The sequence below is a fragment of the Solenopsis invicta genome, chromosome 3 (assembly GCF_016802725.1).
Source record: "Solenopsis invicta isolate M01_SB chromosome 3, UNIL_Sinv_3.0, whole genome shotgun sequence".
Taxonomy (NCBI): domain Eukaryota; kingdom Metazoa; phylum Arthropoda; class Insecta; order Hymenoptera; family Formicidae; genus Solenopsis; species Solenopsis invicta.
Window position 1 is genome coordinate 11,871,405 of NC_052666.1, and position 72,089 is coordinate 11,943,493.

Sequence of the window (72,089 nt, forward strand, 5' to 3'; positions counted from 1 at the left end):
TTCGTAAACATGTATATGGATTAATTATATTTATAAATGTTCCATGCATAGTACAGCTATATATTTTTTCAATTTCTTTCTAATTTTGTAAATATACTATTAAGATAAAAATATCGATATATATCGTCATAGTTTTGTCAATACTTTGTCAATACTTTGTCAATACTTTGAAATATTTTGAAATTACATCGGCAGTTATCAATGTCTCAATAACAGGTCAATTCCACATCTATTATTTTATATACACCTACGTAATTGCCGATTAAAATTTTTATGCAAGATTTTATCGTCATATAATTTAATAAATGTTGTAGAAAAATTAAGATTTTCCTACTAACTTATACGTATAAATAATTGTGTATATTATATATATATGTTGCGCGCGCGCTCGCGCGCTCGACTCTGCGCCCGAAAATCGGAATTCGTAGCTGAAAGCAAAGCTATGCCTGTAACAAAAAAGAAAGAGAACGCTCGAGACAGAAGAGGATACAGTGAGAAGGAGAAGAACCGCTCGAGAAAGAAAGAGACAGGAAGACCTCCCCAGTCCCCACTCGTCGCCTTGGCTGCTCGACCGTCGAGCCTCGACGACGCACGCCGAATCAGCCGAATGCCGAGGAGTGGGGAGAGTAGGTCTGTTCCTTCTGGCTGCTGGTGCTGTCCGTGTGCTGCAAATCGGCGCCTCAACGGCATCACTGCGCCCCACTTGCACGGGGCGCGCTCGGGCGAATCGCGGAGGCGACCGCGCCGGCAACAATCCGCACTTGCGCACGCACTTACACCACCGCGTTAGCCAATCCCGCCACGCCCCGCGACTCCCCGACCGTACGGGCGAACAGCCCGCATTACTCACTGCGTAGTATCCGACTAAACACTAGTTTAGCCTAAGCATGTAAACAAGTAGTTAAGTTTTTTTTGTTTAAGTATAAATCGTGAATAAGCCTTTAGTCTCCGAAGTCACTCCGCCGCGCGACTAGCAATCCGATTACCAGCGATTGGCTGGACGCCGACGAGCTCTCTTTGTTATAGTAGGAGAGCCGACTGCACAAAGCCCTCCCTCATCGAACATCCGGCTAAATTTTATTCGAATAGATAGCTTTTTTAGTGGTTAACCCTGTGCCGGGTTTTATATGCCCTGAAACTTGACCGAAGTGTTAAAAAAAGGGCCACTTCCGGTATGGTTTTTTGAGATAAAACCCCCTTAAAGAACATCCGGCTGAAACTTGTGCCAATCGATTCAGGATGTCAAGCACTTTGATAAAAAAATATGCTGCCACCCCTCACCTTGACAGGAACCATGGCAGCAACCCTTAAACGTGACATATTTTCCTACCGTACCTCCCTCACAGAACATCCGATTTTTTTTTTTTTTTGAAATGTAGCTCGAACATTCCTGAACATAAAAAAACAATGCTGCCATCGCTGGCCTTGACCAAAAATTTTTGTGCCACCCGTAAGTCGCGCGACTTTTGGCTGCCAATTTGTAACGGGTCAATACTTCTCTCACAGAACATACGGGTAATCTCTTGCCATGTATTTAAATAGAAAATAAGACAATCTTTGACGAGAACGATCTTAAGAACCGACTATGAATACCGTCCATACTAGCGCGAAAATTCCCATCGAATATTTTGTGGAAAAAATGGTTTGTGATAAACAAGCTGCGCGTACATTGGTAGAGGTATGGAATGAAACAAGGTAAGTTCATATAACATTCACGTATTTTTATTTCTTTATTCTTATTCTTATTTTTTTGTATTTAAAATCTTAAAAGTAGGATATAAAAGATAAATATAAATCACGAGAATTTTTTTAATCGCTATTGCTGTTGGAACTATCGACAGTATAGTCCTTATCGTCACTATCATTATGCTCTATGACTAATTATGCTCTTATGCTCTATGCTCTATGGAGATTCAACTCTTAATGGAGTTGGATCTCCGTGGAACCATAGTAGCGTAAGCTTATCGTTAACGACAATCCATCCACATTCTTCTGACTTGAATTTGACGCAGGTTTGTAGCATCTAGCCACATCGCATTAATGTAAATAGTGCAAAGAATTTTTTGTTTTAACGTTTTCCAACATGATGGAATGACATTTGACTTGAAACCTTTAACTTTTGTCAGAAAGTGCTCTTGTGTTCTGATAAACAAGCTGCGCGTACATTGGTAGAGATGCGGAATAAAACAAGGTAGGTTCATATAACATTCATTTGTTTGTTTGGTCTGCGGCGTTACACGGTCACACTCGTGTTGAGACGTCGTCACATTAAAAATTTTACAGAGCGGATCGTTGTAATATTTACTCATCGCAAAATTTTTTAATCATGAAGAGGTGTTTTGTTTGTGGTGCATGCGAGGACGTTATTGATTTCACCACTGATACATTGCAACGGTGTTTGAATATACGTAATAGCTTTTAGGAGAGGCAAAAACTTTAAATATGGTGACTTGGAACTTTCTCGTGAAACGGCCAGCGAATTCGGTTACCATGTTGCGTGTTACAGGAAACTTAATATCCTGAAGCAAAAATATAAAGCAGAATTCGATGCAGCGTATCCGACTGAGAAAGTAAGTATACGAAAATAGAATATTAATATTTAATTGTTTTTTTTTATTAAATTTAAAATTTATTTGCTTTATTTAAATTTATTTCCCTTATGACTGGGAGAAAACTAAAAATTTATCATGATGTCCCTGAGACGCTATATTTCAAGTGACTAATCGTGAATCTAAAAAAATGCGCGATTTTTTATAATAAAATAATACTATTTTATTGTAAGAATGATACGACTTCGTCTCCGGCCGGTAATACCGAAGGACAACTACAGCGAGTCGTGGATGTACAGGAAGATATGTCGAGTACATTTCAGCAGAGAACTTTACTTGCACACCTTTCACGCGATTGCACGCCAGAACCGTCTAACGCGTCAGAGGTATTAGAAAAATATATTCTTTGGAAGCCAGAAAACGTGTGTATTTATAGAGTACTACTTTTTGTGCTTAAAACATGTTTTGAGTTTTTGCATACATAACGCTCGTTTAAAATATCATACATTGATTTTCAAGATCTACTCTATAAAGAACTTTTATTCAAAGTAATTCATGAAGAACTTTCTTTTTTAACTATTCCATGCATTTTTTTAAAATTATTGCATAATTTAATTTGATTAAAATATACCATAAATTAATTTGTAAAAATAACTACACATGAAGTACTTTATAAACGGTCATACTTTAGTATCAAAAGGATGGAAATCCTCGCATGCAATATACACAAAAAATAATTATTTTTTGCCATCCCCAGGTATCGTTTGTCACGTCCACGCCAAAGATTAAGGAGATGACAGCTTCATTGACATCGTCCACTTCTACTGCTCAAGACGAGCAAATGGCAGATGAACCAATGGCCTCTTGCTCTCATTCCTCAAGAGACACGCAAAGGATTCAGCAGCAAATTGAGGCACCGTCGACAGCTTTTCCTCGCCCCGGTGGTACGCCGAAAGTATGCATTTTTTGTAAGGTAGTTATAAAAAGAGTAGGTGTAAAGAGAGTTGCTACGAGAACATCACATTCTGTCGATCTGATAAATAAGATTAAGAAATACGTGGAAGGGTTGCAAGACACGCGACTATGTAATGAACTACAAACTTGAGATGTAGTCTGTTATCATTCACTTTGCATATTAAATTATCAAAAGTCATATGAGAAGGCAATTGAGAATAAAGATGCAAGTACTTGGCAAGAAATAAGGGATATCCACAAATCTGCTTTTGAGTCCCTTTCTTTTTTCATACGCGAAGAAATTCTCAAGAAAGAAAGAGTCTTCTATCTGCACGATTTATATATAAAATATAGGGCTTTATTATTGGAAGTGTCCGACAATAAATATCGTAAAGACGACTTCTCAAATTATAGACCGGAGCACTTGCAAACTAAAATATTGCAAAATTTTGGTGACGTACTTACAGTAGAAATGTCTAGCGGGCTTTGCAATAAAAAAATCGTGTACAGTCACGAAATTGATATCAGTAAATTGCTGAATGAATCGGTTATAAACGAAAATGCTGAAGAAACTAAATTACAGGACTTAGCATATGAAATCAGGAATTCTGTAAAAAATATTGAAAAAAATCCATTACCAGATAAACTGCGGGTCGAAGATATTATTAGCGGGGAATGTCATATTCCAGAGATGTTATTCCAGTTTGTCTGTAATCTAGTTCAAGGGCCGGACTGTCGTAGGAAGAACACAAATGACGATTATATTAAAATAAAATCTCTGTGCCAGGACATCATTTACACTATAACGAAGGGTAGAGTTAAGCCTGCGAAACATTTAATGTTAGGTTTGGCTATGAAATCTTTAACAAGTAGTAGGAAAGCGCTCACGATTCTAAATAAATACGGCCATACAGTTTCGTATACTTCTGCGGAAGAGCTGGAAACCGAGCTAACGTACACTGCTTATTCCGAAAATCAACTTATTCCGCCCGGAATAGATGTTACAGACAAGCTTTGCACTCATGTAGCGTTTGATAATTATGATCGTTTTGTCGATACATCCAGTGGTAAAGACACGTTACACGACACGGTCGGAATTATATATCAGTTTCCTAAAGATGACGTTATTGCGCCTTCATCACCTCCACAAGCACTTGAGACAGAAACGGACAGTGAAATTTCTTGTGACAGTTTTTCTGAACGGAGGCCTCTTCGCAAAAGGCGCCGATTTGAAGAAATTCCTCACGATACGGTTGCGTACTACAAAAAACCTGGCAAAGCGATAGCATTGTTGCTTCTTGAAAGTATCACTGAAATTCAAAATGACTGTAACAGCACGAAAAAGAATGCTATAATCAAAGACTTAATTTGGGCAATGTCATTATCGCAAATTACTTCTGTTCCAATGTGGATGGGCTATAATTGCAAAACAATGTTAGACAGCAGCAAAAAACAAAAACTTCATTACTTACCTCCTATAAATTTATCTCCAACGTCATATTCCGTTGTGCATCAAACTATGACTCTTGCAGCGAATATCGCAAAGCAATGTAAGCAAGATACTATTGTTGTTACGTACGATCTGGCCATAACTAAAAAGGCTATGGAAATTCAGTGTACTGATAGTCCCGTTTTTGACCAACTTTTCGTTAATTTGGGTGCATTTCACATGCAAATGGCGTACTTCAAAGCCATTGGCAAGTACATCGACTCGTGCGGCCTCGTTGACATCCTAGGACAGTGTGATATTCTTGCACCCGGTTCAGTAAACGGTTTTATAGAGAGCAAACACTTCAATAGATGTAAGAGGATACATCCTCTTATATCTGGAGCACTGCAAATATTGCATTTTGAACGTTTTTTGTCAGAAATCGATATGTGCCCTGAAACATTGACGGAAGACTTGGAAACCGTTCTGAACAATCCCACAGACCCTCGCTCGTCTCCTAGCTTGCCATCTTCATTAAATGAGGTTCTAAACAAGTATAAACATTTTCGCTCTTTGACCTTGTCTGGCGTTCACGGAAAAACTGCACAATTTTATATGCAGTACATCGAATATATTAATCTCTTTTTCCGATTTTCAAGGAGTATAAGGACAAGTGATTTCGAACTGTACATCAATTCTATATTTGACATAGCAAATGTATTTTTCACATTCAATCAACCAAACTATGCGAGATGGAGTCTTAAATATTTGAGCAACCTCATAAATCTTAAAATTAGTGATTCTCCTTTGCTAGAAGAATTCAGGCGCGGGGCTTTTGGGATCAAAAGAACCAACGGGAATTTGGCCCGAGCTCCTGTCGATCTCACTCTCGAACAGACCATTAATGCAGACGCTGCAAATTCTTTAACCGGAATTTCTCATTTTACTAGTTCTATCTCAGCAAGGCAACGTTGGGCTTTCAGTCATAGTTTGCGAACGAGAATCATTTCGCTGTTGTCGGAAGAAATTGATATTACACCCAAAGATGACGTCGCGCACTCACTTGAAAGAAGTAGGATCAAAAAAGATAGGAAACAACTTGATAAACTTGTCTCTACTGTCAAGCAAAATTTCAATCCCTTTGATCCGGATATTGATGTTAATGAATTATTTAATATCTCAACAGGCAGAGCAGCGTCTTTCTCGGTAGCAAGTTTTTTATTGAATAGCAACTCCATCGGACAATCCCAAAAAATCCAATTCATTAAACAATGCAATGAGAGCACAGAGCGATTTGACAAACCGATCTCGCGCAATTCTATACTCAATTTCACGTTTGATTGTGCCAAGAAAACCCAAAAAAGTCGGGACGGTAGCAAACAGGCCCTCATAAAAATGGAAAGAGATATGTTTGGGCAACTTTTAGCAGTAGCTCTTGAGAAGAAAATTGATTTGGAATTATGCTTTAGATACCCCTTATCTGCCGCGCCGCCAGCTTTGTGCCAATACACTGGTGAGATGTACAAAACCGACAAGTCCGCCTTAGCAAAACACCTAAAGTCGAAAATTGAATCATCAAGACCAAACAATATTGACGTTGATGTAATCGATGGGTTTTATTTTTTATATCTCCTCGGTCAAAATATCTCGCAAACCTTCGATAAAATAGCAGAATTGATTTTGAGAAAAATTTGTAACACAGATGCATCCGAAATACATCTTATTTTTGACATGTATATAACTCCGTCAATTAAAGATAGCGAACGACATAAAAGACAAGAACAGGACATTCCTTATGCTATTAAAGGACCCGCACAAACCAGACCAACTGATTTCCACAAAAGTTTAAAAAATTATAGATTTAAAGATGCAATAGTTCTTTTTTTATCAGAGTATTGGGAAAACAACGCGATGGCTTCAATTATTTTAAATAAAAAAGTTTTTATAACCATCCAAGAAAGGTGTTTTTCGTTTGTCGCTGTGGACGGCCGCGTGATAAAAAAAGAGGAAACAGATTACACATGCCACCACGAAGAGGCGGATACGCGTGTCATTTTCCACATTGGTAAATTGAAAAACCATTCAAATATAATGATTAAAGCTTCCGACACTGATATTCTCATAATTTTATTAGGCAACATGCACAAATTTTCGCATTTGCACATATGGATGTCAAGTACAACGCCCAGGAAAAATGACCCAAATTGCATCAGTTGCACAAATTTGGCGAACGTTCTTGGGGCACAGGTTTGTCGCGCTTTGCCAGCTTTTCACGCGTACACAGGATGCGATTACACGGCTGCATTCCATCGAATAGGAAAAATCAGACCGTTTCAATTGCTAACAAAAAATATAAAGTATCAGACACTTTTTGCTGCTTTGAACGACCCTATAAATATTTATGACGACGAGAAAATAGAGACGATCCAAGAGTACACTTGTCTGATGTACAATATAAAAAATTGCATAAGTGTCGACGCAGCGAGGTTTCAGATATTCCAAAAAATATACTCGAAAAATATGAACAAAGAGCACTTTCTGACAAAAGTTAAAGGTTTCGAGTCAAATATCATTCCACCATGTTGGAAAACATTAAAACAAAAAATTCTTCGCACTATTTATATTAATGCGATGTGGCTAGATGCTACAAGCGAGACCTGCGTTAAATTTAAGTCAGAAGAATGTGGATGGATTATCTTTAACGATAAACTTACGCCACTATGGTTCCATGGAGATCCAACTCCATTAAGAGTTGAAGATATACTAGTTATAGAGCACAATGATAGTGACGACGAGGACTATACTGTCGATAGTTCCGACAGCGATAGTGATTAAAAAAAATTCTCGTGATTTATATTTATGGAAATATTAATCGACTCTACTGGCCCTGGCTGAGGTAATATTTTTTGCCCTAAATTTAATTATTTAAATGATATATCAGTATCAAAGATTACATGCCGATAATCGAACCAAATCGTGGTCGTATTGTCTTGGCGATTATAATGGCCAATAGAGTCGATTAATATTTCCATTGTTGTTTATCATTTAACTGGCGAAGTAAAAGTAATTTATTCCATTTATATTTATGTTTTATATCCTACTTTTAAGATTTTAAATACAAAAAAATAAGAATAAGAATAAAGAAATAAAAATACGTGAATGTTATATGAACTTACCTTGTTTCATTCCATACCTCTACCAATGTACGCGCAGCTTGTTTATCACAAACTATTTTTTCCACAAAATATTCGATGGGAATTTTCGCGCTAGTATGGACGGTATTCATAGTCGGTTCTTAAGATCGTTCTCGTCAAAGATTGTCTTATTTTCTATTTAAATACATGGCAAGAGATTACCCGTATGTTCTGTGAGAGAAGTATTGACCCGTTACAAATTGGCAGCCAAAAGTCGCGCGACTTACGGGTGGCACAAAAATTTTTGGTCAAGGCCAGCGATGGCAGCATTGTTTTTTTATGTTCAGGAATGTTCGAGCTACATTTAAAAAAAAAAAAAAAAAAAATCGGATGTTCTGTGAGGGAGGTACGGTACGAAAATATGTCACGTTTAAGGGTTGCTGCCATGGTTCCTGTCAAGGTGAGGGGTGGCAGCATATTTTTTTATCAAAGTGCTTGACATCCTGAATCGATTGGCACAAGTTTCAGCCGGATGTTCTTTAAGGGGGTTTCATCTCAAAAAATCATACCGGAAGTGGCCCTTTTTTTAACACTTCGGTCAAGTTTCAGGGCATATAAAACCCGGCACAGGGTTAACCACTAAAAAAGCTATCTATTCGAATAAAATTTAGCCGGATGTTCGATGAGGGAGGGTTTTGTGCAGCCGGCTCTTGGACTATTAACTCTTTTTCGCAATTATTATTTTGCCACAACTACCACTCATGTTCTAAATAAATCATTCTCTATTTTATCTACTGGAAACACTGGGTATAATCATTACGGACTCCTGACCAACCGACGAACCTTATCCGGACCGATCCCGGAATTCCCGCACCGCACCGCACCGCACCATCACACCGAAACCGCGTACCGTTACATATTCATACACGCACATCAACTAAAAACTAATTATTTACAGTTCAAAACCAAAAGTAATACAGAATAAAGAAAAATAAAAAAAGAAACAAAACGAAAACTACATATGATGCCTATCTAGTATGCATAAACATAACACGAAAGGAAGCAGATAATAGAATAGTGGTCTTTTAGTGGGCAACTTCGTATCAATGTGATCGTCATTTGTTCTTCCTCGTAGTAACAAAGAAGAAACGAAACGAAAATTTCTAAAAAAAAAGTCTTTGGCAAAAGAGAAAGAAAAAAGTTATTTTACTTGATCCTGAAGCTGTAGCCTTGTTAAAAAAATAAAATTAATAAGGTAAGAAATGAGAATTTTACTTTTTTTAAACTTTTTATTAAAAGAAATTAACAAAAATTGTTGAAAGACAAGTTTTTCTTATTATAACATAGCTTTAATATAAATTACTTACGATATAACTTCAAAAAGACATTTAATTAGTCAAAATAGCGGAATATGCACTTTTAACAAATTATTTGTTTATAAAAATTATTTTCTTTATTGTATGATATTAAAATATCTTCGATTAATATTGCTTAATGAGATGTAGGCAATAGCAAGAATTTTCAAACTATTTATCAGAAACTAGAAGGCCGAATAGCAAAAATAGTCATTTTTTTCGTTATATTTGTTTATTTACAAAAAAATCAAAAATCTTTTCCAAAAATTGGACAATTCTCTTCGGAATTTTATAAGCTTTCTTTAAAAAAACAAAACGTCAAAATCAATTAAGATTTGTCGGCTACAAGTTATTTTGAATCAAAAAATTACTTTTTTCCCACTGTGCATCGGGCCGTTTCCCATAAAACTGTCGCGAAACAAAACCGGCAAAGCATACTTATGCATTTTTATATGCTTTGCAACTAAGGCTACCCATCTGGAAATAGTCAGTGATTTAACCACTACATCATTTCTCAATGCGTTCAAACGATTTATCACTTGGCGGTTGTTATGTACAATTATTTTCGGATAACGGCACTTCATAGGTGTGAACAATGAACTCAAAGCACTTGCGAATATGATAGATCAAGAACGTCAGAATATTGAACGATTTTTAGCGAATCAAGCAATTCAGTGGCGTTTCATACCGGCGCACTCATCTCATATGGGTGGGCTGTGGGAAACTACCGTAAAATCCGCAAAAACACATTTAAAGCGAGTTATTGGCAACAATCTATTAACATTCAAAAAACTTACTACTTTATTTACTCAGATTGAAGCGGTGCTAAATTCCCGCCTACTATGTCCAATACCGAACGATTCTCAGGATTTTGAAGTACTCACTCCTGGGCATTTCATTGTCGGTGAGCCGCTAAATACTTTCCCAGAGCCCGACTTAACAGACGTGCCTACAAACCGGTTGACCCGTTTCCAATTATTGTCGCAAATGAGACACAATTTTTGGAAGCGATGGTCAAAAGAGTACCTCACGCAACTCCAAAATAGATATAAGTGGCAGAAACCTAATTACAATAATATCAAAGTCGGAGCGTTAATTTTATTAAAGGATAAGAATCTTCCACCTTTAAAATGGTGCATGGCTTGCATCACAGAAACCTATGTCAGAAGCAATGGCTATGTCCGCGTGGTCAGTTTAAAAACATCCAGTGGGATAACTAAACGCGCTATCCATCACATCTGCGTACTCCCTATTGAAACAGATTCAACTCATCTGTTTGAGGGATAATCTTAGCCCTCAAACAGAATTAAAAGGTCAAGCCTTCCAAGGCCGGCGAGATGGTTGCGCTATGCGCATCGGTACAGTGGATGGCGCTACTATATCGGGAGAGAGCGTGCTCACATAGAAAGCGTTACTACATTAGTTACAGTTTTTGTAAGATGGAAGGCGGATGTAATCCGCAGCAAAGAATGAGAAAATAAAGATTGTAGAAAGAAAGGTATCTTACACGTATCTGAAAATTCGCTTCTGCACCACCGAAAAGCCCCCAAAAATATCTTTTATAAAAAAATGGCAGTTGTCTCACATTACATACACTGCAAGTAGAAGAAAAATCGATAATAGTGACTAATATGTGTGCATTTGACAGTTTATGTCAAAGTCTTTTAATAGCATGTTATGACATTCAAGATATACAAACATTTATCGAAAAAAAGCAACATTAATTCCAATTTTTAATATGATAATCAATATTTTAAAAACGGTATCGACACTCCGGGAGTACTCGGAGCTCCTTGGCTGGGTGTTCTCGGCTTCCTTATACCGGGTGTACTCGGTTTCCTGAAAACCCCTGACACCGGGTGTTCTCGGTTATTCGCACTCCTGATACCGGGCGTACTCGATTTCCCGAACACTTCTGACACCGGGCGTTCTCGGTTATCCGCACTCCTGTGCCGGGCGTTCTCGGTTACCTGTTTCTTTACCTGTTACTTGTTCTGTAATTTTGATTTTTAATTTTTGTTTTACCTATTTTCAGAGCAAATTTAAAATAATTCCACCTGGTCGGCGACGACGCGTTTATCCGGAGTTCCAACTTCCTTGCCGGACTTTCCTCGGATTTCCTCCGTCCCGAGCTTCCCGTCCGAACAAGCGCCCTCCTAGCGAAGCGAGCGTATCTTGACCCCTTCCTCAGGCAAGCGTTAGTTATTAAGTCGCGTTAGCATTAAGTCCGCGTTTTCTTATAATATTTTTGTAACCGAGCGTTAGTTTGTAAGATCTGCGATTTTGTTTCTTTATTCATTTCCGAGCGTTATTTTGTACAAACCACTTCACCGTGTTAAAATTTCTGTTCAAACGATATTAGTTATCTAAAAATCATTGACACCGCGTACGATAATATTTAGTTTTAAGTTTCTGCGAGTAAAACATGTACCGTAGGACACGAGTCCTAAAGGTGTCGACTTCCTCTCTTTATAATAAATTTTATTTATGTATCACGGAGTGTGGGAAGATACTTATTTAAAATAAATATTTTTGTTAATTTCTTTACAAATCGGAGTTCCTTCTTTTCTCGATCCTAGCACCGGCGAGCTAATCCACGACCGCGAGAAAAGTCGTATCGTTACAATTTTTTAAATAGTATCCTTTTAGTTAATAAGATACTTTTTCTATATACTGTCACACCGTTTCCGCGTAACCGGTGAGAACGGCATCAAATAAATGCTAACGATTACAAATTAATGATTGTCAACGCTCGCCACAATTATCTCGCGTCGTCCAAGCGGCTGCTCTCGATATCACGATATGGACACGAAATAAACGTTTTACAAGTTGGGCGTCAGACGCGCCAGGAAAAGTCTCTTACGCTAAATTCGGTAGCGGTCGGAAATAGGCGAAAAATTCAACGCAGATTAATAACAAAAATAATCAGATCATTTATTCATCGGTGCGTAATAATGGTTACATGGGCAACAGTCTACTCGTTGTCAGTCCGGCGCTTGAAGACGAATCAAATTATTAATAAGGCGACGAAAGGAGTAAAACCGAACCCAAAAAGAGAACTAAACTTACGCGGAATTTCAATATTGCTTCCTTACAGGCGTTCGGGCGGACGTGCGTGCCCGCGGGTATAATATAAAGTTATTATAAATTTTTATTATAATTTTCTCAAATACCTAAAAAATGAAATTTTGATGAGCAACAAAAAATCAATTATAAAAATAGTTTTAACATTTATTCGGCAGATCTATTAGAAACATGATATCCAAAAATTATTTGCATACCTTTAACTGTTTAAAAGTTATAAGTACTTGAATTTTGGAAAAAATGAGTTTTTGCAATGAGTGTAATGTGAGATTGATATATGTTTTGCAAAATGTAATATATAAATGACACATTTAAAGCAATAAAAAATTATAAAAAATATTTCTGTGATATACTTTAAATGTTAAAAAGCATTATATTTACTTAAGTACTTGCTCATAATTTTTTTGTATTAATTCTATGTTTTTTATATTAAAATCTTATGCTTATACTGAAAAGTAAATTTATTTGCTTTGCAATTTATTTGCTTTTTTTGTGAGCATTGTGAATCAATACGTATATAATTTTGTTTTTCTAAATATGAAAGATAATATGATATTGTGTTAAGCATGTACACAAAAGTTAATATTTTAAATATTGAACTGACAATGAGACCAGTTTTTATGGCTCAATCTTTTCACAAAAAGTTTCAAAAAATAGAAATGTGATGAGAACATTATTCTTGAAATCTAAATAATATATACTGTTTATTATAAATATTGCTTGCTGCTTAATTACTATTTATTAATAATATGACACTCTTATCTTTTGAAGTATGTAACTTTATTGTTATTTATGATATTAATATATAACTTTTTTATTTTTTAGGTATAACTTTATAATAATTAAAGTAAAAAATTTATTATTATAAGTTATAAATGGGAATTGTTACTTACGTGTTGCTATCATGTTGCTCACAGATTGTTATAAATAATTTTCGAACTATAAAAATGGTTTTATATTTATAACACAAATGACTTGTTATGACCTCTTTCATTACATGATGTGACTTTAGATACCAAATTTATACATATTTTACGGTATATATTACATTTAATTACATTATTTAAAAGCCATATTTAAGACCTTTAAGTTAGATTAAGAATTAAAAAATTAATATTTAACATAACTCTCAAATTTACATATAGAATATATGTATATCTGTAAAAATCATTACTACCTCTAAAAATAAAATTTTACTTTTATAAAAACTATATAAACATTAATGACCAGTAACTATCCTATAATAGTGTCTTTTGTAGACATAGTATCTTTAGTATACATGACTTTTCATAAATACGGTGTTTTTTATAGACCTAGTATTTAATTTTTGTGATATTTTTCATAAGTACTGTTTTGTGCAGACATAATATTTTTTAGAGACAGTATCTTTTGTAGACGTAGTGTCTTGTATACGTGTTTAGTATACGTGATATTTTTCATAAAAATATGGTGTAAGCATAGTATTATGTGTTGATGTATTAATTTTTACAAGCGTGTCTTATGTAGACATAATATTTTTCAGAGACACAATATCTTTCGTAGACATAGTGTTTTTACTATACATATTTTTCATAAATATGGTGTCCTTTGTAGACATGGTATTTTGTGTAGATGTAATATTTTTTACAGATGTAGTGTCTTGTGCAGATATAGTATCTTTAACAGACAAGGTGTTTTATATAGATGTAATATTTTTCATAGATACAATATCTTTTTCAAATATTGGCAGATGTAATACTTTTTATAAATATCCCACATAGCAGTGATATCACAGCAATATCACTTTTTCATTGCAATATTACACATGAAATATTGAAGAAATATCACGAAATATTACTGTGATATCATAGTAATTAGTACAGGCAAATTAAGCCGAAAATCGTCAAATAAACAAAAAAATTGCGAAGTGGCTGTAACTTTCTATACTCATAAACAAACACATTCTTTTGAAAAATCCGATGAGTCCCGAGCATTAAATGTTGTGCTCGACCCGAAATCCAGGTATAAAGACCCGGGCGCTCTCCTCCTCAACGACGTAACGGTCTCCGGCAGTCGACCAAATGCTTGCATACTGGTTAGTTGTCTTTTAAACAGTGTGCGTCTAGTATCGTATGTTGTAAGATATTTCGGTTGAGCAGTATTAGAAAAACTTGACAATCAACAATTATTATTGTGCATTTTAAACATTCTGTGGGTGGGTTTGTATGTGCATGAACACTTTTCAATATGACTGAAAACAATGAGTGTTTTATTTGTGAAAAACCCATTTTGGATGATGCTGTAACGGTTGGTCTAGAAGCCATACAAACTTTAAGAAGTTGCAGCAAAGAACGAGGAGATGGCAAACACCAGTTACTCAGCGAAAGTGATTCGATAGTTGTCCATAGAAATTGTAGGAAAGATTATACAAGACCAAGCAATGTGAAAGTGGCGAAGAAGAAATTTTTTGATGATGAAGCATCTACGTCAAAATTGTCACCAACAAAAAAAAAATTAAGATCTCAATCATCATTTGATTTGAAAAGTACATGCTTTTTTTGTACGGAAAAAATAGATGAAGCTTTTCAAGAAAAACAGAAAAAATTACCGGTAAGCAGAAGAATGTCAATCACTACTGTCGACAATGTAAGTACCCAAAATAGTATTATAAAACACGCTAATGAGAGAAATGACAAATGGGGAAGAGATGTCAAGGGGCGTGTAAGTAACGCAATAGATTTGGTCGCAGAAAAAGCTGTATACCACGATAAATGCTACCGAGAATTCTTTCGAGTAAAACGAGAGAAAAGTATCAAGTCTGGGCGCCCCTTGTCAGAAGACGTAACATCTGCTATGGAAACGATTTATAATTATTTAGAAAATAGCGACGATTGTCAATTCTCATTACACGAGTTAATAAATCAAATCGAAGGTTATGTACCGCATGAAACAACTATAAAATATAAATTGAAAGAAAAATATGGAGATGACATAATTATAACAGTGAACCGTAAACAAACTCCCACTGTCTGCTTCCGAAATATTGGACATGCTATTTTAAGTGACAATTGGTATGATTCACGAAAAGTCGGTGAAGTTGAAGAAAAACTCAGAATTGTTAAAAAAGCAGCTGAAATCATAAAATCTGACATCGTTGATTGTATTTATGAGAACAAATCTTATCCTCAGAGCACCGAATTTTTGAGTAACATTGAAGACAACGTTCCTGATTCCCTAATGTTTTTTTTGGAAAAAGTCATCATGAATAAACGAAAATCTAATTCGCAGTTACTAAAAAAAAAATGTGTTACAATAGGACATTCTATAATATCTGCAGTTAAGCCCCGTTCTTTTAATTCACCTTTACAACTAAGTATTGCGTCATTTATTTATAAAAAGATGGGTTCCAAAAATTTAGTGCAAATGCTATCCAAGCTGGGCATTTGCTCCAGTTATAATGACGTGCAAATCCTCGAAGCATCACTAATAATGGCTCCACCAGAAGTAATTGAGCCTAGAGCATTCTGCCAATTTGTTTTTGATAACTGCGATTTCAACGTTAATTCAATTGATGGTTACAATACGTTCCATAACATGGCTGGTATTAAATGCATAACCCCGGCTACCTCGATAACATACTCTTCAGATGTAATTGAGCGACGCGAAAAGTTAAAGAAGTCTGCAATTGTCGATAAAAAAGGTATTGTTGAACTTCGTGTGTTTGAAAAAAAAGACGGAATGGGATTGAAGAACCTTCTTTTTGAGAATTTAGATGATCTGTTTCCTTCAAAAAAATACGACGAAGTTCCAAGTGTGTATGATGTATTGTGGATATGCGGAAAATAGAAAACATTCGAAAATATTGCTGGATGGCAAGGATATATGGAAACAATCACGTCTACTGAATCTTTTGATCAGACGAAAATACAGTTATTGCCGTTTATAATAGCTCCACCAAGTGATTACAACACCGTTTACACGTCCCTAATGATGGCTGTTGAAAAATCCAAGGAACTGCAAATTCAGACCACGTTTGTCACGTTTGATCAACCCTTGTACATGACTGCTGTTGACATAGTGCTTTCCGCGGAGCCGGACTCTGAATTAAGTAATGTTATAATCAGACTTGGAGGATTTCATTTGGTAATGTCATTTTTAGGCTGCATTGGTTTTATAATGAAGGGTAGTGGATTGAAAGAATTACTGAGTACTATCTACGCACCCAATTCAGTTGACAAAATGTTAACAGGACATGCTTATGCTCGAGCTATTAGAGGGCATTTATTAGTGCAATTGTCTCTTGCAAAATGTGTATTAAATGATATAAATTTCAACGACGAAGAATGTAATGTTATCGCAGATATATTTTTGAATTTCGGAGACAACCCTCCAGTAAGAAAAACGGTCGAAGAAATAGATTTACTACACAACATTACGAAGAAATTCAAACAACAGTTGGAAAAAGTGGAAGAGAATAGTCCTACTGCAAAGTTGTGGGTACAGTACTTCAATATGGTAACCTTGCTGAAAAAATTCATCGAAGCTGAAAGGACTGGAGACTGGGAAAAACACCTGTACACCATAAAGTTAATGATCCCTTATTTCCACGCTAGTGGGCATTTCCCATACGCAAAATCTTGTCAAATTTATCTGCAGAGCGTGGCAAACTTGAAAGAGAAAATGGACATATCTGAGTATAACAAATTTGTTACAAACGGATACTTTACGATAAGGCGCAAAGACAAATTTTTTTGGAACCTGGACTGATATGTGTATTGAACAAACTGCCAACAAAGTTTTCAAAGTGAAAGGTGGCGTAATCTATCGAGGGTTTACAAATGATATCCTCACAGCTCACGTTGTTGCTGGCCTTACTCTTCACAACATTTGTGAAGCATTGGAAGAATTTTGTGGCAGCAATAGTGGCACGACTGAGCAACACGTTGAGTCAAGAGAATCTCGCATAAAAAGAAATGATGCTGATGTCGAAAAACTTGATAACTTGGCTAACCACACACAGCCCTTTCATTATTGGCGAAGAAATAATGTCTCTTAGCTCCGGAATAGTAGGCGACAAAAAGATAAATTGCCATAAAGCAAAGCAAATTGGCGAACAGTGTATAGCAGGAATCATTGGAAAGCTGTTTAAAGATATCAAACTGAAACGGTCTAACACAGTTTTATCTCTTGCAACAGTCAATGCTGCAGTAAAAGTTCATGATAAATTAGTTGCAATTGATCCTTTGATACTTTTCCAAAGAATGTTAATAGCCAAAAAACACGATGATGATCTCGCGGAATTTTTCAAATATGAACTTGCTTCGTACCCACTTTCAATGTTCAATGATACAACCGGAATGAGGAAGACTAAAAAGTCTGCTGTTTATGACATGTTTCATTGATCTTGAAGAAAATTTGCCGAGCTCCAATGACATTTATGTGATTGATGGTGGATTTTTATTGCATCGGGTAATATGGCAGACAAATCAAACATATGGACAAATATGTGCTACGTACGTAAACTATGTAGAAAACAAAATTGGGAAAAATGCCGTAATCGTATTTGATGGCTACGAAAATGACTCGAGTATCAAAAAAGCTGAGCAGCATCGACGATACCTGCATAGCCAATGTGTAGAAATTATTTTCGATGAAAGTATGACGTGTACTGTCAATCAAAATAAATTTTTGTCAAACGATAAAAATAAAATCAGATTAATTTCATTGTTAACGAAATTTCTCCAAAATAAAAAATTCGTGGTAAAACAAGCGATAGATGATGCGGATACACTTATTGTTAAAACCGCAATAGAAATGTCGAATAATGGTCGAACATTTGTAGTCGGCGAGGACGTTGATCTACTTATTCTCTTGATCGCATTATCACCAGAAAATAAAGATATATTTCTCATGAAACCAGGCACAGGCAAAATCAACAGGACAATTTTTTCATCGTCAGAAATCCAAAAATCGTACCAGCATATAAAAGATACAATCTTACTGGCCCATGCCTTCAGTGGTTGTGATACAACGTCTAGTATATTTCAGAAGGGAAAATTACAAATTTTCAAACTCCTGCAAAAAGAATTTCGATTGGCTAATGTCGTGAAAACTTTCAATGACGAAAATTCAACCCAATCAGAAGTAAGAGATGCTGGTGAAACTGTTTTTTTGATGGTATACGGTGCAAAGAAATTTCGAAATCTTTCGCTTGATTCATACAGATTTGACCAATTTAAAAATTCGCTGCAAAAACAAAAATCAAGGCTTGAATTATTACCACCAACATCAGAGGCAGCTGCACAACATTCATCACGAGTTTTCTACCAAATTCAGTTATGGCTTGGCAATAACAAAAATCCGGAACAGTGGGGATGGAAGAAAATCAACGGTTCGTTGCAACCTATTACAACACTCCTTCAGCCAGCACCAGAATCGATACTACAACTTATCTCCTGCAACTCTACATCTGATTGTTCTTCGAGATGTGGGTGCAGAAAAGTAGGGTTAAGATGCTCGGAAATTTGTAGACATTGTCAAAGAATGCAGTGCCTCAATGCATACATGGAGCCAATTTGCGAAAATCTTGACGACTCCGATACAGATTCAGTACACGAGCATGCGGGCAAAGAATTAGAAGATATCTTTTACGAGGCAGATGCTACCGACTCCGATTTTTTTTAGGTATAAAAGATATGCATGCAATATAATATAATATTTCAATCTACTTAAAAATCGTCACTTATGCAATTAATGTGTATTTTTTTACAGAATATTCACATCTAGAATATCACACCTCGTGAAGCAGTTCTATTAAGAAAATAAATGTACAATTGGATGAAAATGTTTATCACAATCGAATAAAGTATCAAAAGTAATCGAAACAGACCTCGAAACGACCTCGAAAACCTCAGAGTACGAAATTTCAATTTATAACTTTTTATATTTTTTGAAAAATTAAATTTATTTAAATATTTTTCAATTTTGTTTGTTTATTTCAACAATATTATTAACAGAAACAAAATTATGGTACTGTATCTTATTATTTTAGATCTTAGGATGCTAAATTTACCAAACTTGTCAATATTGATAGTGATTTACATGAAAAAAATCACCAAATTATATTATTTCTTATTATTTTAGATCTTAGGATGCTAAATTTACCAAACTTGTCGATATTCATAGTGATTTACATGAAAAAAAATCACAAAATTATCAGGAGGCGCGGTCGCGTCTCGCGGTATTTTTTTTTTTCCATCATCATCAGCGTCAGCGTCATCATCAGCGTCAGCGTCATCATCAGCGTCAGCGTCAGCGAGAAAGACGAGCGCCTCTTTTACGCGAGTCAGCGAGTTCAAGCATAATGAGATTATCAGATCTCAGTAACGGCTGAACCGATCAAGTTCCGAGTAGTCTCAATCGATAGCTTGGGGAAAATTGCATAATAAAAGTGTTTTTATTTTTTCTCTTCGTGCCCTACGAGCGGAGATATCGCGACGCAAAGTCCAAATCTCGACGATTTACATTTAAGATACGTCATTATTATTATCGTCGCCAAGCGAATCTTGTCCAGTACATTTTTTCGACACGAGTAACGAGTGGCGCTCGTTACTACACTATATTAGAGTCCCTAGAAGTGGAGAGTCTGGACATTTCGGGGTTCCACGTGATTGGACTGCACCTAAAATGGCAGCACCAATACAGATCCTTATTTAATCCTCTTTAGCCAATGCGATAACAGCATACAACACGTTTATGTGCACACATTGATAAACATACACACACATAAGGTATACATATGCATACATATATGTTATGTACATACACTGACATATTCATCACCGACATTTTAGGGGCAGATGTCCAGACTCTCAACTTCTAGGGACTCTACACTATATCAGCCCGCATGCAACCATGTGATGCATCACAATGGCCGCGAGTGTCACGACAATGATTGCCGTGATATCATGGCTTTCCTAATCTGTAACCTGAACTGAATCGGCAATATATCTCGGTTTGCGGGGCAGACGACATTTTCTTTTTGCCGATCGTCGCTAAGAGAAACTTGGGTACGTTTTCGACACGGAGTGGTGCTCATTATAGCCGTTTTATGTGATTATGGGTGCGTTCTTTTTCATGCATAACATAACATGCGATTCACGCATAACATAACATGCGATGCATCATTTATCCTTGTTGTTTTTCAACTAACTAACGTTAAACGAGGATATATAATGCATTATGCACGTCATGCGCATCTCATGTGATGTGATGCATGTATATCGTATGACCGCATTCATGATTGCCGATTTGACAGATTATCTAACCTCAAAAGTCATCAACAACAATATCTCGCTTCGCGAAGCAGAGTGACACTTTTCCTGCTACATTCGTCCGTTTCGTATAAAAACGCGTCGAATCAGCCTGATTTCATCAATATCGAAGGTAAGTCACACATCAATCAATAATTTATCTGTATTTAACAATATATATTTTGCTTGCATTACTTCTCCTACAATATGATAAATATCATAAACATATACTGTGTGAGATTTTTCTTTCTGACTAAAAATTTGTTTTAATTATAAACAATTACAAATAATATAATAATTCTTGATTATAAATAACATTTAGATTGTACATAATTTGATTGCTTCAATGATGAGTGTCTGTTCTTGTCTGTTGCAGTGTTGTGTTTAATTAATCTATCATCTACTACTTGCACCGCCATTCGATCCCAACACCTGAGCAGTATCCTTCACGCATTTTGTTTATAATGGGAGTACACATACGAGTGATAGCATTTAATTCAATATCAATATTATAACTTAGCGGGCTATAAGTGTGATTGATGACTTCTATATATTATGAATTTTGTTGCAGCGACACTGGAAAGTTGATCTTCAAGCCCACACAACCCTCTTTTCCCCATGAGATTTAGAGTATTCGCAACCTCTTGATATTTTGAAAACTTTGAGTTCTAGTAAGTTGTGCACATGTGATCTTTTTATAATATATATAAAATATTTGATTTATATAATTGTCTGAATATTACAATATTTTGTGAATTTTTTAAAGCTCTTACGATTAATAAAAATTCAATTTACAGAGCATAACTGAAAAAATATATATAATTAATGTGCATTACTTTTGTGTAATAAAAAAAAGATTCGTTGAGCATCAACATCGAATTTGTAAAAATTATTTCATTTGTCAAGAAGCAAAAAATTGAATTTTTTTAAATGAGCAGTTTATAAAACTGAAGAATATTACTGTTGTTATAGAAAGATAGAAATAGAGGATTGTAGAAAATTAGAAAATGCTACCTAATGATAACGTTGAATTTTTTATAATAAAAATTTATGGGTTTTTGATATAAACATGTATATATATCACATAGTTTTTACATATATGTCCAAGTATCTAGATGAGTCACTACTCATATCAATTTTGCAGCAAAAGAATTTGGAGGATGGAGGTAACGAGAAATTGAAGGCACACCTAACAGAACAGATGTATGAAAATCTTGGAATGGTAATGGTTTTTACAATGGTCAGTGCAGCTCAAGAATGGCTGAACGTACAGTGGGACAAGATAAACCTGAGGAGAGAGGAGACTGCGGCACAAAAACTGAAGGAGGAAAAGGATGGAGAAGGGGTAAGACTAGTTTTCCTCATTGTTCTTTTGAGATTTAAAGACTCTAATAAGTAATTACATAAAATACAGTCTGTTATGTAGTTATCACATTTCTAAAATAAGAAAAACGATGAAATTAGATTTCTCTTTAATTTTACTTTTCCAGAAAATTAGGAACACTTAGTATCTTATTATCACAGTTACTTTTTTATTTGTGTTTAAAATTTTATTTGTGTTTAAAATATTGAATTTATTTGTGTCTAGAATATTGAAAACACGGGCTAAGACGTTCGAAATATATTCATTCCCCCAGACGACAATCGTAATGGTTTTATAGACTATTTGAGAGAACTCTCGTAACTGTCGAACCTTTTTCAAGCTGGAAAGAGAACTTTGATGAAGAAATGGGCTACACGAAACGGAAAGAATTAGCGGATAGCGAGGGCAAAAAGTTAACAGGCAGGGTATTATTTTTTATTTTACATAAAACTATTCTTTCTTTTAAATTTTATTAATAACAAAATCAATATTTATCAATATTATAAAGATATAACAAATTCTTTATTGGTAAATTTTTTCATTAAAAGAAATATATGAAGATATATACAGATGTAAAGAAAAAGTAACAAGACTTCTTTTTATTTGTTGAAAGCTGGAGAACTTTTTAAAATCTGACTTTTATTCTATCTATAAGATATTCTATATTGATATTTTGCGTATCAACTTTGGTGACATAGGTGATGCTGTAAAAGTAGAATGAGACAGTTTGGTCCAAAACCTAGACGATGATGAGGACTATCCAGACGATGATGAGGACGACCCAGACTATGATTCAAATATCTCGGATGATAGTGCCTAAACAAGCTTGATTCAGTAGCCATCAAAGTGATACGTGGAACAAATTAAATTTAAGGAATTTACTGAATTATTACAAAGGGAAAAAGAAAAATGAGTAAAATGTATATCGCATTCTCGCGAAAAAAATAATGATAAAGATGGAAAATAATTCTTGTTTAGGGAGAAAAGAAAATTGTATTGTTTCTTATATTTTTTATATGTTATCTATATGTTATTTATATGTTAATTATCTATATGTTATTTAAATGTTAATTTTATTGTTTCTATGTTTCTTATATGCTATCTTATATTTTTCGGCAATGCCGATTATGCGGTCGCATTTCTGAGATTTAAACTTATTAAAAAATGTTAGGATAGGTTAGGTTAAAGAAAGTGTTAAAAAATACATTTTATATATTTATTTTTACTGATATTTTAATATTTTTAATAATAATTATAAACATTTACAACTTTTTGGCCCCTACGCCCTCCTCCACCCCATCCTCTTCCACCCCGTCCTCTACCGCCCCATCCTCTTCCGCCCCGTCCTCTTCCGCCCCGTCCTCTTCCGCCCCGTCCTCTTCCGCCCCGTCCTCTTCCGCCCCGTCGCCCTGCTTTCTTCCAGCGAGCTGTAAGAATTTTTTATATTACGGTAAATAATTGATAAAATTTAATTTAATATTATAAGACTATATATATATAATAATCTATAACCTACGTTTGGTTTCTGCGGCCGATGGTGCGGCCGGCGGTGCAGCTGGCGGTGCAGCCGGTGGTGCAGCCGGTGGTGCGGCCAAAGGTGCGACCAAAGGTGCGGCCAATGGTGCGGTTGGCGGTGCGGCCGGTGGTGCGGCCGGTGGTGCGGCCGGCCGTGCGGCCCAAGATGCGGCCAGCGGTGCGGCCGAAGGTGCGGCCGAAGGTGCGGCCGAAGGTGCGGCCGAAGGTGCGGCCGAAGGTGCGGCCGGCGGTGCGGCCGAAGGTGCGGCCGGCGGTGCGGCCGGTGGTGCGGCCGGAGGTGCAGCCGGTGGTGCAGTTGGCGGTGCGGCCGGTGGTGCGGCTGGCGGTGCGGCTGGCGGTGCGGCCGGCAGTTCTTCATCAATTTCTATCAAATCTTGTGCAGCCCTCATAGCTGCTTTATACATTTGGTCGTTGTCGTTGGACGAAATGTCTGACATCTGTAAAAAATGTATTTATTATTTATTATAAATTATCGCTTTTATTTGTAAAGCGAGGTGAAAAACTTACGCCTATATTAGAAGTTGGTGAACTTTCGCGATTTGATTGACATGTACAATACAACATCAACGAGAGGCGCGGTTACATTTATTTAAAATCGATTCGCGAGTCGAGCGCCTCCTGAGATCATCGATCGATTGACAATCATGACCGTGGTGGGGATAGAAATATAGATAAGGGGGAAGCCCATTCTTGCATAGCTGCACAACCATGGCTGTGTTCCGATATAACTGCCAGTACTGGCAGTGGTGAAAAATCCGTTCCGTTATTGGTACGCAGCGCACTGCGACAGCATCTAGTAACATCAATGACGTCATGAATGGTAGCCAAATACTACTTGGGTTAGAAATAGGAAGATTTTTCAATGAAAATGCAGAAATACAATCACTTAGGTTTTGTATAGAAATTAAAGAGAGTACCACATGGGTTAGCATAGAAAAATTTCTTTGTTAAAATACAGATACTATTTACATGTGGGTCTCTGAGAGACCCGTTGTACTGCAAAAGGTTAAGCGTGGCCACTCCAGCACACCCTTTATGGCTAGGGACTCCTTGGTTTCTTGAAATATATACATTTTCAAAGGTCTATACCAAGTTATAGCCACTTCGCAATTTTTTTGTTTATTTTGGACAATTTGCCTGGACTAAATATCAAAATATCCGCGAAAACGCATCACAGTAATATTACTGTGATATTTCACAACATTTCTGTGATGTTTATGTGATATTTAAATGATATTGCAAAGAATTAAATAAATGAATTATTTTAATTTTTTTTATTTTTATTGTTATTCTTAATATTATTTTCATATTGTTACATGTAATATATATTAGACACAGAAAAAAATAATTATATTTATTAAAACAGAATACAATAATGTAAACGTAATAAGCGTTTAATTTACAAACAAATATCTCTTGTGTGCTTTTTCATTTTTGTTAAAAAATGATTTAATTTGAATTATAATTTTAATTTATGTTCAAGATTAAATAACAATACAAAATATTATTTGCATGTAAAAATATAAAATTTTATGTGGAACAGCGTTCCACACGCACCTCGCATTGGGAAAAAAATCAGAGCGAGTATTCGTCTCCAAACAACAAGTAACGATTTTCCTTAAAATCTCATTGAAGTGTGCGATAATGAGTCGGCCGCAGTAGCGTCTAGATATAACACCTGTGGCTGCACTTGACTCATGAGAAGGTCTTCAGCGGCGCGGTCACTTAGCGGTGGTGCCAGCACTCACTTGTTTGCGTGGAGTCTTATACACACAGCGGGACTGCAAAGCGGCTGTGCACATGCTCACTTGTTTCGTCGTATGTTGTAACGGTCGGTGACCGAGCCGCAACATTATATACATACACATAATTAATGAACATTGTAAAATACTTAATTAATGATGGAATATATATAATCATATTTTTTAATAGAATTGAAAAAAAGTGAAATTTAAAGAAAAATTTGTTAGAAATTTAATATTTTAATTAACTTGAAAAACCTTTTACTGTGGTGTATAATAGTCTAATCAATATTAATGAATAAACTATTTTACAAAATAATGTACCAAGCAATAAATATTAAATGATGTAAAAATGAATATTTTTTTAAAAACTTCTAAATATACCTTAAAATATTTATTGTCAAGTGAATAATAAATGTGTATTGACAAAACTTTTTGTAAACATTTTCTATAAAAAAAATTCTTATGATAAAAATTTTTTAAAATTAAAATCGATTTTTGTGCTTCTGTAAAAATTATAAATGGCAATAAGACAAATACAAAAGTTTTTCTATAATTTTTTAATAAAATTATTATTGATCGAGTTGTAAAGCAATAATTAAATTTATAGATTACATAGAAGAGTGTACATTATAGTTTATATATACAGTTTAAGGGATAAACTAAGTAAATATCTAAACTAATAATAAAGTTAATTAATTTTTTTTCTTAACTTTCACTTTCATTCCACGAAAAGGCAAAGACATAATTATTTTATTTGTAAGTTGATTTTTTCTATAGGATACCAAAATTACCAAGAATATTATAGATACTGAAAATATCGAAATTAATCAAAGAGATAGTGACGTTGCATTAATAAGACATAATAAAAACGTCATTTAAAATTACCTTGTTTTTTAGGTTTAATATTGCAACAATATATTGCAATGATATCACTGGAATATTTTTATGTTATTATCATTGTGTAATATCACAGTAACATTTCTGTGATATTCCTGTGATATCAGTGGAATATTTCAATGTCATTATCACTATGTAATATCACAGTAATATTTCTGTGATATTTCACAGTAATATATAATATTTCTATGATATTGCAATATTTCTGTGATATCACAGAAATATTACGTGCTATGTGGGATGTTTTTCACTGTTATAGTGTCTAACAGCTATGATATTTATAATATTATTCTTTTTTATTTTATTATACATTTTTTGTTTTTCAAGACGAACTTAATATTGTTTTTTTGTTTCATATCTTTGTGCATGTTTTTTATATGCGCATTTTCTTCTACATTTTATTATGTCTGAAGATAGAACTTGTTTTAAAAAATCACAAGTGGAATCTTGTGGAAAATATTTAATAATACTGCCTCAAATATTTTCATTAAATATTGTCTTATTATGGAATGTTCATATTTTATTGTGCTTGGTTTTAAACCAAATAATTATACATTAGGAAATTTAATTGCGTTTTTATTAAATGTTAATAATAGACATAATTTTTTCAAATATATTTCATGATAAGTATGTAATTGTTTGCGATTTAAAGAATCATAAATATACATGTATATTGTTTTATTATTCTAATAATTGCACATCCAATAACCATATGCTGATGTGTTGCTATATAAAATTTATGTGCTTTGAATGTACTTTTTTACTCATGTAATTATATTTTTTTATTATTAATTTTAATCTGGCTATGTCAGTGATTTAATTTTTAACTTTTCTATATTTTTATTTAAAAGTTTCTTTGATATAATATTTTTCTATCTGTATAAAGAAAAAGTCAGTTTGAATTATATTACTTTAAAAAGAATATATAGAGGAGAAAAGGGTATTATGGTTATCCCTATGATCTCCATCATTAGATGACGTATTCTAACAATTGCTTATAGAGTTATTCATTTAGTAGCTCGCCGTTTTTTAGTAATGTTAATATGACAATACATAGTAAATGACAATTGTTATAAGGCATTTTTACTTTTGAGCATTTCTAAACTTTTTCAAGGTTCACCTTTAAACCTTTAATTATTTATACTTTCTCATTATTCTTAAACTTGAGTGTATTATCGCACGAATGTATATACACTTGAGTGTTTTTTTTATTATTTACCTTTTTATTCAGTTATACACATTTTGAGTTATACAAAGTTAAAACAATAACATGGAATTTCATTAATATGGTCTTTTAAGCGAAATTTTTATATTGAAATATTTCTTCGATAAATCGATCGTCATTCTAGAGAGAAGTATTTAGAAACATTAAAAACATTATTTTTGCGGGAGCTTGTTGTTTAATGTTAAACAGGGATAAAATAATATTTTTAACTAAATTTCTAATGATATTTTTAAAGTTACTGAACGCAAGAAAATTCTATATTAGGTGTTACGTCCGCCGGTTCGTGAACTTGCGTCGTAATGGTTTTAATGTTGGCCGCTGTCACCAGTTGTAATGATTTTGGGTGATATGCCCATCCTCATGAGAACAATTAATTTATTTGTTTAAACTATTTTCTTTTATAAAGAGTTTTGCTTGTATGAGTGTTTGATTAAAAGGTGGCATTTTTACGTTACGTGGAAGAGGGTGCGTGGTACAGAAAGTGAAAAAGAAAGTGCTAGAATTTGTCTCAATTTACAACTTTTTATTACTTATAAGATAGGCGTTGTTCTTACAACGGTAGTTCTTCTAATGGTTTACCTTGTATGCGCCACAATAAGAAATAGTCAAAATAATTGTAAAAAAAAAAAGGAAAAAGAATTTTGGTCAGAAGAAAATAGGAAAGAAAAAAGAAAGAATATGTAGGAAGGAGAGAGTGGCTTACGACGCCTCCGGTTTGTCGATGATCTTATGGAGATCTCGAGGAGACCTTAAGATCGCCATGCCGGATGGAAGAATTCGCAGCGAGCAAGTTACTCTTTCTATTTTTTTTATGAGTGATTTTCCCTGTTTGGTTGGGGAGCTGTCTGTGAGGGAGTGTCGTGGTCTTGCGACTAGATTGAGAGGGAGAGGTCTTGTGGGCTTCCTTAGCGGCACAAAATTAGAGAGGGGCCGCTGTCTTCCGAAAATCGGTTATGTATCGTAGCCATGGACTTAGGAATAGAGGGTGCGTAACCTACGGTGCATAACCTACAGGGGAGAAGCACGTTTGCGGCGAGGGGAGGGGCGCCATGTTGGTTTCAAAGATCGCACACATATAAAACATGAACAGCGTGTGTGTGAAATCAACAGTACAGAATAATAAAGTTTAAAATTTTGTTAATCTTTTACATTAAACTTTTCTTTAATTATTTCATAATATATAATACATTTAACAATGTAATAAGCTAGTATAACAAACATACTAAATAATATTTTACATATAAAAACAAACTAAAAAATGAACTCTGAAAAAATAAACATAAACTTTGGAGATCTTTTTCAGAAATTATTAAATTAATAATTCTATAGACTCTCAACAAAAAATATTAGGAGTATAAATAAGTTTCCGCCGTTTCACAAAAAATGGCGCCACTAGTATGTTATGGTTGAAATTGTCTGTTGTAAAACGTTATATCGTAAGGTTGGACAACAACATAACCTTAAAATATTAGCGATTTTGTATCAGCATCATATATCTTTTTTCGTGCAAAAATGTCGAGTTTTGAGTCGAATAAGCGTCATTTGCGGGAGCTTTTGATTTACTTTTTTAATTTGAAGAAATCTGCAGCCCAGGCGCATCGATTGCTTGTAGAAGCATATGGTGAGGCTGCCTTAAGTGAGAGAAGTTGCCGTGAGTGGTTTCACAAGTTTAAGAATGGTGAATTTGACGTCGAAGACAAAGAACGTAGCGGAAGGCCGAAAATGTACGAAGACGCGGAATTAGAAACATTATTAGATGAAGATTTGTGCCAAAAGCAAGAAGCACTTGCACTTACATTAGGAGTAACTCAACCAGCAATTTCACATCGCTTAAAATCATTGAGAATGATTCAAAAACAAGGAAACTGGGTTCCATATGAACTGAATCCGAGAAACGTTGAACGCCGATTTTTCACATGTGAAATGCTGCTCGCCAGGCATAAACGAAAGGGTTTTTTGCATCGTATAGTCACTGGTGATGAGAAATGGATCCACTACGATAACTCAAAGAAGAAGAAATCATGGGAACTACCTGGCCATGCTTCAAAATCGACAGCCAAGCCGAACATTCATGGAAAAAAGCTCATGTTGTGTATTTGGTGGGATCAGTTTGGTGTCGTGTATTATAAGTTGCTCAAACCGAATGAAACCATTACTGGGGCTCTCTACCGAACACAAATGATGAGATTGAGCCGAGTACTCAAGGAAAAACGTGCCCACTTCTACTCCAGACACGACAAAGTTATTCTTCTGCATGATAATGCTCGTCCACATGTTGCGGCGCCGGTCAAAACCTACCTGGAAACACTCAATTGGGAAGTTTTACCCCACCCGCCGTATTCACCAGACATTGCTCCTTCTGATTACTACCTGTTTCGATCGATGGCGCATGGCCTGTCTGAGCAACACTTCACATCATATGAAGATACAAAAAGTTGGGTCGATTTGGATAGCTTCAAAAGATGAAGCATTCTTCCGAAGCGGTATCCGTATGCTGCCAGAAAGATGAGAAAAAGTAGTGGCTAGCGATGGACAATACTTCGAATAAAACATTAGGTACCGTTCTTTCACAATAAATGCCCAATTTTTTATAAAAAACAGCGGAAACTTATTTATACTCTTAATAATTTAAATATATTTACCATAAACATTTATTGATACTTATGCTGAATTAATTTAGTAAACTTTTGTCTATCACTAATGCTTTTATCGACAGTTTTAGAGCAAATATAATGTAATCTAATTTTGATGAATTTTTTAATTATAGCTTCGGTAAGATAAATTGAATGGGATTCTAAAGTGTTTTGATCATTATTATGATCTTTTAAACTTGAAAAAAGTAAACTACAACTTATTAATGACCTTTTTACAAGATTCATTAAAAACTGATCCTAAAATTTTTTTAATAAAAACTTTCCACCACTTTCATGAAGACACATTTTTATTATTTTTTCAGTTTTTGTACAAATAAAAATTACATCAGACGATGGATAAATTAAAAATCCTCTACTTTTTATTGAAATTAAAGATGAATTTGATGATGTAGAACTTTCTAAAGCTTTTAAGCAATATTCACATTTTATTTTTTTCTGTAAAGATCGAACAACAAAACCTGCTATGTAAGAAATAATTGTTTCAGCAACTTCTGATACAGTACATGGATGTGTTACATATGAGTGTGTGTCAAAATTCTGAATTAATATTGATAATCTTTCTGTATCCCTATTAATGTTTTTGTCAATTATGCTTCCATCTTCTTTGTTATTTGTTTCAGCTAAGACATGTTTGATTGATGGCGTGGTCATATTAATTACATTCACCGGATCTATTTTTGATGTTATATGTAATATAGAAATATTTTTTTGAGGTGTACAATTATCTGTATTATCTGTGCAAAGTTCAAGATGTACTAAAATTTTTTTAAACATACCAACAAATTGACGAACTGTAGGATTATTGTTACAACCATTATGTGCTCTTACTATATACAACCAAAAAGCAATTCTATGTGATCTTGACTCACTTTGTAAAATGGTATATATTTTAAAACTTTTTCATTTTCACATAATTCACGATATAGATGCTGGATACTATGAATATAAATTAAAAATCCAACAAACCACATCTTTCTTTTAGTAAAAATAAGTTATTCTGGTTTTTGTTTCCAAATTAAGAATATAATTTTCACATTCGAGTAATTTTGCAAAAATAGTTTTGTTATGATTTTGTTAGTTTTTTAAAATTGTAACGAACCGCCTTTCCGCTCCCCCCTCGGACCGTCCATCGTTCCGGGCTGTCCGGCCGAACAACCGCCGGACAGCAGAAACCTGGCGCATAGCGCCGAAAATATACTCCGACACCGGCGTAGCGCGCGTTGACGCATCCGCACGTGAGGTCTGCGTGACAGATCTCCGCGCGCACGCGCTCGACCGGAGTGGTGACCGCCGGACCGATCTCGAGCAGCGGGGAGACCCCCACCGACTCCGTACCGTTCCGTACCCCCGCACCGTCCCTGCTCACGAGATTCGGGTATATAAGCGTCGCCGCTCCGAGAGTCGAGCGGTCTTCTTCTCCGTCCTCTCTCCGATCCGGAAGAAGCCCATCCTAGCGCTCACTTGGGAGTTAAGAGCCTTAGCTTCCGCCAAGCAGTCTTGGCAAGAGCCTTCCGCTAATCCCGATACCGCCGATAGAAACGGGCTCAAGTACATCTTGGGCTCCACCAGGAGATCCTGGTCGGCGATTCCCGATCCGCCGTCCTCACTACGGTATCGACTCACGACCTGGGGTGTGGAGTTCCGCGCCTCTACCAAGGGCTCTTGGCGTGAGTCGATCACCACCGCCGAACATCGCGGTATTAACCGCTCGCGACGGGAATCCCCGCTCCGCGTACACTCGCACCGAGCGCGCGTCACTTACGGCCGTGGCCACGGCCTTCAGCAAGGCCACGGTCTGCGCGCGTCAACACCGGCTTCGAGTTCTCGGAAAACTCGAGGCCGGAATTCCGCGAACTCAGCCGCGACAATAGCGCGATTCAGACACCGCGGAAAAACCGACCATTGTTAATACCGTTCGTTCCGTCCGCGCGTTCCGTTTTCTCGTCCGTCCGTCCGCGCGTAGCCTTTAAGTTTGTGTTGCGTCCGTCCGAGCGTCACCGCCATCCGTCCGTCCGCGCGTCGTGGCCAAGCCACTCCCTTTGTACAGAACCAACGCGAAATAAACGTACTTTTGTATTCAACACCTAAAGCAACTAAGTCTAGTTTCTCTTGGCGACCTCCCTCCGCGCCCTTGTCCGTCCGCAATCACGCACCGCCCCGTGCGCGGAAAAAGACGGGTCGTTACAAAATGTGAGCTTTGTAAACTGTTACTATGCATAATATCAAAAAGATCATTAAATAAATTTATAAAGCGGATTGTAGCAATGTTACCTTTAAATGAAGAAATATTCATATTTTTTAAAACTGTTATTGAATCGGCAACACTATTACTAAATAATTGAGCTGCAAGTCGAACTTTCATTTTCTGCTTTCGATAATTTAAATGTTTACTGCGTAACTTATTTGCTAAATGAAGTCCTTCCTTTTCCTGAATAGTGTGTAGTTGTTCGAAGTATTTCCATGATACTTCCCCATCTTCTGCAATAATAGTACGAAAATCGCCTAAACAATTTTGTACTAATTTTAACATATGTGATGGATCCAACAATATGAAGACCTTCTTTTCAGTGACAGGATGTAGAAAATATGTCTGCAAATTGTTATTTTGATATTCTTTATCAATATGAAAACCAGTTTACTGTTTCATGATAGACATATTTACAGAAGCACCATCAAATGTTAAAGAAATTACAGAAATTCCAAATGCATGTAGCAACTCTAAGCTTTTTAAAATAAGCAATTTTTTGTATCAGCTTTTAATGAATCTATAAAAAAGTAACTGTTCGCGTATCGCCTCGGTCCAGTGATAACCTTCCTGGACGTAGACAGCTTAAGCGAAAGTACAGAGGGTATCTTAGAGGCACGCACTGCAGTTACTGATAAACGCACTTTATTTCATTTCAACACAGCGCTCAGGGATCTCCGTGCTTACGGAATACTAAAGCTCGGTACAATATAAGAATCGCACTCGCCGACAGAGTCAAAGCGGATCGCGGTCGCTAGTCGCGTGCTTACCGTCGGCACAGTCGTCGAACGAGAGAGCCCGTCGACCAAAATTTGAACGAAAAGGTAATCTCCGCCTCCGCGTCTCCCCGTCGCCCCCAGCTCCTCGATCCACCGAGAACGACGACGACGGCCGGGGAAGCAGACAGCGCCGTACGAATACGCCGGAATCGGGCGGCGCTTCAATTCGCTCAAATAACGAACATGCCGCCCGCCTCGTCCGGCTGACGAAATACGAACTGGCTTGACTAAGGTGTAAACCAAAAAATAAATGAACAACTACTCTAGATTACCGATTAATAACGTGAACAAAGAAAAAATAATGGGAGATCAGATACAACTAAACTAAAGATTAAAGAGCTATTAAAAAACGTCCCCTGCGAAGAGCGCTCGTCAGTGCAACGTAGCGTCAGGTGGCTTGGTCAAGCCCCCTGAGAGAGCGCCGATCCGTGATGAGTGGAAGAGGACAGATCTTGGTGATCGGCCGTGTCAGCTCGGTCGCCGCCGTGCGGACCGTCACCACGCGCACGCATCCGTCCGGTCCCGGAAAGACTCGTGTAACCCGAGCCAATGGCCACTTAGCAGGCCGCAGCAGCTCGTCCCTCACCAAGACCATCATGCCCGGCGTGAGGTTGGTCCGCTCTCGGGTCCATTTGGAGCGCTGCTGCAACAGATGCAGATACTCCTCGTGCCACCGCCTCCAAAAGGATTCCTTGATTGCGGAGATCAACCGCCAGCGCGATGTGGGATGAAGATCGGACTCGGGGACCTCCGTTATATTCCCGAGCGCCTCACCCACCAGGAAGTGGCCAGGCGTCAACGCCACCAGATCCGCCGCGTCCGTGCTCAATGGACTTAGCGGTCTTGAATTGAGACAGGCCTCAATCTGACACAGCAGTGTCGCCGTCTCCTCATAGGTCAGGGCATGATCCCCGATGACGCGGCGCAGGTGATGCTTGACCGAACGAACTCCCGCTTCCCAGAGTCCCCCAAAGTGAGGAGCCTGAGGTGGAATGAACCTCCATTCGGTCCCGTCGTTGGCCAGCACCTCGCCGGCCTCCTTATAGAATTCAGAGGCGGCCCGAAATCTAGCCCTCAGTTCAGCGTCAGCTCCTCGAAAGTTGGTGGCATTATCGCTAAGCAGCAGGCGACAACGACCCCGACGCGCTGTGAATCGACGGAACGCCGCAATGAAAGCCGACGCCGACAGGTCCGACACGGCCTCCAGGTGAACCGCTCAGGTCGCTAGACAAACAAAGAGACAGATATAGCCCTTGCTAGAGATGTTTCCTCGTCCCTTGTGAGCCCGGATACGCAGGGGACCGGCGTAGTCGACTCCCGCCGATACAAAGGGCCTGGAGGGACGCACGCGTTCGGGTGGCAGCTGGCCCATCCTCTGTTGTGCCGTTTCCGCACGGAAACGGGCACAGCGCACGCACTCTCGGGCGATCCTTCGCACTCGAGTGGCCACCCCCACGACCCAGAACCGGCGGAGGAGATAGCTCCGCATGAGTTGAGGGCCCCCATGCAAGGTAGTGGTGTGCGCGTTGCGAAGGACCAGCTCGGTGAGAGGACCCTCCTTTGGAAGAATCAGAGGGTGCTTCTCCGGGAAGGGCAGCTGAGCGGATTGAAGTCTACCGCCCACTCGCAAGGATCCATCCTTGTCCAGGAACGGACTCAAGGCTCGCAGCGACGAACCGGTCGGCAGCGGGCTGCCCGCCGTAAGCGCCTCCATGTCCCCCGGAAACTCTCTTCTCTGCGCCAGTCTCACCAACCTAGACAGACTAGCCTCCAACTCAGCGCTCGTCAAGAACCCGTCTTGCTTGTGTATGCCTCGGGCGCTCCGATAAAGTCGGCAGCAATACGCCACTACGCGTACAAGCCGCGTCAGCGACGAGAATCTCTCCTCGAGGAGGTCCTCCTTATTTCCTGGAGCGGCTAAATGCACCGCCCTTCTTTCCTCTTCTTCTTGGCGAGTGGCAAGGTCACCCATCGCGGGCCATGCGGCGGGCGGTCCCCGCAGCCACTCAGGACCCCTCCACCACAGGTCCAGTCCAAGGAGCTCCGAGACCGGAATCCCCCTGGTTGCCAGGTCCGCTGGATTGGAAGTCGTGGGGACATGCCTCCATCGCTCGCCCGGCACAAGATTTTGCACCTCCGTCACTCGATGCGCTACAAATGGTCGCCAGCGCGACGCATGAGAGCGCAACCAGCACAGGACGACCCTCGCATCTGTCCAGGCCACGATCGGTGCATCCTCCATGTCCAGCTCGCGCGCCACCCGGCGGAGCAGCCGTGCCATCAGGACAGCTCCGCAGAGATCCAAGCGGGCACGCTCTGCGTCTTGACGGGAGCCACCTTGGCTCTGGCCGTCAGCAAGGTCACCCTTACCCGGCCGTCTCGTCTGGTGACCCGAGCGTAGACCGCCGCCGCGTAGGCTCTCTCCGGTGCATCGGAGAACCCATGGAGCTCCACCTCGTCCCCCCGGTCACGCTGCAGCCAGCGCGGGACTCTCAAAGCCGACAGTCCCGGCAGGGAAGCAGTGAAGACTCTCCAAGCGTCCACCAACTCGAGGGGAAGCGGGTCGTCCCAGTCGTGGCCGGCAAGCCACAGATCCTGCATGAAGACCCGGGCGAATATTAGAACAGGCGCGACCCACCCCAGCGGGTCAAACAATCGAGCCGCGTCAGACAGGACCGTTCGCTTCGTGGTGGTTTCGTGTTGCTGGGATACTGTCACACGGACTGACAGTGCGTCTTCATCAGGATGCCACACTATCCCGAGAGCGCTTACTGCGTCAAAGGCTGGCAGCAATGCCTCCTCCGGCGACGCCCGCGGGAGAAGCTCCCGCGTGTTCGAGACCCACTTGTCCAGCGAGAACCCTCCAGCCTGCAGCAGTGCCACTAGCTGGCGCTGGACCTCCCAGGTCGCCGACAGATCGCTTCCTCCAGCTAAGATGTCGTCGACATAAGAATGTCGCAACAAGGCCGTCGCTCCCAGTGGAAAACGCGCAGCCTCGTCGTTGGCCAACTGCTGCAGCGTGCGTATAGCCAGGAATTGCGCCGCGGTTGTACCGTAAGTCACCGCCCGGAGCTGGAACTCTCGAACTCGCTCCGTTGGGTCGGCACGCCAGAGTATCCTCTGCAAGTCCATGTCTGCCGGGTTTACTCGGATCTGCCAGAACATCTTAACTATATCGGCCATGAATCCGACCTTGAACCCTCGCCATCGAGTCAGGATGACCCATAGGTCGGACTGTAATCGAGGACCTGGTAACAAACAGTCATTCAGCGAATAACCAGATGTTTTAAAGGATGCATTAAAAACCACGCATATTTTCCCTGTGGCCTCTCCAGCCTTGAAGACTGCGTGGTGAGGCAAGTAGTAAGACACCGACCGGGAAGGAGCATCAGCCAGTACGGGATTCATATGATCCAGCGCTAGGAACTCCACCATAAAGTCGATGTATCGTTTCTGCAGCTCGGGCTTCCTCGCCAAGCGGCGCTCCGAGCTGAGCAGCATAGACAGCGCGGCCGAGCGTGACTCGCCCAGTCGCTTAAGTCGATCCGGACGACAGGGCAGCCGTACAACGTATCGGCTCGACGCGTCCCGAAAGTGCGTCCGTCGGAAGTGCTCCTCCGCTTGATCCTCATCCGGAGTCGGAACGCGCTGAGCGGCAACCTCTTCGAGCTCCCATAGTCGCTTAAGAGCTGTTGTGAGCTCATCAACGGGCTGTGCCAGCAGCACCGACACCGTGTGCGTAGCGACCGCAGCTTTCTCCCCGGAATCCACTGCGCCGGTCAGAATCCAGCCAAAGGCGGAGAGGTGCGCCGAAGGCGAGCCCAGTTCACCTTGCCGAATGTCAAGTCGCATCACTTGTCGGTAAACGTCGGCGCTGAGTACAACGTCCACCGCAGCCGGCGTCGCAAAGTCCGGGTCGGCCAACGGAAGATTCGTCAAGTGCGGCTACGCACGCGCAACAACGCGTTGAGGCGGCAGCAGATCGGTCAATCACCGGAGCACGAATGCCTCCGTCTCGAGGCGGAACGCGGCATCTGTTCGGGACCTTATGCCAAGCGTTACAGCGGTAGCAGCCTCCCCGGTTCGCGTACCCTGCAGACCGGATACCGCAACCCGGACACGGCGACGCGGCGCGCGTAGCATTTGGGCTGCACTCTCTGTTATAAAGGAGGCCTCTGACCCTGTATCAAGCAGAGCCCGCACCCGCAGTTGCCTTCCAGACGGTCCCTCAAGCAGAACCTGTGCCGTGGTCAGCAGGACGGTTCTTCTGCTAGTAGCGGCGGTCGAGCCCACGCTTGCTGTCAAGGAGTTAGCGTCGGCGACAGTCCTCCGTCCCTCGTGGTTGGTCCCTGGTGGTGCCTCCGGACTGCCCGAAACCAAGCCCATGCAGGGTAGTGTGGTGATTCGCGCCACACACCAAGCAACGACCCCTGGCCGGGCAAGAATCCGCCCGATGCCCAGGTTTCACGCAGTTCAAACACGCGCCAAGTTTTTTCACCTGTTCTGCGCGTTGAGCAACAGGCAATGCCTTGTATTTGGGACAGAACGTCAGTGCGTGCGCACCCGAGCAGAGAGAGCACGTCTTCGCCTTTGTTTTCGGAGTCACGGTTGTGTTGCATGCAACGCGCGTGGCCTTAGCTGCGGACTTCGCACCCGCACCCGGTCCTCCTCGCGGAAGGGGGGCGTCCACCCTAGCCGCCTCCAGAGCGCGCACCCGGTTCTCTAGGTAGACCTGTAATTGCCGAAACGTCGGAAAGTCGCGCGAGTCCAAGAGTGACGTCTCCCAGTACATCCGTGTCGTGGCGTCCCACTTGCTAACGAGCAAGTGGACGAACCAATCATCCCACGCCTCGACCGGTCGCTCCAATGAGACGAACGCCCGCCGCGCTTGGTTGAGCACGCCCAGCAATCGTTTGATTTCCCCAGCTGAAGATTTAATGGCGGCCGGGCAAGAAATCAAATGGCGCATGTGAGCACAGAGCAGGACTCGCGGATTGTCATAGCGCATCACTAAATCCTGCCACGCCCCATCATAAGCGCTGTCAAGGGAACGCCTGCGACGACCTCCGCTGCTTCACCGGTCAGGCACCCCATCAAGTACTGAAGCTTCTGCACCTTAGGAACGCCCGTGACGTCATGAACGAGCGAGCGAAATAAATTTCGAAAACCCTCCCACTCGAGTTGATCGCCGGAGAATTTCGGCAGCTCCAGCTTCGGAAGCTGCATCTGTTTAAGTACCGGCGCGACCGCCGTAGAGCTCGGCCCAGGGCGCTCCTCCACCTCTACAATTCCCGCTCTGCTTAGCTAAACGAAAAGATCATTAAGCCTACTACGCATATCAAAATACTCCTCTTCCGTTTTGGTGAAGTAGTCGTCCTTGACGTAATTCGTTTTGTCAGCTTCGGGATCGGCTGCGATTTCAAAGTGCACGTCCTGATAACGCTTCCAGTAATCATCGAGGCGCGCCAGCCGGCTCGAGACTTCATACGCCGTGATTTTGGCTTGTCCTAATTTTTGCAGGTTTATCCACATGCGGGAGATGTATCCCGCCAGGACAACTTGTTGTTTGATCGTTCGATCTAACATCGTGATGAGCACGGCGAGCTCAACTTGGAGTCAGACACCGCGCGCGTGATTCCGACCAAGCTAGTCGTTGCGATCACGCGGTGAGACCACGCGATCCCGACGCTCGAGCGAGCGCGCCTCGCGGCTTGAGTAACACGGACGAAAGGTACTGCTGCCGCGTGAATCACGACTCCGTCGCATGCTACCACGTGTTCCACGCGCGGGCACTCCGAGACTTCGTGATCGCGGAAAAGTAACGCAGCGGAAAGAATTGCTCGCGCCAGCGGAACGCGAGCAAAAATTGTTAACTTGCACTATGAAAGTATCCCCGGATTCAAGTTGGATCCGGCTCGAAGGACCAAATGTTCGCGTATCGCCTCGGTCCAGTGATAACCTTCCTGGACGTAGACGGCTTAAGCGAAAGTACAGAAGGTATCTTAGAGGCACGCACTGCAGTTACTGATAAACGCACTTTATTTCATTTCAACACAGCGCTCAGGGATCTCCGTGCTTACGGAATACTAAAGCTCGGTACAATATAAGAATCGCACTCGCCGACAGAGTCAAAGCGGATCGCGGTCGCTAGTCGCGTGCTTACCGTGGCACAGTCGTCGAACGAGAGAGCCCGTCGACCAAAATTTGAACGAAAAGATCTCCGCCTCCGCGTCTCCCCGTCGCCCCCAGCTCGATCCACCGAGAACGACGACGACGGCCGGGGAAGCAGACAGCGCCGTACGAATACGCCGGAATCGGGCGGCGCTTCAATTCGCTCAAATAACGAACATGCCGCCCGCCGTTTTTTTTTTTTTTTTACTGTATATGCAATATATTTGAATTGTGCGTAACTAAAACCACACGATGAGCCGCTGACAACGCAAATCACCTTCCTGTTGACTACAAAAGAATGCGGAGTTTATTTTAACCTTGACAGAGATCGAGATAAATCAGATTTAGAAGTTATAACCGTTCTGATGATGGAGAGTCATGACGAAAATCCCTTTGAAGAAAGATGCCGATTCGAAGAAGGATTCATTAATTAACGGATTATTTCGTAACAGTCTAGTAATGCGATATTCTGTAGCTTAGATATAAAAAAGAGGAATAGTGTTAACGCATGTTATCACTACAATTAATTCATGGCTATATAATAGTTTTAAGGTCTATCCTCCAGTGGATATGTAGCTATTTTGGATAAAGCTTTAGACATTGCAGATTGTTCTGCCCCCATTAATTCAGTCATACTTAATACATCAGGATGATATTGATATATATAACATATTATTAAATAAATATGGCTCATCTCTGCATATTTAAGTTGTTTGAATATTACAGCAAATATATTTCTATATTTCTGATTGCATTGATGCTAGTCGTCTATATAATGAAAATAATCTGGTTCTTATTTGATGTTTTGAGGATATTGCAGTATTAAATGCAAGGCAAGCTTCAAGATCTGGTGCATTAATGGACTCCACATTCATTTTTATTGCAAGTACTTGACTGAAACTTCTCCACCTATTATAAAACCATTTTGGTATTGAATGATGAACAAGTCTTTTGGCAACTAATAGTAACATACTAAGTGCAACTGTTTTAACAGATCCTAAACTTTCATCAAAGTTCATAATTGACATTCTTATTTTTAAAGAACCCAAATCATAAAGAATTCCCTTTCAATCACCTCTACAGTTTCTAATACGTTTGGTTCTAATGTGATGTTATATTCTGAACATGCTCTTATTAATCCTGATTGTAATATATCATCATTAGATATAAATGCAGACATTATAGTTAAAACTGATGATATAAGAAGATTATAATCAGGATTAGGCCCCTTAATCTCAGGATCATCATATATAGGAGTAAGCCCAATCGCACATAACATTGCTGTTGTTCTAGTATCAAGGATTAATGTTTCATGAGGACAACAGTGTCCAATAATATTTCTTGCATACTGTCTCCCAGAAGCAGGGAGTTCTCTAGTGGATCCAATTGTACCCCTATTTTGAATTTGATCAATGACATTTCTAATTTCTGATAGAAAGTAGGTTTGATGTTCCTGTGGCAATTTGGTTAACTCTCTTTTTCTTCTAGAAGAAATAGGGATATGTTTAGATGCCATGATGATAATTCTTTGATTACAGGTAACCAAACGGAATTTTCCATGATCCATTCATGCACACAACAGTAAAAACCAAAACCTGTTTAGCTAATTTGTTAGGATCATCAATAGTAATATGTTTCTCCATACCAAAGTCTACCATGCCATACACCTTTGAGCCCACTCGTTCAACTTCACTTTTTATATCCATTTCATCAAATATGACAACTCCGAACAAAGGATAATTAACAGCTTTACAACGTTCTTTAATTGATTTTAAAGCTTCCGAATTGAAACCGGGATTTCCATTTATGGAAGTTTACCATTTATATAAGGTTTTTGGATGAGGTAAAATGCAATCAAATTTTTTTCTAACTAATCATAAGCTTTCGGACTATAATAATTTAAAGTTAATGCAAATAATCTTAATTCGGGGCTGTATTGTCTATTAATTTTATTGTTATTAGATTTTAAAACTGTTCTTTTTAAAAAATCTTTATTAGACTTACCTATTTGTTCTAAAACATCTAAGTAATTCTTATCTAATTTTGATTTTAAAGATACCATAACAGTATCAAAATCTGCTTTAGATTTTTGTTTGATTTTGCGTTTCAAACATTTAATGGTTTGTTGTGATTTTTGTTTATATTCTTCCAACGAAGCTTTCAAAAATTTGATTGCGTTATCTTTGTCATCTTGCAAATGTTCAGAACTAACAGATGTTGAACGATGAACTTTTAAATTTGAATTTTCAGATAAATTTATTGGAGAAGAACCCCTATCAATAAAAGTCTTTTCCTCGAGTCTTACACTGCAATCTTGAAATTTATCTAAATAGTATATTACACTACAAGAGCCGAAAGTTGAATTTTCGGCCCTGCGTAGGGTTGCACAAGACCAAGACAAGACGATATTTTGTAAAAATATCGTATTGGTCTTGAAAATTTTCAAACATTTCAATCTTGTCTTGGTCTTGTCTTGGTCTTGTAACAAAAATCTCGTCTTGTCTTGTTGTCTTGATTTTATTAACAGTCCTTATTGAAAATATATACTAAAAATAATATTTAACATAATCTTTATAACATAATTTAAGAGATAATTATTTTATTTAATTTAAATAAATTTAATAAATTTAACAAATTTAAAATTAAATAAGTTTAGCAAATTTCTCGCAGAATGATACGTCTCTCTACGTCGTCGAAAGAGGGCAATGCGTTCGTGCAGCTGCGCCGCTGCCGCGCTGCCGTTGCCGTTACCAGTTACCACTACTCATGTTACATAGGAGCGACGGCGTAGCACGCCAAGCACGCAAAGAGGTTAGCTTATTCGCACCAGTTCGGACGTGTTCTATCGTGCAGCTTTGATTGAAAAGATGAAACGCAGTAAATCTAGTAAAGATTCAGATTCAAAAAGAGTTAAACAAAGTACCTCTGCTAGACATGCGGATGCAGACATTTCCGAAAGTGATATCGAAAGCATAGATACGGAAAATAGTGAAAATACGGAACAAGCCGAACAAGTAACTGTTAAATGCAATTACAAGTCTTATTTTAAATATGAAATAAAAAACAATTGCAAGGATGGTATATGCTTATTATGTGCAAAAGAAAACATAAATAAGAGAATAAAAATGAAAAACAGTAATACTACTGGATTAAAAAAACGCTTAGAAAGAAGCCATAAAAAAGTATATCAAGAGTTATTTTTATCAAAAACTATGAAAGATAAAATATTGTCGGAAAAACGAAAAACTATAGATGTATTATTAAACGTAAGTACTAAAATTAAATTTTATAAATTATGTATAAAATAATTTTAATCTACTATTTTTACATTATGTCGAAGTATACTGTGATAAAAGATAAAAGAATGTATAAATGCCAGAGCTAATGTACATGCAAATTATTTTATTTGTCCTATATTTTGGATAAGTTGAACAGATCGATACTATAAAAATTTAAAATTTTAAATATTTTATATATATATATATATATTATCATCGAGATTTTTATAGCTTTTTATATGTATGTTTAGATAATCTTATGTATACTTCTTCTTGCCTTTTTTATTATACATGATGCATCTTTCTTTCTCACACATTTCTTTACAATATTTGCAATTAATTTTATCAATTTTAGTCTATCGTTTTTGTAAATAAATATACATCTTTTTACAAGAAATTATGTTTAAATTTTTAATATTTCGATTATAAACGCATTTTTAATGCCTAAATTTTGCTTTTGAAATTATTGCTGATATCAACAATAATATTATATAAATTGTTTTATCCAAAATATAGAACAAAATTTAAATAATCACGTTGTTTGGGATAGAATGCTCGTTTCATGGCTAGCTTATAAAAGACTTCCATTCACATTTTTCGATGATGATATGACGGAAAATTTTTTTCGAAAAATAAATCCTAATACATATATGCCTAAAAGAAATTCTATGAAAGAAAAAGTTATGGATGAATATTACAAAACGAAGGCTAATCTGAAAAAAATATTAAATGAAAATGACAGTAAATTTTCTTTTACAATTGATGGCTGGACTGCACAAAATTTCCAATCATATTATGGAATTACTGTACATTTTATAGATAACAATTGGAAATTTCAATCATTAACATTAGATTTTGTTCCATCAAATGGAAAGCATAGTGGCAAAGATATTGCTAATTTTTTTTTAGTATAATTAAAGATTATGGTATACAAAAGAAAGTGCAAGGCATAACATTAGATAATGCTGCTGCAAACACAACATTTATTCAAGAACTTAGTGTATTAATGCATAATGAACATATAGCTTTTGATATAGAAGACCAGCATTTTCGATGTTTTGCACATATTATTAATTTAGCAGTACAAGATGTTTTGAAATTAATAAATATCGATATTAAACAAGATCAAAATAATTTATATTCAGGTCCAAGCGACTATAATGATAGCGAAAATGAATGTGAAAATGAGTCAAGTGACGATGAAATAAATGAAAATGTTATGTTTTCTCGGACAATAAATAATATTAGAAATACTTGCAAAAAAATACGTCAATCTGAACAATTAACTATTCGATTGAAGTTATTTTGTGATGCTGTCAATATTAAATTTATAAAGCCTATGTTAGATGTAAAAACACGATGGGATAGCACATATGATATGCTACATACAGCTATAATATTAAAACCAGCATTGGTTATGTTGTGGGATAATTGTTCCAACTTAACAGATTTAAAAGTTGCTGAAACAGAATGGATTATTTTGGAAAAAATTGTACTATTTTTAAAACAATTTAAATATGTTTCTAAAATATTATCAAGTGATTTAGACGTGACATTACCCACCGTTGTTTTAGCATTTAATATGCTTGTTGATAAAATTGAATCAATAATATTTAATTTGAATAACAAATTAGATAGAAATATACAAGATGAAACTCTACTTCTTGCAGTTCAAGCTGGACGAGACAAATTATTAAAGCATTATCGTAAATGCAATTGGATTTATTGTATTTCTTTAATTTTAGATCCAAGACATAAAACTGAAGGGTTTGATGTAACAGCATGGGGCAAAGATCTTAAAGATTCTTCGATATCAAAATTTGAGGACATTTATAAAAAAATTTATTATGTAGAAATTTCAGATATAGTAGTCGATAACATTCAAGATATAACATTAGAACATGATCCTGAAGATGAAGATTTAATAGATATAAATACCATCTATAAAAAAACACCTATTAAAGCATCTATTTCATGGAAAACAGAAATTAATAATTATCTGCAGATTCCGAGAGAATGTGCAGATGTAAATATTTTGGAATGGTGGAAACGTCATACTCAGATTTATCCGATATTATCAAAAATGGCTCGAGACATTTTAAGTTCAACTGCATCATCTGTTCCAGTAGAACGAATATTTTCAATAGGAGCTTTGACTATGACTAAAAATAGAAATAGGTTACAAAGCAAATCTTTAAGAGCACTAATGTGCATCAATTCATGGGTTAAATGTTCTTTGAAATCAAAAATTTGCGAATTTCAAATTTAAAAATTTAAAAACTTTATATTTTTTTATATTAAGAGTTATAAAAACTTTATATTATATTATGATTTATAAAAACTATATTATATTATGAGTTATAAAAACTTTATATTGTATTAAAATGTTAATACTTCATATTTTCTATAAAAACAAACTTTATATTATGTTACAACTTATAAACACTTTATATTGTATTAAATATTCCTAAATATGTTAACATAAATGTTTTTTTTTCTTTTAAATAAACAATTTTAGGTCTATATAATATATGTAGTAATTTTTTCCTTATCTTTTATAAATATTTTAGCTTTTTTAAAAAACCAATATTCTTGACAAGACCAAGATTCTTGACAGTTTAGTCTCGATATTGTCTTGAAAATTAATTTTCAATCTTGTCTTGGTCTCGTCTCGAAATTCGAGACAAGACAAGACAATATCAAGACTAGTCTTGGTATCTCGTGCAACCCTAGCCCTGCGCGTCATGCGCCGAGGCGAAGCCGAGGGCATCATGACGCGCAAGACCGAGATTTCAACTTTTGGCCCGCGTAGTGTATACGATTTTTCTTCATAGCCGGTCGAAAGTACGTTATTAATTTTATTTTTTTTCACTTTAAATGTTGATGAGCATGTTTTTGATGCCTGCCCCCGACATTTGCGGCACGAGCGAAGCGAGTGCTGCTGGTCGGGGGGGCAGGCATAAAATACATTCGAAGAGTCAAGTCCTGTCATATCTTTTAAAAATAAATTAATTCCATTTTATCAAAGATGTCTTTATTTTCTTTAGTTTAACAAATTATATTAATTATAATAAAATTTATAAAACAAAACATATTATAACCTAAAAACTCTTATTGCGTTTTTTTTTATCGTTTTCATTTTCATTTGAATTATCACAATTATTAATGAAATTTCCATAAAAAACACAGTTTTCAAACTTAATATTAGAGCAGTTAGAAATAATATCTTCAGTAAATATACAGTTTTGAAAATTCATAATTTGATTATTAAAATTTAAATTTGTAGATAAGCATTCTGATGATAGTTTACCAGTATGAGTATTAGTTTCATAATGTTTTTTCATTTTTAACGGTGGTTCATTTTCTTGTTTTTTAACAAAGAGTGATGGAATTGGTGGTAATGACATAAAATGAGTTGAAGGTAATGGTTTATTAGATTCTGTTAGTACTTTTCTTTTTGTCTGTGTTGTAACCGAGGTTATTGGAGGTTTTGTTGTTGTTAACTGATTTAATTTATCAATTGCTACTAGATCATCTTCACTTATTATAAAATCATCAGAAAAATCATCGGAATTATCATTTTGTTCAGTAGATTTCAAATTTTTATTTGCAGTTATTGTGCCACTAGAATAATTTTTACTAGTCGATGGTTGTGGATTCAGATGATAATTAGATACAGTAGCATTAGTAATACGTTCATAAATTTTTTCTCTATTTTTTAACGAATTTTCGACGTAACCTGTAAATAATTAAATCATTTATAGGTAAGATATTTAAGATAAAAATGTGTAGTATCTGAATAGTTAACAGAGTATTAAATTTTTATGTATTTATACAACTAGTAAATGATAGGAAATATCTATAATTTAATTAAATAAATAAAAAACTAACCTTGTGCTATTGTAAGTGACTTCCATCCACCTAGTTGTTTAAGCATGGTAGTGCTTGCTCCTGAGTTGGATAAAAGCGTAGCACCCGTTCTACGAAAGCAATGACCGATGTACTGTTTTGGATTTTCTAAATTAAGGTATGCAGCTATAATTTGAGGTGTCTCCCCAATTTTATTCTTGCCAATAACCTGACGTTGACACTTCCATTTATGATACTGGATAAAAAATCTATCAGTAAATTGATCTTTAGGCCTCAGTGACATGTACTGAGTAACTTTCTTATAAAAAAGGTCTCCAATAATAAATTGTCGAGGCATGTCATTTTTTGATTTATGAATAGAAACAAGATACTTATTACCGTTGTTTTCTACATCTTGAATTTTAAGTTTCGTAAGTTCATCACATCTAAGAGCTCCACATATGCCAAAGATTAAAATAACCTGCAATTATTATAGTAAATCGATTTACATGTCATGATGAATTAATTAATTATTATTAATTAAAGTATGCATTAAAAAAATGAAACATTAAGCAATAAATAAAAATTAATATAAATACTAACCTTTGAAGCTAAGTAAACATAGTCTGGTGCATTATTAATAAATTTTAAAATTTCATCCCATTTCAAGACCGAGGACTTTTTCGGTTTGTATCCTTTAGAGTTATTTTTGACTAAAGCTTTCAAGTTAAGAAAATTATTTATGTTAACATTGTCTCTTGTATTTAATGTACTTTTTAAAATTGACCAAACACTCCATATAGTTGACGGCTTTAATTTTTTAGATAGTTCCTTAAAATACACAATCAAATTATTTTCTGCAGAGTTTGACAGTAAAGTTTTGTGTTCTATCTGCCACTTTTTATACGTGTCGTAAACAAGATTGTATCGATCGACAGATTTCTTTGGTAACGTATCTGTATTTATTATCAATCGCGCTTCTGCATCGAAATTTCGTATAACATCTTCCTCGTCTACGGATTCATCAGATGACGTATTGTTCATTTTTGCTGGGTTGTTGAATTGACTTTAATAATACTTGAATATTAAATTAACTGACGACAGCACAATATTGATAATGATTTTTAAGGTTAGAGGTAGCAACAGTAATGACAGCGGTTAACAATTTGTTGTAGGGACAGAAGAAATAGTTCCTAGTTACGAGTATAAATGCGCATGAGAAATTCTTTTTCTCCCGGCGTTATAGAGGGCGCGCGTGTACTTCTCACAGGGAGTAAATGTTAAACTTTTGTCCCTGCTATTAGGGACGAAAGTGCGTACTTTCGACCGAGGTATGAAGAAAAATAATATAACATATTAATATTCAAAAGTTTTAAAATATATATAATATTTTATAAATAAAGTTAGATAATTATATAAAAATTCGAACAAACCAGTTAACAAAGATTCTTTTGTTGCAGTTAATTCTCCAGTAGATTCATCAAGAAATATTTCATCTGTGGAAGTACTTGGTTTTTGAAAATTATTGTCATTCTGATTTCCTGTATTTAATTTTTTTATGATATGTGTATCAACTGATGAAAATGAGGTTTCTAAATATGAAGGTTGGTCTGAATTATAATCAATAGAAGAAAATGATACATTTAAATAATTCTGTTGATTTTCAATGTTTTCTTGTTCTCTATTGTGTGTGTCATCGACAAAAGCTTGTACACCCAAGGACTTTGATTTTGTCCACGGGGAAATTTTCCAAACTGAGAAGTCACCACTTTCTACATACTCGCAGTTTGCGATTAATGTAACGACTAGAACTTATTGGTCGTTATGTTAATCATGAACTGTAAGTATGTAGAAAGATAGCGACTTCTTAGTTTGAAAAATTTCCCCATGGACACAATCAAAGTCCTTAGGTGTACTTAAAGAAATAAAAGAAATTATTAATAAAAAGCACAATTAATATCAACTAAACTAGAATATTATAATATTTCATACACAAGGCACAGCGTTTTCACGTAAAAAAATTTTATTTAATGTCCTGTTTATATCTTCTTCTTTAAAATGTAAAGAACAAATTGTTGCATATTTTTTCAAGTTAATATGTTCACTTAATCCAATATTTTTAAGACATAATGCTCTTCTATTTACATCTTTTGATAACCTGTTGACAATAAGAAATAGTAGTACTTATTATAACTTTAATATTTTTTAAAATAAATATAGTATCAACAGACACATACATTAATAGTATCAACAAAGAGTATAGTATTTTTTTATATTAATAAAAATAAAATATCACATGTTAATAAAATTAATGAAATTTTTTACCTGTGAAAACTAATTTTTATATTTTGTTCCAATCCTTTTTGAAATTTATTTTTACATTTATCTAAAGAATTTGTCGTGAAACATTCTGGTACTATGCATTTTACCATTTTTATTTTAAAAAAATGAATTAACGTTGATGAATGATACGAATGAGTTTAAGTATCTAACCTAACTTTGTAGCTGTCACACTAACACAGCGCAAGCGGAATGTGTCAATGACACATATCTATGTATAAGTTTTTTGAAACCAAGATGGCGGAGAACGGTTTCCCCTGCATGCCTGAGAGAACACCCCCTCTTGCCTACAGTAGGGCTTTATGCTTCGTCCCTCTCTTCCTAAGTCCGTAGTCGTAGCCTTTGAGCCGTGCGTTCCAGGAGGGAGCGGGGGTAGGGTTCTGGTTCCTGCCTAAAAGTGGTAGGAGTGTCTATTGGGAGGTTGAGCCCCTGCTCTCGTTCTCCTGACAAAAATACGGAGAGATTGAAACTCCCGAAAAGGTCAACTCGTTCTTTAACCCCTTTAGAAAGGCGCGTTATCCGGCTTTTTTCCCTCGGTGGGTTTTCTGATCTATCGTTTTCTAACAGACAACATTTTCTTTTAAAGTTAGTTTGAAGGCTTGCTACTAATAATTAAGAATTGTACTTCTTAACGTTCCTCTGTGATTTAGACGGAAAAAAGAGAGAGTGTGTGTGTGCGTGTAGATGTAAGTGTGCTCGAAAATGGACTCTGAATTTTTTCTTCTAGAAAGAAAAGAAAAAAATGATAGAGAAGAAAAATAAAGAGATTTATAAATCAAAGTAGAAATTCCATTGAGGATTGGAGACGCTCTGCCCCTGCCTTTATTTTTGAGGAAAGTAATGTTTTTGAGAAGAGAGCGGGTTTATGGGATCGAAGCTGCGGAGGCGCTATTTGAGCGGAAGCTCAGAAGCGCGCATCCGTGTCTCGTTTTAAGATGGAATTTTTTTCCACTCTTGAACAGGGCTTAAGGAGGCGCTGTTTGAATGGCGGTTCATTCAGTGCACAACCTGGCCGTTGTATACGACATTGATACTAGAAGGGATTTTAAGTGCTTTGCGGGAGGGTAAAGACAAGAGGAGAGACATTTTAGAAATCCTTAATGGAAGTTTGTAGTTAATTATTGACCCACCTGTTATCTTGTCAGCGATCTGCAGTTTGGGAGGCTGCCCTGGTTTGCGCATTCACCGATTGTTGACTCGACATAAGTGATCTGATTTCCGATTTCGCGTCGTATTTATACCGTCTGATTGTAGACGAGGGATATCAGGGAGGAGATGTTCCCGATGTTTTCTGTTAGGTTTTCAATATAGGTAAGCCCTTCAACGGTCACGCGCCTTCCGCGTGCCGCGCGGCTCGCGAGTTAAGAGGGAATCACGTATGAGATCAAGAATTAATTTCGATACTTTAAAATTCAATATAAAATATAATTTCCAAAGGATTTTTAAATTGAGTGCGCAGAACTGTAGTGCTGATTTTTCTGAGTTGTTACATAGCAAGAGAATTAGAATTTTTCAACGCGAACTATTTTTTTATCGATCTTGAATTTTAAGAAGACTCTAGCAGTTTTAATTTTTATAGGATTTTAATATAGTGCGAACAGAGCGCAAGCTGAGAGCGAGTGTAATAGATTTTTAGATTGAAACCCATAAGTTTATTAATGCTACTATTCTTAATTGTCCCGTGAAGATAGACGGAATTATCATACGAGAGTCGCGAGGAGCGCACGCTCGCGCGCACCGGTACCGCGACAAAATTTATTCCGAGATCCTTTAAATATTTATGTAGGTTACAATTCTTGAGTTATCTTAATTTTGATTTGACAGGATAGTAGTGACGATTTTTCTGAATTGTTACGTCAGTGAAAAATTTGAATTTTAATATTGCTTCTGGGTGAAACCGATTTTTATACTTGGGACGTCTATAACGCTTTCAGTTTTCTCGTTTTTTTTAATTCCGCGTGCATAGTAGAATAGTGGAGTAGGCGCTCTACAAAAGTGCGTGTTGAAGTTTGCAATTTTATTATTCCTACTATGAGGAAACTATTTTTTTGGTGCCTGAATAAATCTTAAGACTCGGTGCGCGCGGGCGCTTGCCGACGTTCGCTGAGGTCGTGAGGTGTGGGGCAGTCACGCGATCGAGCGCTGCGTGACGCGTTGATCTTCTTTGATTTTTTCCGGTTTGTGGTTTTAAGATATTTAAATGCGATAAACGCAATATAATAGCCAAAGGTACACGCAACAAGTTACTAGGTTAAAAATTACGAATTTGTAGTTGCTTCTGGGCAGAACTATTTTCTCTTGCGTTTAAGAAAATAGTTAAGATCGGACCGCGCGAGCTTGGAGACGCAGATGAGAACCGCGAGGCACGGGGAGACCGCGCGCAAGCGTTTGTGAATCGCATTCCGCGCATTATTTCCGATTTAATCAAATTTATATTTCAAATAGTGATCTCAGGTTTGCATGTACGGCGCGATAGCACCCAGTACACGCGATCACAGGTTTATTATTTTATTATTATTTTTACTGAAAAGTGTTATAAAATTTGGGCAGTTATGCGTTACTACTATAATTTTAGATTTGAAGTGATTATTTATGTTACATTATCTTTATATGTCAAAATTTGTTTCTGTAATTTTTTTCTAGAAGGTTTAATTATTTTAAAATTTACGTTAACAAATGTATGCGGATGGTGCGTAATGTTAAGGAAAAATTTTAGGCATCAGACGTAACATAGGAAAATTCTAAACAATAGAAAATTAAAAATACGTAATTTTGTAAGATAACAAGATACTGTGTTTCTTCTAAACTAAATAACTTTTTTAAATTATTCTTATAGATAGCCACAACCACTTTTTTTCTGCCACCGATTATGCAGAGCATTAGATTTTTATAAATTACGTCCTAAATAATAAATATCTCATTACTTTGAGCCTAGAATCAAAAATGATTTAATAAAATGAAAATGGGTGCCATATTACCCTCTTCTCCTCTACGCATCTTTACTTCCACGTGGCCACTGCTTATGTAAAGTTATTTCATCACTGACATAAATCCATTCTGATTTATTTTTTTCCCGACTCTTAACATATTTGTATAATGTCCGTATTGTACATTATTTCCAAAATGAAATATAGCACTGTATATTCTATATAATTTTTCTCCAATAGATATTTTAGCAGAAGGTACACTTTATTATTGTACTTGGTAATTTTTGAAATATTTTTGTTATTACATAAAAATAGCATTAATAGTAATATAATTATACGCTTAGCAAAGTGGAAAATATGTTTAAGTTTTAATTGAGTAGTTGTATTATGTTACGTCCCGACCGAGCGCGGTCGCCGTTGAGCGGAATACGCGCGTTTCGGCGAAACTGGCTGTTTCGAAGCCTAAGCTTCGGGGGCTCCACAGCCCAGGAGCGGATCGCGTGGCCGGATTTACCGGCGGACGGGCCCGATTTTCCACGACCGATGGCCTAGTGAGGGGAGTTTTATAACTTTAGAAGGGGTGCCGCGAGAGCGCGAGTATGGTGGCGTCGGAATCGTTCCAGGGGTTTGGATACGCGTTATGTGACATGCTTTGTTGGGCGTTGCGACTTAGCTTTAGTATGGCGGTTGCTGTTGAAACTGTTGCCTTGGTAGCCGCTCCGGTCAGGTGATGATCGTCTTCGTCCTTCCCGGCTGTCCGGTTGTCCTCGGGCCTCGATAGTAATGCTTCTATTTATGCACTACACTCGCGTCGCGGTGTTGCATGCATGGAAGCGGAGGAGGTTAAGCGTGGTGATTAAGCGAAAAGCATTTGTGCATAAACTACTCTTTTATTACTACGATATAAGGCACAATTTAAACTACGATTACATTGAAATTAAGCTTACAGTAAAAATAACGATGGATTTAGAGTTAGACTTAGAATTAGAATTAGAATTGGAATTAGGATGTGTTTCGATTTAGGATTTGAGTTAGAGTTTGAATTCGAATTAAAATTAAGATTGGAATTAGAGTGACTTGTTTGGATTAGCGCGAACTAGTAGCTCAGGGGAACTCGGTCGCTACAATTGCGACACGGAACCGTCCTGGCCACACTAGCCCTGATCTCTACTCTCGAGTTCGAACTGCGCTGCGTCGCGGGCTGCATCTCTATTTATACGATTTTGAGACAAAGCTCTGAAAAAAGCGCGGCAAGTCGGTACCCTTAGTGGGGGTTGCTGCTGATGCAACCACCACTCAGATTTCTTAAATGAGAAAACTCAAGTTCAAGTGCCGTGCGAGCGGACTTCTCCGCCGCGACCATCCGGCACTGAGAAATATCAGGGAAATGTCAGTTCACGATTTTATGACTTTAACGGTCGCGCGACAGATTTCTCTGTCACGGTGTCTTTCAAGTGCCGTGCGAGCGGACTTCTCCGCCGCGACCATCCGGCGCTGGAAAATGTTGGATTGAGATTTTATTACTTTTCGAGTGTCGTAGGCGCAGTTTTCCTCTAGCAACCTTCCGTCACTGGAAAATGTTAAATATGATTTTACGACTTACTGGCCGTGCGTGCAGATCGCTCTGCCGCGACTATCCGGCGCTGGGAAATGTTAAATAGACATTAGTCTATGATTTTATGGCTTACTGGCCGTGCGTGCAGATCATTCTGCCGCGACTATCCGGCGCTGGAAAATGTTAAGAACAGGATGCGACCTGACAGTTAGATTTGTTAGCGAATGCCGGCTTGCCCGTCTGTTTTATACCGGTGTCGAAAAAATTTATACTCGCAACGTCGCGGACGTGACAATTACAATTCTCACAAAATCCTTCAACGGATGACCAACGTGAAAAATTGATTTTTATTAAATTTTTCAAATCTATACTTTGTGATGAAAATGTAGGAATTATAAGTGTTCCTATTAAATATTGTTCTAGTTTTGTTTTTGTATAATTACATTTTACAATAAATAGTAGTACAGAGATCGTGTCCTATAATATTTTTGAGAATTGTAACTTTTTCACAAAGTATTACTAAAAATTCTGCAGCATCTTGTTGCATATTAAGTGAAAATGATTCTCCAGAGAGTGTCTAATATTTGTAGAATTTAAAATATCTTTGCTACTGATATAATCATTAATTAAATTTTTTATTGTATTTGTATCATTATATTTTAGTAATAGTTTTTTAATAATATAATTATGTATTAAACACTATACAACTGCGTTTGCATAACAAAACACATTGTCTATGTTTGAAAAATCTTTTATCGGTAATGATCTATATTCAGCAGACTTTGATTCCTCTTGGATCTGATTAATAAGAGATGTAACTGGTAATGACAATAATTGATCTTTAATTTTATTATATTGATTTTTTTGTATATTAATATTTTATACGTTTGCACAGTATAATTTTCTTAAGCGATTATATTCAACAATTGCTAATTCGTTAGCTTTAATAGATGTTGGATCAAAATTTATCAAATGTAATCCTTCAATGAATGTAAGACGTGATAAAGCCACGTTTGACCGCAACTAAATATAGAATTTCCTATGTCAATAACAGCTGATTTGACTTTTATGAATAGTTATTCCATAACTAAGTGTTATAGAGAATTGTTGTCGTATAACGTATGCTTTATCCATTATATGAAACTTTATATTAGTACGTTTTATGTCATGTTGTTTTCCGTTTGGTAAAGTAATTGTTAATGTTTCTATATTATTATCTGTATCACGTGAAATTTGTCTTTACTTATTCTCTTTATGTTGCATTTCGTTGTGTTTTTACCAGATCATGTTCCGAAAACGATATCTATTAACAGTCCTCGAGATTATCATTTAGACTCCGGCGTTCCTGACATACCCCCGAATTTTGTAAGCGGATGTCACATTTTCATACTCGGTAAGAGATTTTTATTTGTCAACTTTAATGCGTTAATTTGTGATGAGATTTGTAATCTTAATGTAATTTATAATGCTTGTTGTTATAGAATCTAAGTTCTTGTACTGAAGAAGACCGCTAATTAAAGGTCGAAACGTTCATTTATTTGGCATTTGTTTTTGGCGCACAACGCCCAGTACGGCTCCTTAGCTCGTTTTGTTTAACTAAAATAATTTAGAACTTTAATTTTTATTTATTATTAATAAAAATAACAAATATTAATACATACCCGTATGTATAATTGATGTAATTTCTAAACCATCGCAATCAAGAGGCGCGGTCGCGTCTCGCGGTATTTTTTTTCATCATCATATTCTTCATCATATCAGCGAGAGAGACCAGCCTCTTTTACGCGAGTCAGCGAGTTCAACCTAACGAGATTATTCAGATCTCAGTAACGGCTGAACCGATCAAGTTCTGAGTAGTCTCAATCGATAGCTTGGGGAAAATTGCATAATAAAAGTGTTTTTATTTTTTCTCTCCGTGCCGTACGTGCGGATATATTGCGACGCAAAGTCCAAATCTTGACGTTTTAGATGTAAGAAATGTCGTCGTCGTCAACGACCATCAAATCTTGTCCAGTACATCTTTTCGACACGAGTACCGAGTGGCGCTCGTTATTAGCCGTTCTATCATCACGTGGGGCAACATGTGACCGTTCCCATGAGCATCATGGCCGTATACAATGTGTATACATGTAGTTGAAGGTGACAGGTTTCCTAACCTATCGCGTGGACAACCGTGCACGCTCGTGTCTCTGCCGACGGAATGAGATAGGAGGTTCGGACCAGGATGTAAAAAAGTTTGAAATCTCTTTCGATTATTTATCTATCAATTTTATTTATTTTTATCAAGAGGTTATTATATAGTTTGCATTTATCATAATATTTGGTTAGCAACAATAAAAGGTAAAATTTTGACATCCCTCCTCTTCCTCCTCCTCCTCTACCACCTTCTCTTCTTCGTTCTTCACGCCCTTTTCCCCGTCCTCCACCCCACTGCCGACGGAATAAGATAGGAGGTTCGGACCAGGATGTAAAAAAGTTTGAAATCTCTTTCGATTATTTATCTATCAATTTTATTTTTATCAAAAGGTTATTATAGTTTACATTTAAAATCATATTTGGTTAGCAACAATTTTATCAAAAGGTTATTATAGTTAACATTTAAAATCAAATTTAGTTAGCAACAATAAAAAGTAAAATTTTACTGTCCTCCTCCTCCTCCTCTACCACCTCCTCTTCCTCGGTATCCACGCCCTCTTCCTCGTCCTCCACCCCACTGCCACCTTCCTCTTCCTCTTCCTCGGCGTCGGCCCGCTCTTTCCCATCGAGCTGTAATTTTTAAAATAAAGAATAAATATTTATAAAAAATTTGATATTTATGTGTAAATAAAATTTAACATAGCACTGTATCAGTTACCTTTTTTTCCCTCTCCGGTTGCGGCTAACGCCGGTTGCAACGATGGTTCGGACGGCAATGACGGGGGGGGCAGTGCCTGCGTCGGGACTGGCGCGGGCGGTACCTGGACCTGGACCGGAACTGGCGCGGGCGGTACCTGGACCGGAACTGGCGGCGGCGCCTGGACCGGAACTGGCGGCGGCTCCTGAACCAGAACTGGCGGCGCCTGCGACTGGTGGTTGAACCTTTGACGGGGCAGAGGCAGGCGATGGCTGAGACGGGGCAGGGGCAGGCGGTGCCTGCGACGGAGTCGGGATCGGCAGTACGGGTGGTGGTGGCGGTGGCAGAGGTTCCCCATTTAACTCTCTGGCAGCCTCTACCACCGTCTTTAGCATGACATCCTCGTTAATCATGTTGTTTCCGATCCGATATCTGTAAAAAACGAATGTAATTATTAACATTTTATCTACAATACAATTATCTCTTTTATTTGTAAAGAGATATTTGTAGTATGCAGTAAGTATATCGAATTATAATTAAAATAAAATTTTACGCACCCTGATTCAATCAGTTCTCCATGGTGAAGAGCAGTGAAGAGGTTAATCGTAATTATATAACCATAGACATGGGATAGGTGGAAATAGAGATGGTGCGTGCAAAACTCGGAAAACACGCCCCCTTTTTCGCGTCGAGGTACCGTTCAGTCCCCAGGTCTGCCAACTACGAAAAACTAAATGTTTAATGATATTAGGTTGCTACAACTGTTTTGATTGCATCTTTGGCTGTGTTCCGAAATTTAATGTACGTACTGAAAATCTATAGTTTACATTAGGCCTGTTCGTGTTGCTGCCCTTTTTGAATTAATTTCTTTGTCGTCTCTCTCTTTCTTACGATCGAATATATATTTATCTCATCTCGAGTGCAAAAATTTTTGGGGATTTCAAGCAACTCGAACAAACCTATTACGTATACTATTGCCCGGTTTATGCTTCGGTCTTAAGAGTTGGCAACGTTGAGTGCCATAAGAACGTTTATGCTTCCCTAGTCTTTAAAGCATAAACGTTCTTATGGCACTCAACGTTGCCAACTCTTAAGACCGAAGCATAAACCGGGCAATAGTATACGTAATGTAAACTATAGAGATTTTCAGTACGTACATTAAATTTCGGAACACAGCCAAAGATGCAATCAAAACAGTTGTAGCAACCTGATATCATTAAACATTTAGTTTTTCGTAGTTGGCAGACCTGGGGACTGAACGGTACCTCGACGCGAAAAAGGGGGCGTGTTTTCCGAGTTTTGCACGCACCATCTCTATTTCCACCTATCCCATGTCTATGGTTATATAATTACGATTAACCTCTTCACTGCTCTTCACCATGGAGAACTGATTGAATCAGGGTGCGTAAAATTTTATTTTAATTATAATTCGATATACTTACTGCATACTACAAATATCTCTTTACAAATAAAAGTGATAATTGTATTGTAGATAAAATGTTAATAATTACATTCGTTTTTTACAGATATCTGATCGGAAACAACATGATTAACGAGGATGTCATGCTAAAGACGGTGGTAGAGGCTGCCAGGGAGTTAAATGGGGAACCTCTGCCACCGCCACCACCACCCGTACTGCCGATCTCGACTCCGTCGCAGGCACCGCCTGCCCCTGCCCAATTTCAGCCATCGCCTGCCTCTGCCCCGTCAAAGGTTCAACCACCAGTCCAGGCGCCGCCAGTTCCGGTCCAGGCGCCGCCGCCAGTTCCGGTCCAGGTACCGCCCGCGCCAGTTCCGGTCCAGGTCCAGGTACCGCCCGCGCCAGTCCCGACGCAGGCACTGCCCCCCCCGTCATTGCCGTCCGAACCATCGTTGCAACCGGCGTTAGCCGCAACCGGAGAGGGAAAAAAAGGTAAGTGATACAGTGCTATGTTAAATTTTATTTACACATAAATATCAAATTTTTTATAAATATTTATTCTTTATTTTAAAAATTACAGCTCGATGGGAAAGAGTGGGCCGACGCCGAGGAAGAGGAAGAGGAAGGTGGCAGTGGGGTGGAGGACGAGGAAGAGGGCGTGGATACCGAGGAAGAGGAGGTGGTAGAGGAGGAGGAGGAGGACAGTAAAATTTTACTTTTTATTGTTGCTAACTAAATTTGATTTTAAATGTTAACTATAATAACCTTTTGATAAAATTGTTGCTAACCAAATATGATTTTAAATGTAAACTATAATAACCTTTTGATAAAAATAAAATTGATAGATAAATAATCGAAAGAGATTTCAAACTTTTTTACATCCTGGTCCGAACCTCCTATCTTATTCCGTCGGCAGTGGGGTGGAGGAAAAGGGCGTGAAGAACGAAGAAGAGAAGGTGGTAGAGGAGAAGGAGGAGGAGGAGGGATGTCAAAATTTTACCTTTTATTGTTGCTAACCAAATATTATGATAAATGCAAACTATATAATAACCACTTGATAAAAATAAATAAAATTGATAGATAAATAATCGAAAGAGATTTCAAACTTTTTTACATCCTGGTCCGAACCTCCTATCTCATTCCGTCGGTAGAGACACGAGCGTGCACGGTTGTCCACGCGATAGGTTAGGAAACCTGTCACCTTAAGCTATCAACTACATGTATACACATTGTATACGGCCATGATGCTCATGGGAACGGTTACATGTTGCCCCACGTGATTAGATGGATCAAGCGGTGGGATCGCGTTTCGCGCCAACTAGTACGTAGCTATGCAAGTGTGTTTCTCGCTATTTGTGGCCACGTTTGATATCTCATTTCGCGGGGCAGAGCAATAAAATATCAAGATTTCTGCAAGATAACATCGGAGGTAAGAACATTATTCTGTTTTTAATTACAAGAGAGACTGCGTTTCTTTACACATATGACAGTTTTTCTAACCTGAACCTGAACCTGAATGTAAACAGTTAATTAAAATTTTGGTTTGCAGGACAGAACGACACTTTTTTTGCCGTTGTGCATAAACGTGTCGATTTTTGACCTAAATTCATTTGTATTGGAGGTGAGTCATATATCTAATATATTTAATATAATATTTGGCTTGCTTTATTTCTTGTATAGGGTCGTTGCACCAGTCGCTGAACAGTCGCCAATAAATGACTGTTTAGAAAAACTATTAAAATAATAAGACTTGAAAATAATGAACTTCAAAATTATTTGATAATGTTGAAATCTAATTTTCATGGAGATTTTATTAAAATGTAATTTTTTATTTGATTTGTTTATTGAATGGCTCAATTTATTATTTGTTTATTGACTGGTGCAGTGTCATTATATGAAAACGCTATGAATGCAAAGCGAAAGAGATAGTATATAAAAGGTGCGTATATATGTACAAGTTGTTTTCTATTATAATGTTTCAGTTTTAAACACTGATTATATTTTAATACTAAAACAAAATTATTTTGACATTATCATATTTTTATTTTACATTATCATTTGTATTAAATATTAAATAGATAATAGAAAATAATGAATTTTTAAAAATTGTTTATGTACACACATGCTGTTTAAGACATACGTTATAAAGTTTTATGGTAGTCTACAAGAAAAAACAACAATAATATATGTTCAGATGCATTGGTGTACTGTTTGTATGGTATGTATCATTTATATTTATTTTAAAATGTATTAGGTTGGCAACTAAGTTCCTGCCGTTTATATATATATATATATATATATATATACCTATATAAAAACGGCGGGAACTTAGTTGCCAACCTAATATTTGGTTCTTATTATTATATTGCAGCAAAGAAAATTTATTCCATAAAGCCAGCATAATGCATTCGTAAAATGGACAAATTTGAATGCCAAATATTTTCTGTATAAAAAACCATAGACAAAACCTACATATTATGAATCAACTGCATTTATTGACCACTATAAAATTGTATAACATATGTCTCAGAAGAGACAGCATATGTGTACAGTCATGTTCATTATAGTTGCGACACTTTTTCTTCGATGGTTTTTGGAATGTAGACTTGCTCATCGAGCGGCGAACGTAATTGGTTGGATGTACAAGTAAGAACCAATCACGTTCTCAGCTCTCGTTATAGTTGCGCGTTCAGAAACGCATCGAAGACAAAGTGTCGCAACTATAATGAACACGACTGATAAATTTAATTAAAACAGATTAATTTTTTATAAAAAAAAACCTGAAATTGTAAAGTAGTCTAAAAATCCCGTACAAAGATCTCTTGCAATATTTTATTATATACTATAAAGTGTCTCATGTAGTATATTCAGGGTTGGGTAGTAACTAGTTAAAGAGTTAAAAGTTAATTAATAAAGTTAAAAGTTAATAACTTCTAATTTAACTTAGTTAATTTTTAATGATTTAATTTTTAACTTTAACTAGTTATTTTTGAAACACATTAACTTGAATTCATTAACTTTTTTCCCAAGTTAAAAATTTATCTATGTATAAGAAAAAATTGTAAGAGAAAAATACATTTCCATATGAAAAATAAGATTTCTTTATTAGATTATATAAACTTAATTTGCAAATAAAATATTAAGTTTGTTTGTTGATCCATATTATTATTGTTTTGAGTAATTTAACTTTAAAAAATTACAATTTTGTAATTTAATATAAATAATGTTTTTCAAAATTAATTTCTAATTTAACTGAAGTTAATTTACCTTTAACGTAACTTTTAACTAGTTAGTTTTTTGTTCATGTAACTTTTAATGTAACTAAATTTATTTTATAAACCATTAACTCTAACTTAACTTAGTTAAAAAAATGTATTATCTTACCCAACCCTGAGTATATTAATTGCAAAATTATCTTTGTTAAAAAAAGGTAAAAGCGCTATTTGTGTGTGTGCGCGCGCTTCAAATTTTTATGGTTTCTGCATAACTCAAATGGTACTATCTTTGTTTCAATAAAAAAATTTTCCTGTCAACCTATGCCGTATTACGTTTAACTTTGATCCTTTGCGTCACAGTGTAGCCCTGGGAGCTACATGTACCATCTAAGGTTATTAGATCAAAAATCAATTATTTCATGTATTCCTTTAGCATATTTGATATTGCTGGATTGCTGAAGTTTTCTTTAACTAATAAAATAAGTTTTAGAATAATTTTGAATAAATAATTTGTTAATAAATGAAATATTAAAGCGAAAAATTGCTGTTTTTATAAATTAATTTAACAAATTCAAAAATATTCTTCTATTATATATATTTAACAAAATATTTAACGAAAAATCAATGTTTTGTCCTGAGGGATTGAACCTGAAACCTCCAGCATACTAGTCATGTATTTTTCCATTCTAACACTTATCAATTATGTATAATTGCCATTATAGGTGAGAAATACATAATAAAAAGTATAAAGTTTTATAGAACAAGTTTCTGATTAATTATCAATGTTATCATACAAGAATTCTACATAGTAAAATAAGAAATAAAACATCTAAAATTTTTCACTAAAATGCAATGCAAGAAATCTCGTTATATTTTAAAATATCTAATTAGTATTAATATTTTCAATTTAAAGTAATGTAATTTATACAGTTTTAAAGGTTTATACAGTTTTAAAGGATTGCATAATAAGAAACTGAATGAGGAATTCAAATATATTTGACAATAAATCTAGATCTAGATTATAACTAAAATCCAAGCGATAGTATCTTTGTACAAAAAAATTTTGAGAGCACTGGTAGTTCTATTGAGATTTTGGGATAGCCTCCGATGAGTTCTATCAAAAATCTTTGACAAAAAACTGTAGAATTAAAAACGAAAACGGACGATCGCAAATGTCAACAACTTTGTAGGTTTGATGTGTGAAAAATTCTTTAAGGGTTCTGGGAGTTTTGTTGGGTTTGTTCGGATAGCCTCCGATGAGTTCTATCAAAAATTCTTATGACAAAAATCTGTAGGATTGAAAATGAGAATATTACGGATGATCTTTATATTGTCGACTTTATATTTTTAAATATAAAAAATTTTTGTATTCTGGTTGAACAAGTGAAATAATCTCTACATTGCAGTGTGAATAAGTAGAAATCGTAATATATTTTATTAAATTACATAACTGGGTGTTTATGGTTTACGAAATAGTTGTTCATCCATCCATAATGTAATTATAACACAGAAAAGGATGATGTAATACTGTTGGCAAAAGAAGGGAAGATGAGAAAGATGATAAGAAGAATGAAAAAATGTATGGAAAGGAATAAGCTGACAGTCAATGTGAACGAAAGTAAAATAATGAGATTCAGAAGAGAAGGAGGAAGAAGTAAGGAAAGTAATATAATGCTATATGGGGCGGAGATATGGGTTGGGAAGAGAGGGAAAAGGTGGTGGAAAAGATACAAGAAAAATACATAAAATGGACACTAGGACTTGATTGGAGGACATCAGGGTACAGGCTAAGAGATAAAGTTAAATGGGATGAAGAAAAATTGGTACATACAAGGAAGCGGGAGTGAGTTAGTGAGATGTCTAATGGAGATAAGAAAAGGAAAGTTAGGTGAAAAATCAAGGAAGAAAGAAGAAACATTTTTTGAAGAAAGAGGATTTGCAGTAGGAGAGAAAATTTAGAAAAGAAAAAGAGGGATAGTGATATAAAGAAAGAATACAGGAAAGAGATAAAGCAATACAGATGTAAGAAAGGGAGGTAAATTCACTAAACTGCGCGCCAAATAGATTTTCGGTTATATAAGTCTCACTTCTATGGAAAGTTGATGTGATAAAAGTAAAAATGAACAATAAGCAAATGTTCTATGAAAATATGAAATGATTTGTCTCTGATTGAATGGTATCTTGATTGAATTGCACTGTTGTTTTGATTGAATCAAGAATATAATTAAGAAGTCAAGAATATTAAAAAAATTAGATATTTATTTATAAATTTGTTGCATAAAATTTTGTCTAATTTATATTTTAAAATCAATGTTTAGGGGTTTTTGATGTCGCTGATTACGAATCTGATGTTAAAATTTTTTATATTTACTAGAAAATAGCAATCTTACTGTAATAGTTATTGCTTTATTTTATATATTTTATATTATATATGTAAATGTTAAATAATATTTTATAATTTTATATTATATATGTAAACGTTAAATAATAATAATAAACCTGTACATTATTAATAATGTAATTAAAATAGTTTTAGATTTTCTGGTTTTCATTGATTTTTGATTTTCATTGATTGATAGGTAAGTATTTATATTTCTGTTTTTCTTTTTTTCTTTCTCTTTTTCTTTTTCTCTCTATTCTTTCTTTTTCTTTCTTTCTTTCTTTTTTTTTTGAAAGGTGTCAAGGATATACTTATTGTGGGTTCTTAAAAATTTGCGACTGTATCCCGATATACGACTGCATTGTATCTCTAAAAATCGGCGGCTGTGTGCTATTAAAAGATCTTGATATTATTGTGCTTCTAAAAATTGGCTGCTGTGCGCCTCTAAAAATCGGCTGCTGTGCGCCTCTATTAAAAAATCGGCTGCTGTGCGCCTCTACTCAAAAATCGGCTGCTGTGCGCCTCTACTCAAAAATCGGCTGCTGTGCGCCTCTAAAAATCGGCTGCTGTGCGCCTCTACTCAAAAATCGGCTGCTGTGCGCCTCTACTCAAAAATCGGCTGCTGTGCGCCTCTAAAAATCGGCTGCTGTGCGCCTCTACTAAAAAATCGGCTGCTGTGCGCCTCTACTCAAAATTCGGCTGCTGTGCGTCTCTACTCAAAAATCGGCTGCTGTGCGCCTCTAAAAATCGGCTGCTGTGCGCTGATACAAGATTATAGTGTGCTTTTGGAAATTGGCTGCTGTGCGCTGATACAAGACTATTGTTTTTAATAAAAATGTCTATGAAAACAAGAAATATTACTTTAATGCCTGCCGATAAAGATATAATTATCCGAGGTGAATGGCTTACGGACAGTCATATAGATCATTTTCATCGACTTTTAGCAAGTTATTCGGATTATAGACCTGTTGAAACATTCCGAATACAATTATTAGATACAATACAACCTGTGTCAAAAGATACAAAACATATACAAATATTACATAGTTCGTCAAGTTTATTAGATGGACATTGGGTATGTAGTTTTTACGATAGAAAGAATATATTTATATATGATTCTTTAAATAATAAAACATTGCACAAACAACATAAACAATTTTTGGAAAGATTGTTTCCAACGTATGACTTTGAAAACAATCCTGTAAAATTTCCTAATGTGCAACAACAGCCGAACTGCAATGATTGTGGTGTATATGCCATAGCTTTTGCAATTTCATTATTACTTAACATTAAACCAGAAAAAGTACGTTATGAGCATATGTTAATGCGTCTACATTTGTTAAAAATTCTCGAAAAAAATGTAATTGAGCATTTCCCCCAAGATTCACAATATGGCGTTCCACAAGAAATACTTCCCTTAGCAGCAATAAGAGCAACAGATGCTCTTGTTGAACGCACAATTTATTTGTCTCAGAAGAATTCTTTTAAGAACCAATTAAATAAAGTTGTAAATAATTGCGGAAGTAAACGTCATATAGAGGCTGTAGATAATTATTGCGTTGAAAAGCGACTTCAATACGCACCGGATGTAGAAAATAATGTTATTTTTAATAATATGTCGGTAAAGACAAAAGATTGTATTACTTTGGCACCTGCTGAAAGAAATATTATTGAACAAGGTGAATGGCTTAATTGCACACATATGGAACATTTCAATCAACTTGTAGCAAGTTGTTCAAATTATACGCCAGTCGGTACGTGGCTAATACAAGTACCAGATAGAATACCAGCTGTATCAAAAGACACAAAACATATACAAATATTACACAGTTCAGATGGACATTGGGTATGTAGCTTTTATGATAGAAAAAATATATTAATATATGACTCTTTAAATAACGAAACATTGCATAAGCAACATAAGCAATTTTTGGAAAGATTATTTCCAACGTATGATTTTGAAAGAAATCCTGTTAAATTTCCTAATGTGCAACAACAACCGAACGGCAGTGATTGTGGTGTCTTTGCCATAGCTTTTGCAATTTCGTTATTATTTAACATTAAACCTGAAAAAGTACGCTATGAACATAAGTTAATGCGTCCACATTTGTTAAAAGTTTTTGAAACAAATGTAATTGAGCATTTCCCCCAAGATCCACAATATGACGTTCTTCAAAAAGTATTTCCCTTGACAGTGATAAGAGCAAGAGAGATTGACGCCCTTGCTAAACGTACACAGCGTCAATGTGAGACAGAGCAACAGAAATCGTCTCGATTAAAGAAACTTCGTGACATTTATTCATCTCAAAATACCAAAAATAATTGCGCAAAAAAACGTCATTTAGAGGAACAGGATGTAGATAATCGCGCTAAAAAGCGGCTTCGATACGCACAAGATGTAGAAAATATTTGTGCTAAGCAGCGGTATCGATATAAAAAGGACTTAATAAATAATCAAGCTACAAAGCGGCACCGATATAGAAAAGACTTAGTAAATAATCGAAGTAAGAAGCGGTATCGGTATAAAAAAGACTTGACAAATAATCGAGCTAAGAAGCGGCGCCGGTATGAAAATAACAAAGAAAAATATTGCTTTAATAAGCGACAATGTTATTCTAAACGTTCTCAGCATGAACGAGATAGACGAATAAAATATTCTAATCGCAAGTGGTTGTACAATAAACGTTATTACGAGAAAAAGAAGTCAAAATCCAGTTTCGACCAAAAAAATATTGGTTCCAATATTATTAAAAAATATAACAAGTTTTGGTCAAAAAATTATATACAAATGCGTAAATGTGTGATAATAGCAGATATTGTCAAAAAAATAGATATAAAAAATCATATTGAAAGACAGTTGGAAGCTGAAAAAATTGTAAGTTCGTCTATGCATATTAGACATAGATATATTGGCGATATGCGTAAAATATTAACCAAACTTAGAAAGAAGGCAAAAGTGCATTTGACTCTCGTCGCTGAAAATTGTTCAACAATTGACGATAAGTTAAGTGCGTTATGTGGTATATCGAGACATACAGCTACGTCTGAAAATTATTTTTCTGTATACGCTAAACTGTATATGCGACTTGATTCATCGGAAACTTCATCAGAACAAAAGATAACAAACGTGAAGGGACAAGTTACAAATGAACTTATTCCAACGGTAACTTTACCGGAACCCTTGATAATGAACGTGGAGGGTCAAGTTACAAATGTATTACCTTTAATTCAAGCACAAGCAAAAAAAGCATGGGCAAAAAAAGCATGGTCCTGCAATACTTTTTGTCAAATTGATTCATGTACAATTGACCGATGTCAAAAATTTTTTGAAGAAATGGAACATTGCACTTTAAAGAAAATACCACAATTCTTAAATAAAATTCATCAGAAGTGTACTGTAAACGCTTCGACTGAAAAGTCGGGTCATACACACGCTTGTTACATGAATGCAACTCTTTGCAAAGCGATGTCTCTTCCCATTCAGTTATTATCATCTCATTTTCCAAAAGTAAGAAATATTAGACGTATGATTTATAAAATGTCAGGATTCTATAAAAAGGTGATAGAGCTTGACAACGCTTTAACTTCTGCCGACGTAGATGCATTAAATAAAATTATAACTTTGGCAAAAGAACAAGTAAATGTGTACAAACATCATCAGACTTCAACTCATTTGAGTGATGATGATATTATTTCTAAATATAACAAAGCATTTAAAGCGTTGACTAAACGTAAAATGGATACACCTCGATATATTTGTGCTTCATGTGAGAGGCTTTGTTACAAAAGAAGTGTCTCTAAAATTAGCAAGGTTAAAGCACAATTAGATATTCCAGTTTGGAGAGATTTAATGGCGCATTTAAGAAATCAGAATATTGACGCGCAATACATATGTAATTACTGCGAAGGAAAATTTCGTAACGCACTGATGCCTGCGTATTGTATTTTAAATAATCTATGTATACAAGATGTTCCCGAAGTAATATCATCTCTTAACACATTTGAAAAAATGCTTGTACAGAGAGCTAAGGCATTTCAAACTGTTGTTAAAATAGGAAATGTCATGAATAATAAAAAGTTGCCTCTCAGACAAATGGTACAGAAAGTAAAAGGTAGAACGTTCCATTTACCATTACCTTTACAAAAAACAATGGACAAAATATGTTCGAATAGTGATCCAATAAATAAAAATTTTGAAATATACATTTTAATCAGAGGTATTCCGACAAAATCCAAAGTTATTTGGGAAGAAATGGTAAATATTAAAAAAGTATTTGATGCTTTAACGTGGTTAAAACGTTACAATCCTGTGTACAAACATATTATACTGCCAGATACATACGAAGGATTATGTTCAGAAAAAGATATAAAATTTTTTGAAATAAAAGAGACGGAAGATGATAGTGAATCTCTTTTGGATGGAGATAATATATTGAATCCGAAAATTGAAACACAAGAAGCAGAAAATAATGCGGAAGTAAATACTGTTGTAAATAATCAGGGTAAAGCAATGTTAACTCAGATTACTGATAACAATGATGGTTATTACGAGCAGTATACTATTCACCCTTTGTATGAAAAGAAATCGCGTGAAAGTGCTGCTGCGTTATATCAAATGTTAAAAATTGAAGATTCACCCTTGGATAATCGTGAAAAATCTTTAGATCTGTTGTGTTTCCCAGATTTATATCCTTTTGGTGTTAATGGACAACATGAAACTAGACAGATTAAACTTCATGATCACGAATTTATTAAATGTCGTTTGACATCTAAACACCCTCAATACAGATTAAATCAACAGTACTTATTTTATTTATTTAATAACGCAAATAATCGTCAATTGAGTCGTGGTATTTACCATAAACTCAATGTAACTAATTTGCGAGATCAGTATACGGCTGTGCAATATTTAGAAGCAATGCACAAAGAATTATTAGAATCTAACTTGAGCACGATATTCTCCACTCTGAGAAATACGGAACAGTACTGGCGTAAACCACGAAGTGATTTAAATTGTATGATACAACATTACGGACCAGCGACATGGTTTGTAACATTGAGTCCTGGCGAATGGGAGTGGAATGATTTAGGTGAATATATTCGTGAAGTAAATGGATGGCATAATGATTCGTCTTGTATCAGTGTTCTCGTTGCCAAAGATCCCGTGTCAACATCGAGATTTCTCGATAATAAATTTTGGGCGATGCTTGATTTTATTTGTTCCGAAGATCATCCAATCGGAGAAGTTACACATTACTTTTGGCGGCGAGAATATCAAGGCAGAGGCATCCAACACTTTCATCTGTTAATTTGGATAAAAGATGCTCCAATTATTGGTAAATCATCTATTGAAGATGTTGCCAAATTTATTTTACAACACGTAAGTTGTAAAACGCCGGATAAAAATATTTCTCCAACATTGTATAAACGAGTCAATACGTATCAATTACACAAACATAACAATTATTGTCTTCGTTCTAAGAAAATGGGGCGTAAAGTTATTCGTGTATGTCGTTTTGGTTTTCCTCGTGTTATTACGGAAACGTTAATCATGAAAGACGTTGTAAGTTCGATAGCAGGTAGAAAAAAGTTAAAGCATAGAAGTAGGCTTTATGATCTTCCTCGAACAGACAATGAAGTTAATGTAAATGATTATAATCCTGTTGTTCTTACTGCGTGGGAAGGAAATATGGATATACAATTTGTTGGTGAAAACTCAACGTTGCTTACTTGGTACGTTACTAAGTATGTAAGTAAAGCAAGCAAGTGTGAATTATCTGAAAATATCCTTGAGAGTAAAGATCAGAAAAATAAATCAGTGGCGAGTTGTCTCTGGAACGTTGGTTTACGATTCTTAAATCATAGAGAATGTGGAGCTCTTGAAGCTGCCGATACATTGCTAGGCATTTCTTTATACGGAACTGATCCAGCAACGACTATTAAATGGCTAGATGTTAATAAAATACGATACAGAAGAGTCAAAAGTTGTAAGGAAGTTCAAGCTCTTGATGGAGAATCGAAAGACATATTTTGTCCATCTATGATAGACAATCATTATCCGAATAGACCGAAGGAATTTGAATCTATGTCTTTATATGAATTTGCACAATGGCATGATATTACGAAAATCAAACCAAAAAGTAAAAATATTACATTTTACAAGATAGATAATGTTTATTATCTTAAACGACGACAGCGTGCATATCTTATTAATCATTATAGATATGATGTCAATACTAGGCCGGAAGATTATTTCCTTGCATTACTTCTTATGTTTCAACCATGGCGGAAAATAGAAGAGCTTAAAAATGTTTGTGATACTTATGCGGAATCATTTCACACTGTAAAATTACATCTCGTCGAGGCATTGCAGTATCACGAAAGAATGGAGGAATTGAAAAAAGCATTCGAAACTGCGAAGGAATTAGTTCAACAACAATTAGACGAAAAGCAACAGCATGTGACTCAGGATGATCCTGATAACCCGATAGGTGTTCAAAATGTTCAAGCTGGTGAGGCAATGCAAGATCTTGGTAATAAATATAACGAAGAGGTCGATATGTCTCAAATGATTTCAAAACTGAATGTAGACCAAAAAAGAGTATTTGATAGAGTCACTAGTACTGTAATGTCAAATGAAAAATCGTTACTACGATTATACGTTAGTGGAGAAGGAGGTACTGGTAAAAGTTTCTTAATTAAAACTATTAAATGTTGGATAAAACAAAATCTCAACAAGGATACTGCTATAGCGGCACCTACCGGTATAGCAGCGCTTAATGTAGATGGTTTGACAGTACATAGATTGCTTCAATTACCTGTTAAACATGGTCATACTCCCAAGTATAAACAATTAGCTGATCATGTATTGAAAGTTTTACGAGCAGATCTTAAAGATGTCGTCCTTCTTATAATTGACAAAGTATCAATGATATCTAATTTGACTTTATTGTATATACATCTACGATTATGTGAAATATTCGATACTACTGATTGTGATGATGGCTGGTTTGGTCAAAAGAATATTCTTTTATTTGGAGATTTGCTTCAATTACCTCCTGTACACGAAGAACCTGCCTTTGTCAAATTATCGAATGAAAAAATTCAAAAGTTTCTTGGTTCCTTAAATGCTGTTAATTTATGGACTACTTTATTCGAGTATGATGAATTAACGATCAATATGCGTCAACAAGGAGACGTATCTTATCGTGAATTACTCTCGAGAATTCGTATTGGTTTATCGACGAATGCTGATTGTAACATTCTTGAAAAAAGAAAATTATCTTTTAAAGGAGAATCTTTCGAAGCAAGATTAAACGAAATATGTGATTTTATTGAAAATTTGCCTTCTGATACCGTTTGTTTATTACCTACTTGTCATATGTGTGACGTTCTTAACACTGCGATGTTAAGTCGTATTGCTTCAAAAGAAATATTATTAATTGCTGAAGATGAGATTGACTGTATTCCATATATAAAGAAAAAAGTTAAAAAGGTATTGTCGAATATTGATGAAGATACAAGTAGAACAGCTGGCCTTTTCAAACAAATTTCAATTAAAATTGGAGCGAAAGTTATGATAAGACGCAATATCGATGCTAGTTTGGGCCTTGTAAATGGTACAATTGCTACAGTTATTTCAGTTGTACAGGATACGTCAACTGATTATATTGAAGGGGTCAAACTTCTTTTGCCATCTGGTTCAGAATATTTAATTGAAAGACTGAATGTCAAGTTTCCAGTCATGGATGGAGCATATGTTATTAGAAAACAATTTCCATTAACTCTGAGTTATGGTATCACCATTCATAAAAGTCAAGGTTTAAGTTTACAAAATGCCATTATGGACATAGGTAACTCAGTATTTAGTTGGGGTCAGACTTATGTTGCTTTATCCCGAGTAACGTCTTTAGATGGATTGCATTTGATTAATTATGACCCTTCGTCGGTAGTAGCCAGTGAAGAAGCGATTGTCGAATATAATCGTTTAAAAAAGTTAAATAAACCAGAAGCAAAAATTATTAATGTATCGAAAGAACGTTACCGTAAAGTTAAAGATGTACTATGGACATTAGGGAAAACAATTATTTCCGTTCAACAATCAGCTCAAAAACAAGTTGAACAGAGTTTTGGTAATTGGATTATACATGGTTTCGAAAATACTGACAAAATTTCGTGCTATGCGAATGCTTCATTGCAATGTATATTCCATTTAAATATTATTAGAAAACAATTGTTTAATTTTGATAATTTGGATGTTTTAAGTACATTAGCGCATCGATATGAAAACGGAATGCGCAATTTGAATACCTGTACAATACGAAAAGATTTAGGAGACTATTTTTCGACTGATACTAAACGAGATGCGTTTGATTTTCTTAACGCTCTTTGTACAAAATACGATTTTATAAAAAATTTGGTAGAGCATCAAATTATTTCTACTAGTCGATGTAAAATATGTAGTTACGTAAATGCTAATAATTATAATCAGGTGATCCTTTCAATTCCTATTAGCAATGTGAAGAAAAAAAGTATTAATCTTAATGATTTACTGAATATTTCATTTTTACGTTTGTCTGATTCTGAGAAATCGTGTGAACGTTGTGGAGAAAATATGTCAATTAAGAATGAAATAACATCGACCAAACAGATATTTATTATCCGTTTAATTTTATTTTCATTACAAAACGGTGTATTAGAGAAGGTACCACAAAAATTGAATTTAACTGCTGTTCCGACAAGTAAAATATTAATATCTGGTCAAGAGTTTAAAATTATGAATGCTGTATTTCATCACGGTTCATGTATCCAAAACGGTCACTTTACAAGTATGTGTAGAGAAGGATCATCTGGTAAATGGTTTGAAAGTGATGATATGCAT

The 72,089-nt window shown here is 36.5% G+C and overlaps 5 protein-coding genes across 6 annotated transcripts; 1 reads left to right on the plus strand and 4 right to left on the minus strand.

Moving 5' to 3' along the window:
- Window positions 1-20,304: 20,304 nt before the first annotated feature.
- On the plus strand, window positions 20,305-23,094 carry LOC113004108 (RWD domain-containing protein 1-like). 2 transcript variants are annotated; one of them, XR_005574411.1, is made up of 6 exons: window positions 20,305-20,553; window positions 20,802-20,929; window positions 21,173-21,467; window positions 21,941-22,141; window positions 22,385-22,584; window positions 22,858-23,094. XR_005574411.1 is itself a non-coding variant. In XM_039447349.1 (3 exons), the coding sequence occupies exons 1-2, from the start codon at window positions 21,896-21,898 to the stop codon at window positions 22,403-22,405; spliced, it is 267 nt and encodes an 88-aa protein (XP_039303283.1). In that variant the 5' UTR covers window positions 21,881-21,895; the 3' UTR covers window positions 22,406-22,584; window positions 22,858-23,094. The 2 variants fall into 2 exon arrangements, 1 of the variants encoding a protein (XP_039303283.1); XM_039447349.1 differs by lacking the exons at window positions 20,305-20,553; window positions 20,802-20,929; window positions 21,173-21,467 and having other exon boundaries at window positions 21,881-22,141.
- A 10,534-nt stretch (window positions 23,095-33,628) lies between these two features.
- On the minus strand, window positions 33,629-35,482 carry LOC120357394. The gene is made up of 2 exons (XM_039447579.1): window positions 34,534-35,482; window positions 33,629-34,386 (listed from the first exon to the last, which is right to left on the minus strand). The coding sequence occupies exons 1-2, from the start codon at window positions 35,480-35,482 to the stop codon at window positions 33,629-33,631; spliced, it is 1,707 nt and encodes a 568-aa protein (XP_039303513.1).
- A 38-nt stretch (window positions 35,483-35,520) lies between these two features.
- On the minus strand, window positions 35,521-37,092 carry LOC120357395. Its single transcript, XM_039447580.1, has one exon. It carries the CDS (start codon window positions 37,090-37,092, stop codon window positions 35,521-35,523), a length of 1,572 nt encoding a protein of 523 aa, XP_039303514.1.
- Window positions 37,093-37,549: 457 nt separating this feature from the next.
- Window positions 37,550-38,248, minus strand: LOC120357396. The gene has a single exon (XM_039447581.1). The coding sequence runs from the start codon at window positions 38,246-38,248 to the stop codon at window positions 37,550-37,552; it is 699 nt and encodes a 232-aa protein (XP_039303515.1).
- A 2-nt stretch (window positions 38,249-38,250) lies between these two features.
- On the minus strand, window positions 38,251-38,826 carry LOC105204508. Its single transcript, XM_011173597.2, has 2 exons — window positions 38,571-38,826; window positions 38,251-38,522 (listed from the first exon to the last, which is right to left on the minus strand). The coding sequence occupies exons 1-2, from the start codon at window positions 38,824-38,826 to the stop codon at window positions 38,251-38,253; spliced, it is 528 nt and encodes a 175-aa protein (XP_011171899.2).
- Between the last annotated feature and the right edge of the window lie 33,263 nt (window positions 38,827-72,089).

What these genes read in the sequence shown, in the direction of transcription:
- LOC113004108 (XM_039447349.1), top strand. Translation starts at nt 21,896, where the DNA reads ATGTCCAAGTATCTAGATGAGTCACTACTCATATCAATTTTGCAGCAA. An exon ending in AGGAAAAGGATGGAGAAGGG is followed by an intron (nt 22,142 to 22,384) that starts GTAAGACTAGTT and finishes ATTTGTGTCTAG; the next exon opens with AATATTGAAAACACGGGCTA.
- LOC120357396 (XM_039447581.1), bottom strand. Translation starts at nt 38,248, where the DNA reads ATGCGCTATGACAATCCGCGAGTCCTGCTCTGTGCTCACATGCGCCAT.
- LOC105204508 (XM_011173597.2), bottom strand. Translation starts at nt 38,826, where the DNA reads ATGTTAGATCGAACGATCAAACAACAAGTTGTCCTGGCGGGATACATC. An exon ending in GGAGTATTTTGATATGCGTA is followed by an intron (nt 38,523 to 38,570) that starts GTAGGCTTAATG and finishes CGGGAATTGTAG; the next exon opens with AGGTGGAGGAGCGCCCTGGG.
- LOC120357395 (XM_039447580.1), bottom strand. Translation starts at nt 37,092, where the DNA reads ATGCGACTTGACATTCGGCAAGGTGAACTGGGCTCGCCTTCGGCGCAC.
- LOC120357394 (XM_039447579.1), bottom strand. Translation starts at nt 35,482, where the DNA reads ATGGAGGATGCACCGATCGTGGCCTGGACAGATGCGAGGGTCGTCCTG. An exon ending in CGACTACGCCGGTCCCCTGC is followed by an intron (nt 34,387 to 34,533) that starts GTATCCGGGCTC and finishes GTCGATTCACAG; the next exon opens with CGCGTCGGGGTCGTTGTCGC.